Here is a 70,145-nt window from a genome sequence, read left to right on the forward strand (position 1 = left end):
TTTTGAGCAAGGTGAAGAACAAGAGGCACAGGGGGAGTTAGGTGACTACAGGAAAGCTAGAAATAATCCTATTCAAAACATACAAATAAAAGAGGGTAAAATGAAAAATGGGAGAACATGGCAGCAACTGCTGAGAAACAAAAGCAGTTAAGTAATAGCATTGGAAATCCTGTGTCTCCAGATTTATGAAAATGTCAGAGTCATTATGAAATCCCAGATAGCATCAGAAAATTTGTTACACCCAAATGTACAGGAAAGTGGTCAACGAATGAGAAGGTGCCCTGCATCAAAGGGTACACAAGGTTTCCATTTGTCTTTATTATGTACTAGAAGCAATTCCTTAATTTATCTGGTGGAAGAAATACTCCAAACCTAAACAGAGCCAATCTCTACTCTCTGTGTCTGACATCCCAAAAGTTTATTTCTATCCTATGCAGACAGTCAGAAATGTTGCAAGTGTCTTTGAGCTAGAACTTCAATACTGAACCCAGGGCTCTTCCAAGTTCCTCACTTTACGTCAGGATGGGATCTGTATCTGCAGCAGCTTCCTCCTCTGCTCCACTTTCCACAAAGGGAAAGCCTGGGAGAGTGGGCAAGGCAGGAGCTGCAGTGTACTCTTTTTTCTTTCTTTTTTTTTTCTTTTTATTTTTTTAAATTATTTTCCTAGCCAGGTGAGGCTGACACATCCTTATACCATCCCTTTGTCAAACACTAAATTATTTTGTCTTGGGATAACAAATCCATTCTACCTGCTCAAAACAGAAGGAGTTTATCCTAAAATTGTTTTGGGTAGCAAAGACCTGTCAAGGTCTCTAATGAAAAATTAATTGCTAAATATTAAGAGACGAGTCACCATATTGAGCGTGGTTCAATTCTAAATCCCTATCATAGGAGGGATCCAACAGGACCAGTATTTAAGCAGATGCCAAAACCACAACTGAAACTTGTGTTGCACTCCCTGGAAAACACAGCTGTGAGCAGGCACTCAGCTTTTTCACTTCCCTTTTTTCCTTGATGCCTCCTCTCCCCATCTCACCCCCAAACCATTCTCTTAATTTTAGAAGAGATAGGAAAAGTGAACATACATATTCTGTTAACAAGTGGAGATTGGTGTCAGGGATGAAATTGTGCAAGTGTCCAGGTTACTGCTAAAGAAAGGGACTTTCTAAAATATGTAGAAAATATCAGGTATAATTATCGATGCATATTTCAGGAAGTATATTTTGATAAAAAACTTTACTTCAATACAGTTGATACCAACACTATGAAAAAACCCAGTAACACTAGAAGGAAAAAAAACTAAACCAAACAGAAAAAAACCACAAAAACAAAAAAGGGAACAAAAAAACCCCACACAAAACCCCCCAACCCAAAACCAAAAAAACACAGAAAAGCCAACCAACAACAAAAGAACCCCCCCCCCAAAAAAAAACACCAAAAAAAACTACAGCACACAAACCACACAAACTCTTGAAATAAAGTTTTCTAAGCCATTTTCTCAACTTCATGAACAAAGGGAATGTACATCTCGTTTACATTATCAATCAAAATTAGGCAAAAAGCTTAAAAGAATTTTTAAAATATGAAAGATGCACAGATGATCACATCAAATAAAAATAGAAGTGAGCTTACCAAAAAATGCTTATACAGTGGCTTCCATGATTCTTAAAATATTTTTTCCTGTCTTTACACAAACAGAGTTTATAGCTGGTCTTTCACAAATTTGCAAGTGTTGGAAACTGAATGTTAAAGAGAGAAAAAGTTCACTTTAAGCGCACTGCTTGATGCTCAGGGGCCTTTTTTTGGTTTGCTCGGGGGAAGCCAGTGCTGTTAGAGACGACACGGACTACGCGGGGCAGGAGCAGGGCTTGGGGCAGGGGCTGGAGCCGGTCCAGCAGCAGTTCGGTTGCAGTTTGCAGACAGGCGCCAAAATTCAAACCACGCGCTGTTGTCTGCTGCAACTCCCGAGCGCGGCCGGAACAAAGCGCGGGAGGCGGATGGGGCCGGGGCCGGGGCCGACCTCCCTGCGAGCGGCGAGCACAGCACCCTGGGAGTTGTAGTCTCTGCTCGCTGCTTCCTTCCCCGATTCGGGCAGAAAACTGAATTTCACCTAGTCGCCCATCATATCATCAGATCTCACTGGCAGCGCCCTGCCGGCAGTGACCCTCATGTAGAGGGCTGTGCCTCTCAGAAAGTGCACGGGGAGTGTTCTTGGTTCCATTTCAGCTGTCACTCGTAAACACCCTCCGGGAAACCCACTGATACCCACAGCTCCACAGACTGCTGAGGAAATTCTCGGTAGGAGGCGGAGGTGAAGGGACACTCAGCACTGTCCCGGGAGAGGAGAAGCCCGAGCAGGTGGGACAGACACTCTGCTGTCTCACACAGCCAGGACAAGTAGTTTTGTACCAGGTGGACATTTTGAGGCAAGCACATTCATGTGAAAACCTGTGATTTATGTAGTGATTGCTAGAGAGCCTTACAGCTATTTGCCCACGTGGATATTAAGCATCCAGAATTCCTGGGTTTATTCCAAGGTTTTCCAGTTTGAGGTGTACTTGATACTAGGATTTCATATTAAGATCGTTTTAGTTCTATTTTGAGACCAAATAACTACTACCTACTTTCTCACACTGGGTCCGTAAGTTTTCACATTGTATGCTGTATTTTCTTGCTGTCTTTCCAGTTTCTCTATCCAGACCTATACTCCCACCTCTGCATAATGCTCCTGCTACTTTTTCTCTTGGCTCTTCATACAGATGACAGACTTTTCAGTCTGTTTTTTCAGCTTCTCCTTTTTCTCAGCCCTCCCTTCAGCTCCCTCAGCTGAAAGGCACAAGACCAGGAACAGCTTTTGGGAATGGTAGTCTAATTTATACTAGTTAATGTGCAAGAATTGACAGAATGTGAGGTTTTGGGGGAAAATACTGCTCCAAATATTCAGGAACAGAAAACTCAGTGAATTCTAGTTTGTACAAAGTTTGACTACGCAGCCAAAAAACATCTCTTTAGGCATTAGAAAAATATTAACCTTGTTTTCTCCATTTCAGCACAGAGCTGGACCCTGGCCTGTGCAGAGCCGACAGCAAACAAGGGCAACATCTCAGAGCGCACAGGCGGCTGTGGACGATATTTTAGGGAATTACAGTGAAAACACACAAACACGCCCTTTCACGGAACCCCTCAGCCCACAGGCCTGAGCCCCGCGCGGGATCGGGGCTGCTGCTCCGCCAGGAGCGGGTGAAGGTCAGTCCTGCTGTGGGTCCGGTCTCTTCCGCAGTTGCCACCAAAACCTCTTCGCTTCGGAACCAGCCCCAGCGCGGTTCTGTCCTTGACGCGCAGCCCGAGCGGCACCCGCGAGCCGCCATCGGGCGCAAAATGGCAGGCGCGGCAGCAGCCCGCGGCCATCTTGGCGCGGGGACTGCATGTCCCAGGCGGCGCCGCGGCGCAAGGGGCCGCCCGTCCGCCATCTTAGCGCTCCCTCCCCCGGTGCGGCGGGATTGAATGAGTCGCTGCCCGCCCGCCTGCCAGCCCAGCGCCATGTCAGGCACTCCGAGCCGCAGCACTCCCGGCGGGACCCCGTTGTCGCCGACCCGCATCTCCCGGCTGCAGGAGAAGGAGGAACTGCGGCAGCTCAATGACCGCCTGGCCGTTTACATTGACCGTGTGCGGGCACTGGAGCTGGAGAATGACCGTCTGCTGCTAAAGATATCGGAGAAGGAGGAGGTCACCACCCGAGAGGTACGGCCGAGTTGGGGGCGAGCAGCGACTGCTCCCGTGGCGCCCCACAGCTCCGTCCCGGGGCGGGTCCGCGGCCCGGCGCTCGCCCGGCCAGCTCCCGCCCGTTCCCTGCGCGGCGCGCGGCGCGCTGTGGCGGCTCCGTGTGGCGGCCGCGCCATGCCCCTCCGCCGCGCGGGGAGCGGGGGCCGGGAAGACCCAGCACCTACCCGCGCGACCCCTCGGGGCGGCCGGGGGCTCTCTGGCCGCGGTGTCGCGCTGAGGGGCTACTGGCGACACACTGAAGGCGTCTGAGGCCGGGATTCGGCACGGGGAGGAGCCCGTGCCGGTGGCGGGAGCGGAGCGGGGCGGACACGGCGCTGCAGGCGGGAGTGGCGGCTCCCGCGCCGGCCGGGCCCCAGCGCGAAGCCGCTGCGGGTCCCTTGGCCACGGGCGGGGCTCGGCTGGGGTCGCGGGCGGTTCGAGCCCTCCGTTTCCCGCGCCCACAGCACACGCGTGCTCTGGTACCGGCTCGTTGGGTGTCCCCTACGGCCTCTGTCTTGACGGCTGATGCAGTGGAGTGGGAGATTTGAAAGGGTTTGGGCTGGCTTTGCCTCTGACCGTAGGAAATCTTTTACAGACTCCGTAAATACTCGGAATCAAGTCCGTGTAAGCGACTCTGATTTGTTTCCTCGAATTTTGGAGGCAAAACTGCATGATTTCTTTTCCCCAAGTTTAGCTTTCCCCTATTCTGTGGCGGCTGCTTTCCGCGGTACTCTCCTCCTCCTGTGGCGGAAGGATGTAGTCGGTGACACTGGGGACAGTCCCGTCCTGGGCAAGCCCAGACCCCCTCAGCAAGGTGCGGTGTCCCACCGCTGAGATGATGTTAAGGTGCTGTGGAAGGTCTATCAATAAACTGCCTGGACTGTAACTTCTGGGATGTGATGGATCGCTGTGCCACTGTGTAGCTTTTAATTTTTTTTTGGTCTTTTTCCCCTTTTCACCCCTTGAGATGCTGATTTGATGATGCTCGGGGTGTTGGGAGAAGGATTTGATTTAATTTAGTTTAAGTAGAGCAGATGTTATAATGTCTTATTTGGGGATGCAATCAGTGCATGTATGCCCAAACCCGAAGTACCTTTAGAGTCCCTTTGTATCGCTTAATGATATATTGTAACTTCCATGCTTTCAAAATCGCTAGCTATTTCTAAGCATGAAGCATAACTTACCGTGTGAAATCGTACTATAAACAAAATAAACACATCTAATTTAGGAAGCTTCTAAGCTGTAGATCGCTGGAGGCTAGAAGGAGTATCCCTTTGAAATGCAAGAGTGAGAATGTAAATCTGTTGATGGTAGACATGTGCAAGAGTAAGAGGACAAGCAGACAACGTTGATATAATTTCATTAGACTTTTTAACATGAGTTTAAACCAGTTTGTAACAGCGTAGTGTTTGAGCAATTCTGAAAAGTATTCTGATGCAGTAATTAGAAAATAAACTTGAGAATAGGAACCTTGTGGTTACTTAGAGCTTTCTACCTCTGTGTTTTTCATCCAGACTTCAAAAAGGTCTTAATCCTCAGACATAACAAACTTCTTCAGGATTTATCAGGCTCTTCTTTGGCACTGATGCTTTGGCTTGTCTCTGGACCACCTTTGTTAAATACTTTCCTCATCCCTTTAGGAAGGTTTATTTATTCTTTACATATGTCCACAGAAGGAAACTTTGTAGTTTTATTGTTTTAGTGCTGGGCAGTGGACATTGGTTTAGGACTGTGGAAGCAGTAAGCCTTCACATAGTTGTCAGATTTCCTATTTACTGGAATGGGAGAATCCTGTCCTTTCACTTTTGGGACCAACCTAGTAAATTGGATTTTCTGCTGGCAATTCAGCAAATTCCAACAATTATTAACTGTTGGAATTTGCTTTCATAAAATGATAAGGCTTAGTGTGAAATAATATATTAATTAAAAATAAACCCTCCAAATCCCACAGCCTCCCCCCCAAACAAACCCCAAAGTAGCTCTAACTTCTGTGTAGAAGCACAGTTAAACCTAGTCCAGTGAAATTTGCATACTATTCTCTCTGCATTATTAAATCTTTATATATGTAAGCATCTAAGCTCTGCATGCTTATAGGAGACTATTTTCTTTTTCCACAGTGTTCAAAATGCACATTCCCATTTGTTGTCCTCAACTGTGTGTAAATTTAAGTCTGATCTTATTTACTGTTTATAAAAGCTAATTGAATATTCTGTTATTTTTGGCTTTTCTTTGGTTCTGGCAGAAGGTGTCGCCTGCCACTGTGGTAGGTGGCATCGTGCACATTGTGGGAAGTAGACAGAAGCACTGCTCAGCAATGGGCTGTTGGTTACTACCTGAGACTTTTGCCTAGAGAGCAGATGATGGAGTCCATGATCAAAGGTGGATTTCTCAAAGCTAAGGACAGCTATAGCAAGCAGTATATGGAACCATGGTTATCATGAGAGAGATGTTCTTTGCTTGTCACTCAAGTATCCCTCAGGGACCATACCTGAGCTGGCAGAGACTGTTAATTACTGACATGGCATGTCCTGAGTAATGGGTTCCTGGCACCCCCTGCCCCAACCCTGCATGTCTGGGAACAGTTTTGCTCTGTGCTCAAAGTTCTGGTTTAGGGTGGTGTCTTCTGGATGAGAGAAGTTCTACTGATGCTGATCAGGCAAGGAGTGTAGTTATTGTTCTGCCAGAGATTCTTTAATCATCAGCTGATCAGGATGTTCTTTTTCCTCGTTGTTTCAACTACCAATTTGAACAAGATTGCAGAAAGCAGCTGTTTGTGTGGCAGTCCTAACATGGTTTTAGAACAATATAATTCCCGTTCTTCTTGATGAACACAGGGCTGCCATCTCTTAACAGCAGAGAGAAGGAGCTTTGCAGTTGATTAATCTTTAGTTCTTTATTAATTATAGCCTTTTTCCTAACCCTGTCCAGTGCTGCTTTACTTGTATGCAGTAGGCACCTAGACAAATAAAAAGTGTATACTGTAAGCCCTCAGACAGATGCAAAAAAAAGTTTGCAGATGTGTCTGAGGGAACCTCTAACTGTCCTCATTCCTTCTCTGTTTGCTTTCCTCCATCACTGCCCTTGTGTAAGTTAGCCTGTGACAGAAGAGAAATGGAGCTCATCCCCTTGTTTTTCTACATCCTCAGTACATGACTGATGCTGTTCTCCCTGTGTTGGGGTCACTGTTGCAATAATCTGATTTGTGAGGCTGGGAGGGGACATAGTGGAAGAGCTGAGAGAACAGTCCTAGAGCACTCCTCAGTTCTGTTTTACTGACTCTCTGCCCTCTTCTGTAGTGCTTATGGTTGTAGCCTTCTGGAGCAGATGTTTTGATGGGGACAAAAGGGATTACTGCACTGTTCTGAGGACACCCCACTGTGCTCATCCCCTCAGAGGAGAATTAGAAAAATAAGGTCCTCGGGAGCCTCAACTACTGACAGCAATTGCCCTTGTAACAAAAAGAGGATGTGTGGGGTTCCCTTTTCACTCTGTCTTCCCATCTCTGTGGGTGTGAGTGCAGGTGGCTGCAATCTCACATGCTTTCCTCTTACCTGCCAGTGTTGGAGCTACCATGCCCTTTGTGTGCACCATGTGTGGTGGCCAGAGCTACTGTCCTGACCAGGATATGAAGGTCTGGTGTTGCCTAGTTGTCACCTGCAAAATACATGCTTAGATGCTGCTGTGGATGTTGGGTCACTCAAGTTGCATCCTCTAAAATATTGGGTTAAATGATTTTCTGGCACTGTAGGTGTCATCTGGGAGGTGTCATAACACACATCTTCATTGTTCTTGAGAACTTGACTGATATTTTTGGTGGGCCTGAACCAGAGCTGACTGGCAGTCCTTTGTCAGTCTATAACTGGCTAAATTAGAACGTGCTGAGCCACACTTGGTGGGAATACACTTGTGCTTTGCATGTTAATGTATTCTTATGAGATTAACGTTTCCTCAGCAGATTTGTCTGGAGTCACTTGTGGTTGGCTGGAACATGTTTCTTGCCTAGCATGTTGGTTCAGTGCCTTCTTGATGTGTTTCAAATCTTCACTGAGTGACACCTTGCAGCTTTTCTCAAGTGGGGTTGCTTTGGGAGGGTCTGTGTCAGTGTATCTGCCCTTGACCCACTGCCTAGTGAGCTTTGGATGTTCCCAGCGCAGGTAGGTGAGAGCATCCAGCAGCTGTGTCTTTCAGTCTGCTATGGAAACATCTCTGTTTTCTTTTTCTATTTCCTTGTTCCCTGTGTTGCCCAATTACAAACTCACAGGCTCTTTTGCCAGCAAAAGAGAAGGTAAAAAAGTGGAAGCACATTTGTAGCGCAATAAGGGTGTCTAGGTTGGCCTCTGTGCAGGAAGATTTATGCTTGGGCACATGGACATGAAGTGGATTGGGCTGCAGCATGTCTTTTTGTTTTGTGCTGAACATTTTAGGGTTTTTCTGTTGCTTTCAGATGGGGTTTCCATTTTCACAGTTGAGGGACCCATTTGCTGGCCTAACCTGTCATCTGGAAAGGTTTGTTGTTGCTTCCCAGGGCTTGTATTCTGGACATTGTAGAGAGACTGCTGAAGCTCACAGGGCCAAATGAGTTTCATCCCTTCTGCTCTTCAATAAAGGGACCAGTACTAGTGGCAAGAGGGACCTGAAAAGTATCAAACACAACGACATGGCTCTGGGTGATCGTTGGAGGTTAGGGATGGGTTTTGTTTGGGGTTATTTTTGGTTTGGCTTTTTTGGGGATTTTATTTTGTTTGTTCGTTTTGTTGTTTTCCCTTTTCTTTCTCTTACGGAATTTTTCTCCCATTTGTTGCCTAAGAGACTGGAACTATAGATACTCGAGAAAGGATGTGGGGAGGGGGTGCAGGTGGCTGCAGCCCCTGTGGTGGGGGGCTTTCTCTTGTGAAGTTCAGAGACACTGTGAGATTTTGGCTGGGGGCTCAGGGACTGGGCTCAGCTTCTCACTCACTCTCGGGGTTGGAAGGCAGACAGTTGGGCTGCTGCTACTGCAGGGAGAATTCGCTGCCACTGAGAAGTTCTGTCCTGCACAGCTTCTACTACCAAGGGTGAGCCTTTGCTTGTTAGAGTGGCCATTGAACACATTGAACCTTTTCAACACCCGACCTCACCGGGAAGGACCCTCGGGGTAAACCTGGAGCCCTGAGCCCCTCTGAGGGGGTGTCTCCGGGGTCTGCCTGACCCCTGCCTTCCCTGGCACAGCTCCTGAGTTTTTGCTACACTGTTTGCCCCTCTGGGTGTGCCTACTGCTGCTCTGAATTCCTGCTCCAGGCCATTCAGCTTCCCAAGTGGTGCTGAGACCGGCTGCCCACTGAGGGTTTGCAAAGAAATCCCCTTCTCTCTCAGCCGCCATTGCCGTGTGGGGCTGGGGCTGGGGCTGGGGCTGTGCTTGGGGCTGGGGCTGGGTCTGTGGTTCTGTTGGTTGTTGCTGCTGCTGTTGTTTGTTTGCCTTGTTATACATAAACATACTACTAAAGAACTTTACTCATTTTCTCATACCTTTGCCTGAAAGTCCCATAATTTCAAAGTTATGATAATGTGGGAAGAAGGGGTCACATTTTCCATTCCTAGGGAGGAATGGAAAGACATTGGCATCAGAGCACAGGTGGTGTGGGGAGAGTGAAGGGCTTGAGTATAGCCAAGCAGATCCTGCAGATCAACCCTGGATTACACAACTGCTGTTGGCAACAGGGTTTTGGATTCTACAATGAACCAACAAATCCCAGGTGCAAATTTAGGCTGGGTGAAGAATGATTTGAGAGTTCCTCTGGGAAAAAGGACTTGGGGGTGTTGGTGGGTGAGGGGCTGAACCTGCTCCAACCATTGGCACTCCCTGCCAGAAGCCACCTCTGTGATGGGCTAAGCCCCTGGTGTGGGCAGCAGGGGAGGGGGGATTCTGCACCTCTGCTCTGTTCAGAAAAGCTGTGGCTGCCCCATCCCTGGAAGTGTTCAGGCCAGACTGAGGCTTGGAACAACCAGGGATAGTGGAAGGTGACCCTGCACATTGCAGGGGGTGGAATGAGATGGGCTTTAAGGTCTTTTCCAACCCAACTCGTTCTTTGATTCTTTGACCATGGAACTGTCTTTCAGGATTCACAACTGCTTCAGAGGGACAGGCAGGCTTGTCTTTCAGGATCCACCTGACTAAATGTCCAGCATTAAGCTGGATAACCCTGTCACGCTCTGGGTGAGGAACTGGCTCACAAGCTGGGCACAATGGGTTATAGTGAGGGAGGGACATCAGGCTGACATTGGTCACAAGTGGAGTGCCATGGGTCTCCAACCTCAGCCCATCAACATCTTCATCAATGATCCTTGGATGCAGGACTCAGAGGGATTCTAAGAAAGTTTCCCAATGGCATTAAATTGGGAGGAGCTGTCAACACCTGCAAGGGCAGAGAGCCCCTCCAGAGAAATGCTGACCAACCAGAGAGATAGGAACTCACCTATGTGAAGCTTAACAAGTGCTAGATGCTGCCCCTAGGATGGGGCAGCCATGGCTGTGTGGATGGACTGGGGAATGAGAGGCTGGGGAGAGGCTACAGGAAGGGACCTGGGGGTTCTGGCTGATGGCAGGTTGGATCTGAGTCAGCAGTGCTCTGGAGCCAGGAGGGCCAACCGTGTCCTTAGGGGCATCAGGCCAGCTGAGTGAGGGAGGGGATTGTGTCTCTCTGCTCTGCGCTGGAGCAGCCTCACCTTGAGTTCTGGGGGCAGTTTTGGGCACCACAGTATAAAAAAGACATTGAGCTAGTAGAGGAGTGCCCAAAGAAGGGCCACAAGGATGGGGAAGGGTCTAGAGGGGAAGGTGTATGAGGAGCTGCTGAGGGCACTCTGTTTGTTCAACCTGGAGGAGACTGAGGGCAGACCTCAATGCAGTCTTCAGCCTCCTCATGAGAGGCAGGTACCAGTCTGTACACTCTCATGACCAACGAGAGAGCCTGAGGAAGCAGCATGGAGCTGAGTCAGGGGAGGGTTAGCTTGGATGTCAGAAGGTTTTTTCCCAGGAGGTGGTTGGGCACTGGACAGGCTCCCAGGGGAAGTGCTCGGAGCACCAAGCTTGCCAGAGCTCAGGGAGCATTTGGGTAACACTCTCAGGCACAGTGTAGGATTGTTGGGGTGCCCTGTGCAGGGCTGGGAGTTGGACTCTCAATGCTCTTGCAGGTATAACTCAGCATATTCTCTGATTCTGTGAAAGTTGTTCAGGCATCCTTTCACAGAAGCAAAAGTAGCAATCTTACATGGTCCGTACATTTTAGCTGTCTGATACAACTTTCAAATAATCTTGTGTTATAAAAAATATAAAGGCATAGCAGACTTCAAGGTGCCTCATGCAGTCTGTATTACTGATTATATGATAGGTTATTTTGGGACACGAAGCACTCTGTAGTTCTTTATCCTCTAAGATAGAGAACAAGAGTGGAAGCTCATTTCTGAACAGTTGACATTTCTGTAGTGCATGTGGTTTCAGACACTTTGTAGTGGAAGAACAGCAGAGTCAAAATGGGTCCTTGGGCTTGTATTCTACAAAATATCTTCAAGTGTTTAAAAAAAATCTCCCAAAGCAGCAGTATTGGGAATAAGGGCAAATAATTGAAGTTAAGACTCTAAGGTGCACTGATCTTGTTCAGTTTATCTCTTGGGAAGGTTTGGACATTTCAAACTTAGTTTTGTTGCATTGGTAATAAAAATGAAATCTTTGTGTTGCTTGTTAATTGAAAATATTCAGTATAGAATGTTCTTAAATGGCAGAAATCATATCATACACCCTTTTTCAAAGAAACTGGTGTGTAACCTGGTCCTATGTTTCAGTTCTTTGATAGTTGTTGTGATGTTACAACACACAAATACTTTACACACCCAAATACTTTTTTTTCCCCTTAGGTGAGTGGAATCAAGAGTCTCTATGAGTCTGAACTGGCTGATGCTCGAAGAGTTCTGGATGAAACTGCCAAGGAGAGGGCTAGATTACAAATTGAAATAGGAAAACTGAGAGCAGAACTCGAGGAGTTCAATAAAAGGTGAGGAGGGTATTACATTTCTTTTCTTGCAATTAGAACGGGCAATATTTGCTGTGGAAATGATACCAATGATGCTTCTTAAAACACCTCCTGGAAGCAGATCCATGAGAAGATACAGGTTTGTCAGAGAGAAAATCCTTCAGCTTGTTGGTATAGCTGGTCAGAGCACATAATTCCAGCAGTATATACACAAGTGTATTTGTAAATATTAGATGAATGTTATGTGATGTGAGACTCAAGCAAAAGGCTGTGCCTGCTTTGTCCTGTCCTGCCTCCCCTGACGTGAATGTGCATGTGTGCAGCTGCTGGGTAAACTGGATTGAGAAAGAGATCTAGATTAAAATTGATCCATTCAAGGAGGGTTCATTAATGATTTTTATTGTCTGGCTCACTGTATTAGTGATAGGAGAAATGGAAGAAAAGGGAAGGGGTTGGCCCTGAGCAGTTTGGGAATATGGAAGCAGTGTTGCCTTGAAAAGACATGAAGCTACAATGTAAATGTGCCAGGAGAAGACCTTGTACCCACGAAATAATTTTAAACTGCCATTCAGTTTGTATCACAGAGAATTGGCATAACAAACTAGTTCCTGAAACCATGTAGAATTTATTATTTCAATTCCCATGGGAATTATTTGTAATCAAATACTGTTTAGCAGTAGAAACTTCATTTAAAATTTAATATATGTAGTGGAAAATAAATTTTTGCTTCTAATTGAATTTTGCTACCTATTTTAATATATAAGATTTGGAAATGACAGATTTTTCCTGAGCAGGTCATTATGTACATCACCTGTTTATCAATGTTGTCAGCCATAAAATAGGTTTTCATGTGGCAGTGCCACTAAGGCCTACTGTAAGTCTCTCATCTCTTCATTTGCAACTAAGTAGTTATAAAAGGACTTAAATGTTTCCCTCCCCTGTCTTTTTTTTTTTTTCTGGCTATCTAGTTAATTTATGATAAAATATTTCACATTTTCTCTGTAAATTTTGCTATATCACTGGATACTCATTTTCTCTGCTGGGCCCTTTTTTAATATCAGCCATTGGAGATATTTTTGGAATTTGCCCTAAAACATCTGTCCAAACATGAAGTAGTGATAGTGTAAGCATCTGCATTTGAGTTGGTGTAAAGTCTGTTGAAGTACAGCCAATAGCATAGGCCTGTATGTGGTCAGGCAAGCTGTGTGCTGGTGTTTGTGGACTTGGTTAGCTCAGCTTTTGTTAACCATGAAAAACTCCTCTGGTAACTAGGTCAGCAGTAAAACCCCTAAAGTGCAGTGAGGTGAATCCCACCCAGCCCTACTGGGGTGTTGCTGTTGGAACTGTATATTTTCTTCAAAGCCTCAGGCCAGCAGTCTTGGCATTTATTTTGGATAGTGTATTTTGCATGGCAGTTGGCATGTGCATGGCACATGGACTTTAAGGTTGTCTCTCTCATCTTGTGATAGCAGGTACTCTTCTTGCTTGGCCTTTAAAGGAAACTCCATAAGAGAGCAACAGTAGTAACTGGGAATTTGGTTCACCTTTAATATTGCTCTGTTTTGATTAAGGTCTCCTTGTAAGAAGTATCTTCACTTGGCAGATAATGAGAATCCAGTTGATTCCTGTTCTTTAGACTTTTGATAGCCATAAGAGACTGTACAAAATACTTTGTGGTGGGAAATCGTGCATGTAAAGTGATGGAGATAGTGTTTTCCCTTGGATCACCCTCTCAACCATTGTCTGGACAACTGAGTTGCCCCTTACCAGTCACTTCAATGACCAAACTAACTTCAGCTTTTTGTTTGCTTGTCTTCTGCAATAGATGAGGAAAAAATACCTGGTTTTCTGGGTTTCTCTCTGTGTTTACAGTTCATAGCAGTAGAGTCCAATTCCTCAGCTTCAGAGTTTCTTCTACTTAATTCCTTCCAGTCCATTGAGATGCTTGTAATGTTCTTGGAGTGTTTGTGGGGTGTCTAGCTTGTGATGTGGCCAGATTTTAAATACGACTCTTGTAAGTGAAACTTTCAATTTCTTGTCTGATTTGCGGTGTTCAGTTGACATCTAGCTCAGTACTGAAGCTGACAGTCAGATGGTGTCTATGCTGACAGTCAGATGCTGCTTCTCTCAGTATTGTAGCAGCGGGCCCCTGCACGGGGAGTAATGAGCATTGACTCCATGATTGCAGAAGGCTGATCAAATGCTTTATTAAGCTGTTCTATACTACACTACAATGTATAAAAAACCCTTTGTCCATGCCAGACAGTCCAATACACATGTGGGTCCAATTGGTCAATGAATCAAAACACCATCACCAGAGTCCAGTTAGGAAACTACCTTTTGGTAAACAATCTCCATAACACATTCCACATGTGCACAACAACAGGTGCAGAGATTAAGATAAGAATTGTTTTCTCTGAGCTTTCTCATAGCTTCCCAGGAAAATCCTGGGAGAGAAGTAAGTCTCTTTCTGTTCAGAGAATATGTGATTACCACATCTCAGACCAAACTTGCTTTGAGAGCTGTGTAGTGGAGGAGTAGGTTATTGCGTAAGTTTATATTCACTATTATTGCCTCTCCCTCTCTTTCAAGCTCATAACAGAGAAGAAATTTAAGAATGCCAGCACAGTCTGGCCAGGAGCAATCCCAAACACTGCCATTCTTTTGTTTGCTTGGAATACATTGGGTTGCTGGGACAGGAGATAATAGACTTCCCTCGCAATATAGGATCACAGTCAACCTCCTGGTTTATTAGCAGATTCCCCATTTCTTTTTTCCTCCCAAAGACTGAGTTTGGGAGCATGGAAAGTCCTGAAGGCACTGAAGATACTCCAGGGAAGCCAAAGGGTATAACATCAGGCCTAGTGTGGTAACACCAGGCCTAGTTTGTGCCCAAAGGTGCCTGAGGCTTACCCTGTGTTTAGTTCCTTCCTGGAGCTGTTTACTTGCACAATTTCAACTTGTGAAGCAGCTGACCAACCTACATCAAGAGTCTTGGATAGGGCACAAGGATTTGGGACAGAGCCTGTGGTCTAGGAAAGAACAAGGTTTCTCTGTCAATGTAATGGACGTAAGAGGAAGTGCTTCTGCTTATGTCTTTCTGTATCTTGTTCAAATACTGACAGATAACACTATACCAGGGTTCCATATGAGTGCCAATTCAACTCCCAGGGTTTGGATTCTGGGGCACATATTTGTTTATTTTAGATTTTTTTTCTCTTACTGTGTTACCAGTGTTGTAATATTTTCTGGGGGATTTTTAGTGTTTGAGATAATTGGATATAATTTTCCCTACTAAGTCAACAAGAAGCATCCCAAGGCTTTTTCTAGAGTCGTTTGTTGTGGCAGGGTGGTGCTGAGGGTGCTGTGACCTCCCTGAAGAGCATCCTGAGGACGGCTCAGGGGCACAGGCACGTCCTTCTTCCAGTGATAATCAGCTCTGGCTTCTTCTCTCAGGTGATGTGGAGAAAGAGACTGGGGCTCTGTACGGAGTTCCCCAGAGCAGTGGCCTCTATGAAAGGCAGAGGCCTCTGCAAAGGGAAGCAGGAGCAGAAGCGCTCGGAACTGGGCAAAGCCAGGCATTGATGTAGGGAAGGCGAGGGGCGGGACAAAGCCAGTAACCAATGGGATGTGGGCTCAGGGGTGGAGCATGAGGGGAGGACCAATGAGCAGCGAGGGATTAGCATAGAGCTGCAGAGGCCTCTGAGGTGATTTACTCGCCCTAAGTCAGTGGCTGGGGGTTGGCCCTCCAGGGCAGCGCAGCCAGCCCCTCTTTGGCTGCCTCTTCAGCCCTCACAGTTTGTGATGGATTGGACCAAAGGTCTGCTTAGCCTGTTAATTGATCTCTGTTAAAAGCCATTTGTCTAGAGAAGAGAAGAATGTAACATGCATAGCAACAGCTCTCGGGAATACTCTTCCAGTCTTCAACAGTTCCCTTCAGCTGAGGGACTTTGTGATGTCCAGCTGTCCAGCTGGGTTCTGTGTAATAGCCATCATGGATTTGCATTTCATAGTGTGACCAGTATTCTGAGACCAGCTGTTTGTGGAGTTCTTAGACATAGCAAAGGGATTCTGAGTTTATCTATGTATTGTATAAACATGTTGTTCAATCTGCCTTTCATTTGTTCATTTATCCCTTTTTTTGGTATTCTTCTTCATATCTCCTAGGATTTTCTCTTTAATGATCTCTTTTTTTCAAGTGGAAACATCTTATTGCTTAATTGCTTCTCCTGAAGCTGCTTCGTGCTTTCAATCAATGTTTTATTATCTCTGTCATTTTTACTGTTTTAGTGTATCCTCTTGGGAAGGAAAGCTGCAGAATTGGATCTTCAGCTAGTATTCAAGATGTTATTGTACCATAACAGTGTTCTATGTCTTGTTCTGTATTTTATTTATTAATAATTTCTCAAACACATTTGCATTTTGAGTGCTTCTGAGCTGCTGATGTGTGAAGAAGGGTAAACTCCAGGTAGTATTTTACATCAGATGTCTCCCAAGACCCCAGTGAGTGGCAGGAGTGCTACAGAACTCAGAAGTGTTTTGTGGTAACTATATTTGCTGTGGCCTCTTTAGGCAGAGGTGAAATAAGACCCTCTCAGAGCCCTTCTGTGCAGGGTTTTTACCCCTGCTTATGCTCCTTGCCTTCCTTTAAAAAAGCCAAATTAGCTCTGAATTTTCAAATTCTTTATGTTTGTGCATATGCCCGCTACTCTTCTTCATTGATGCCTTTGTCTAATTTTACCTGTGCAATCAGAGAAGGATTTTGTGGGGGGACTTTATCAAAGGCCTTACAAAATATTGTCCAGACAGACAATATTCATAGCCCTTTCACAGTTAAGTGACTCCATCAGTGGGCAAGGGAAGGCCACTAGGTTGGTCAAGCAGAACTTGGAGAAGCTGTACTGGATGTCTTGAATCATTTCCCTGTGCTCTGTATGCCTTTGAAGAGCTTTTGGGAGGATCTGTTCCATGATGTTCTCAGGTACGGAGGTGTGGCTGGCAGGTCAGTAACTCCTGAAGTCCTCCTTCCCATCCTTTTGAAAAATGGGTGCAATGTTTCCCTTTTACCTGGGCCTTCATCTCACTGCCGTGAGTTTTCAAATGTCGTGGGGAGTGGCTTGGCAGCTACTTCAGCCAATTCCTCAGGACTCTGGGGTGCATCTTGTCAGGTCCCACGGACTCAGATTCCTCAGGTGGTCACAGACCTAACCTTTTCTTATAGTGTGAGCTATTTTGCCTTCCCAGTTCCTGTTTTGTGGTCCATCTACTGGAGAGGTTGCCATTGAAGGCTGAGGCAAAATAGTTGTTGAGTACATCAACCTTCTTCTCATCTGAACCACTTTGCCAGGCTTGTTCATTGAAGAAGAACACTTGCTTTGACCTTCCTTTTCTGACTAACATACCTGCAAAAGATCTCGTTATTCTTGGTGTCCCTTGCCAAGTTCAACTTCAGCTGCACCTTGGCCTTACTGACCCTATCCCTTCACAACCAGGCAATGTCTCCATACTCTTGCCAGGATACCAACCTGTACTAATATCACCTCTTCATTATCTTCTTGCCTTTTAGTTTCACCTGCTGGTCTCAACTCATTCTTGCTGGTCTCTTGCGTTCCAGTCCTGAGGATCAAGAGCTCTTGTGATGTAGAAAATTTCCTAAAAGTTCTTCTCCCTTGTCCCTGAGGGCAGTTTCCCGGCGGGTGCTATTGACCAACTCCTTGAACAGTAGGCAGTTTGTTTTCCTAAAACTCATTCTTCATTTCTCTTCACTTGACCCATGTCTCTCAGGACTGCAGACTCCTGGACTGCATGATCACTGCAACCCAGGCTGCCTCCTGTCTGACATCACTGGTTGGCTCATTTGTGTTGATGACCACCAGGTCCAGTATCTCATCTCATCTGGTAGAGCCATTTATTACCTGGCTTGACAGGATATCCTCAGTCCTCTCCAACAGCCTCCTCGATTGCCTACAGCTCACCCTGCTGCTTTTCCAGCAGATGCTGGGATGGTTGAGGTCTCACAGCAGGCTGAGTCTGAGTGCAATGCCTCCTGCAGCTGGAGCAAAAAGGCTCCAGTTGATCAGTCAGCTAGGAGTAGATGCCAACCACAAGGGTTCCCATTGTTCCCTTGGTCTCTGATTCTTTCCCATAGGCTTTCAAAATGCTTATGGCTGTTTTTTAGAGACAGCCCTTCACATTCAGTCCACTTCTTGGGGAGAGTAACCCCTCCACCTCTCCTTCCTCACATATCCATTCTTGACAGCTTGTAGCTGTTGATAGTTGAAGTCCAGTCATGAGATTCATTCCACCAAGTTTCACCACCAACTAGGTCGCAGCTTCCCTGCAGCACAGTGACTTCCAGCTCCTCTTATTAATTGCCCACCCTGCATGCATTGGTATAGAGAAACAGCTGGATTGTTGGCTGTATCATCTTCTTAGATGAATGCCCCTTAATTTCTTGGCTGTATTTCACTGTATTTCCCTTTTGGCTCCTATTATCTCAGGAGCCACCAGCTCATCATCTCTGGAAGTAAGACTTCCAGAGTACCCTGAAACTGAATGTGAAACTAGGGCATGAGGGGGGCATGGGGCAGGAAGCACTTCCTTCTAACAAGAAAGAGCAGCCAACCAAAACATGTGGTGCAGTTGATGCATTGAAGGGAAGGGATGCTGTCTAAAGAGATGAGGACATGCTGGAGAAGTAGGCCTGTGTGAACCTTATGAAGTTCATCGAGGCCAAGTGTAAGGTTCTACCTATGTGTTGAGTCGTTCCCCTCACAGACACAGGCTGGGTGGAGAATGGATCAAGAGCAGCCCTGAGGAGATACAAGTATCAATGGATGAAAACCTGAATTTGAACTAACAATGTGCACTTGCAGCCCTGAGAGCTGATCAAACCCTGAACTGCATCGAAAGAAGTGTGGCCAGCAGGTCAAGGGAGGTGATTTGCCCCCTCGAGCCCACCCAGAGTACTGCATTCTGTTCTGGGGACCCAACATCAGAATAATGTGAAGCTGCTGGAGTGAGTCCAGAGGAGGCCATATGTTCTGGTGTTTGGAGGGCTGAAGCTTCTCTGCACTGGAGCCAGTCTGGGAGAGTTGGGGGTGTTCACCTGGAGAAGAGAAGGCTCCAGGGAAGCCTCAGAGCCCTTCCCAATGCCTAAAGGGGCTCCAAAGAGAGGGAGAGGGACTGGGACAAGGCAATAGTGGTAGGACAAGGATCAATGGCTTCATACTGACATAGGGCAGCATTAGATGGGATATTGGAAAGAAATTCTTCCATATGAGGGTGGTGAGGCACTCAATCATAGAATCATGGAATATCCTGAGCTGGAATGGACCCCACAAAAACCATCAAATCAACTCCTGGCCATGCACAGACACCCCAAAATCCCACCCTGTGCCTGAGAGCCTTGTCCAAACTCTCACTGAGCTCCAGAAGCCTTGGGGCTGTGATCATTCCCTGGGGAGCCTGTTCAATGCCCCAGCACCCTCTGGGGGAAGAGCATAGTATCCAACCAGCTGTGGCTGCCCACAGCTGTGTGCAAGTGTTCAAGGCCAGCTGGATGGGGCTTGGAGCCAACCCGGTCTAATGGAAGGTGTCCCTGTCCATGGGAGGGATGAAACAAGATGAGATTTGTGATCCCTTCCATCCATTCTGTGATTCTGTGTATTTTACAACATCTGCCATACGTATATGTATCCACTATTTGTACTTGGATGCAACTCATGAATGTAAAATTTTTTCTTTTGAACCAAGTTCATAATTAGGTTCATAAAGCAGTTAGGTAATTTCATTTTATAAAAAGTTAAATATCTTTAGGATGTTCAAGCACCATTTATATGATGTAAGGAACAGCTTCATTTTTGTTTAAAGATGTTTGTATCAGGTGTAGGGACATATTTTTAAATCTAGAATTAAAATATTGTTGTAAAAATAGCCATTCTCATTCTGTAGCATGTATGGTTCTATCCTATATGCTGTGTAATGGCTTCCAGTGTTTGTGTTTTCATCTTCAGCTGTTTGACAAAACTTTTGACTACTGGAGGGAGGGGATAAGTGCAGGAGGTATGGATGGGAATAATTAATTCACTGGTGAGGTGCACAAAACTTCTGCTTGGGTAGAACACCACCCTCCCACGAGACTGTTGAACCAGACCTGGTGAAGTGAACAAGGTCCATTCATTGATAACAGAGGTCGCTCTGATGCCGTGGTGAAGGAAAGTCTCCCGTCCTGTTGTTCATGAAGTGTCAGTTCCTGTCTTTACCAGTGTCACTTTTCCCCAGATCAAGCAGGGTCTGAAGGTCAGTATCTGTCAGGTGCCATCATTTTGCTTGTTATAGCAGTGCTGCTGGAGCTCCTGGCTCTGAGAGGGGTGAATGTCATGCTGTGGCTTCCTCTGCCTGCTGCCTACCTATAAGTAGGGACAGAACAACAGGGCATGGCTTCAGACTGAGAGACAGTAGGTTTAGATTTGATATTAGGAACAAATTCTTCCCTGTGAGGGGGTGAAGGCCTGGAACAGGTTACCCAGAGCAATTGTGGCTGCCCCATCCTGGAAGTGTTCAAGGCCAAGTTGGACAGGGCTTGGAGCATGACAGGGTTGGAATGAGATGAGCTTTAAGGTCCCTTCCAACCCAAACAATGCTGTGATTCTGTGGTCAGTGAAGCATTTCCCTGAAACAAACTTGGCTCTCTCTGGGGAAAAAAGAGCTCTCAAAAGTTACCCTACTTGGAGAGTTACTTGGTGTTCCTTGAAGCATTGACACATCTTACCAGGTGGATTGACTGCTGGTGGGAACTTTTTAAAATCTCAGAGACCCCCAAAAGCAGTTGTACCTTTGTAAAACCTCTGTCACGTTTTTGCATGAAGGCAATCAACCAGGCTAAAATTATAAGTGAAAATAAAAATTAAAATGGCTTGCCATGTTGTCAGTGTCCTTGAGGGGGCCAAAGTTACCACTGTCAAGAATTCTCTATGGTTCAAGCTGTACATCAAACACTTTTATTCATTCCCATCCCTGGAAGCAGTCTCTTGCTGCCTGGCTTCTGCAGGTGGGTGTGTGCACATACTGCTGTTCATGATCAGAGTGAAGTAGCATTTGCCCTTTGAGTCCTGTACAGGCAGAAGGCTCCCAGGTCTGATTGGTTGTGACACAAGCAACAACACATGTGTTTTACAGCACATGTGTAACATAGGCTTGTGACCTTCTAACTGCTGCTAAATAACTGTCTTCTAAATACAAGCCATGTTTTGTCTGTGCCTCCAGCAAGCTGCTGAGTGTGAAGACACTGCACATATGTTGCAGAACAGAATTCAGAGTGACAGATTGGACTGATGATAAGAAAAACTGGTTACAGTTAAATGAAAACAAATTCTAAGATCCACACCATGAAATGCCGAGAGAAAACACAAGCTGAATGCATCACAGAATTAAGATTTCAGCTTAGAAAAAGAAGCACATCATGCTGAACCATGTAAACCATTGGTAAAGCATTGTACAAGCCAAAGGCAAACCACTGTGTGTAGGACACACCAATACCCGATAATGGAGGATTTTCATTAAGTAATTCTGGCCAATTCAGGCAAATCAGAAATTCAAGAAGACAGTACAAGTGATAAGGATTTTGGGAGCCAAGCTTCCGGATCCGGGCTGGGCAGCAAGGTTTGTATTAATCTAGAACACTGGTTTTCAGCTTTTTTTTTCTCTTTGCAAACAATAGTTTTTTTCCACGTTTGGAGTTGCAGATTGAATACAGAGCTTTTAAAAGCCTATCTGTAGTAGGAATTCTCTTCAAACTTATTTCTGTGGGCCATTAAAGCAGCTTATGGACCATAGGTCCAAACTACATAACTATAGATTAGAAGTGTGAAGAAAGGAAAGGAGAAAAATTGTCTGCGGTTACTTAAGAGAAAAAAAATAATAAAACTGTTCCTTCGTCCCATGTAGTGTGAGACTAGAACAGCAAGCTTAAGCAGCAACAAGGAAGGATTATAGCACATAGCAGATCAGTTTTTTATTAACATAATGATACATGCTGAGAAAAGCTGCAGAAAGTCACTATTTTAGATGAAAAGACTGATAAAATTACTTAGTGAGCAGAAGGAAGATTATCTTGATCATATCTACAAGTTGGATATAACAGCTCAATTAATGATATTTAAAGCACTCGGACATGCTTTGCCCATAATGAATACTGCTGAAGAAATACTGGTTTATTCCTGCAAGGTGAATCCACATTTTCATAGTGGATTATTTTATTTTACTGCTTTTTGTGGGACTACATCATAAGGAATATGCTTCACCACATCAGATATAAAACCTTGGGGATGTTCAGGCCTCTTTGGTGCTTGCATGTACTTTGCTTTGTGGGCTGTACTCTAAAGTAAAAGATATCAGCTGCGTAGCTGCCAGATGAAGAAGTATTGTTTACACCTTGTGTGTATTACCATCTCTTAGCTGCCAGATTTGCCTTCTTGTTTTTCCCTTTTCTGTCCATGACATTTTTGTTACTGGGCCATGCATTTACAGAACATGGTACCAGCTGCACATTTTGGGGGTGTTCCAGGTCAATGATCAGCAGCATTTGTAGGGTACTGCAAGAGCCATATAGTGGTGAGCTGGTCTTGATAAAAGGTGTCTGGTAACAAAATACCTGTGGCTGTAACCGGGACGTGCTCAGGATGTGTGTGCACCCATGTATAAGTATAATGTACTTTTGTTTTTCCAGCTACAAGAAGAAAGATGCAGATTTGTCTGTGGCTCAGGGTCGTATCAAGGATCTGGAAGTTCTCTTCCATAGAAGTGAGGCAGAACTCAACACTGTCCTGAATGAGAAGCGCAGTCTGGAAGCAGAGGTGGCTGATCTGCGTGCCCAGCTTGCTAAGGTATGGTAGGGAATGCTCTCTTGCTTCAGCACAGCTGTGTAGCATAAATTCCCTTTTTTCTTTGCAGTTAGTTTATATTCTGAACATCAATGATGCACCTTGTTTACTGCTGAATCTTTGGCTACCCCTCTTGGATACAAAACTAAATTGTAAGAAATCTACGTAAAACAACCAAAGCAACACAATGTTTAGATATTTTGGTTGGCGGAAGCTTTTGTTTTAAAATTTCTGATGTTTCTATATCTTGAGTCATTAAATGTCCTTTGTAAGGTCCTGTATAATTTTACACTTGTGCTGGAGTATCCAGTGTGACCATGCTAGCAAGAAAAAGAAAGTGCAACATATTGTGCTTGAGGAATTAATAATCCTCGGCTCCTTTATCAGAAGGTATTGAACTAATCCTGCATTTTAAATAGCTGGTATGCAAACATATAAGCTTGATTTAAATGTCAATTAATACACTCACACACACACTGGTTTTTGTTTGGTTTTTTTCTGGGGTTTTTATTTATTGTGTTTCTTTCTGGTGGTGGTGTGGATTGGTTTTCTTTATTCAGTGGCTTGACATTAGTTTTGTTATTATGAGTAACTGCTCCAAAGACATCAGATGAAGACTGTAAAAGGTTTATGGATGGAAGATAGGAATCCAGACAAAATTATCTTTAAAATTCTCTACTAGGCTGAAGATGGTCATGCTGTGGCAAAGAAGCAGTTGGAGAAGGAGACACTCATGCGTGTGGACCTGGAAAATCGGTGCCAGAGTTTGCAAGAGGATCTGGACTTCAGGAAGAATGTATTTGAGGAGGTATTATCAATCTAGTAATCTTGCCACTGTCCAAAGTTAATGTAGCTTTTAATCAAATTGACTATGAGCAACTACTAACTAGTCCAGGTAAAGAAAATCAGTATTATCCTTCCTATAAATGGGTTGAATAATAAAATAGGTGAAGATTTTTTTTACCTTTTTACATGGTAAATCAGTGGTGGAGTCAGTATGAGAGCCAGGTGATAAGAGTACTGTTCCATGGGCAGGTGAACTGGAGCCAGCTGACTGCTGTGGGAAAGGGAAAATCCTTTTCCCTCTCTCTGGATCTGGTAGCATGGCCCTGCTCTTTACTTACATCAGCTTTGGTTGCTGGACCTGATTATAACCTGTTCTTATTGACTAGAATAGTATGCAGCTGCCTTGCTTATTGCAGAGGTAATTTTTCTGCCTGTTAAGTGAATAGTACTAGTGAAGACCAAAATTTTTGTAATATTGGGACTTGGGAGAGGAAAGCATGACTTTCTCTCTCTACCCAATGCAAAGTGTTATGTCTGTTTATTCCATCTCTGGCGGTTCTGCAAGCTCATTCAGTGAGTGGCTGCTGAGCAGTCACCACATGCTTCTGCTGTTCTTCTCCCCTACTCCAGGTGTGATGCTTGGCTCACTGTTCACCCAACCATTTCAGCCAGATTAACTAGAAACATACTAAAGTTTTCTTGGTTGAGTTTAATTTTTGGTGGCTTAGTGGCTGAGTTGATTTACCACAGAATCCAAATGAGTGCTCAGACTGGTTTAAGGGATGGGACAGGGCTGTGTGGCTAAGGACAGGGGACAGGGGCTGGAGCAGGGCAAAGAAACCAACCTGGGAGATCAGCCTGAGATGTACTGACCATTGTCTCACTTCCATGCTCTGGAGTGCTTGGATTGGTACACTGACTGCAGTGACAGATCCTTGTTTGGTTGTAGGATCTTAAAATAACTTTTCTTCTTGGGAAGAACGTGTTGCTATTGACCGAAGGTGAAACTAAATGAGACAGCAGAAGCTAATCCTAAAGCTTGCTGTGCTCAAGGGTGTGTTCTTTAGCCATCCCTGAAGCTTTTTGATTCTTGGATGTACCAGTTCCACACATGAAGCAATAAATTGCTTTACGTTACAATAAATTGATTTCCTTTACATTAGTGAATTTATTTGGTTTACTGAAGGGTCCAAATCTCCATTAGAATTGAGTCATTCTGATTGGGAGTGTGACAAGTGAGGCCTGCTTATTCTAGTGGTGTTGAACTGCTGGATCAGCTCAGCCCTTCCCCTGATCCTTTGTAGTCCCCCAGGAAATTCCTTTGGCTTCTGAGCTGTCATTGCCTGCAGTTACTGAGAGACTGCTGCTTGCTAGTTTTCTTGGTGTAAAAATTAACCAAAGAAAGAAAAGCTTATTCCATATCACTTCAGAGCACATTGCTGCTAGTAGAAGGACATGTTTCTGGGGATCTATTTTAGATGCAGAGCATTTCTGCAAAACAACTAGTAAAGTTGCTTTGAGTATGTGTTAGCCTTATATGACTCCAGTCTAGCAAAGCTGAGCCTTGCTTCACTTGCTGTTGTTCCTCATGGCCCTGTTGTAACTTCAGGCCTCCTCCCAGTACTCAGAACCACTCCTTGGTTGTTTGTCCTGCCCTGAAGGAAGAAATTGTTTTTCTCATACCACACATTCAGACCTGGCCAGATCTCTGCATGAATAAGTGCATGAGTAAGCCTTACCTTACTAGTTTGTAACCAGTGTTCTTAAGCACAGAAAACTCACACATTTCTAAAAATGCAAGTTTCTTAGTGCAAACTCTAATCATAAAAAAATATGTCTTCAGGATTGCTTGGATTGCTGCTTTATTAATGCTGTAATCAAAATCTAATAAGAAAGGCTCATCAAGTATATAGAATGTAGATGGGACCCACATGTGCTTAAGAGTGAAATTTGAAGATGCAATTTTTCTGTAGAATTTTTTAAAATATGTAAGTGGTGTTCATTTTAATCCGATTCCTTGTAGACTGCTATTGTAATGTCAGGATGTATATTGAGAAGGACAGGGTTTGTAGCAAAGCAGTGAAACAGCCCCTTACTTAGTATATGGCTATTTTTGAAGCTGGTGTTAAGTTGAATCACTTTTAAATATTACATCCTGACAAATGAGAACAGTAACTTGAATCTGTTACTGCATGCAGCAATTCCCAGGCTTAAATGCCTGTAGTACTGTAGCTCCATTATGCTAAATAGTTAGTACTGCAGTAGTTAATTGATGTCTGAATGTAATTGCTTGTACTGTTTACCTTAGTGTGGGAATTTGTCCCTCTTCTTTTGTGTGTATGTAGGAAATAAGGGAAACAAGAAAACGACATGAACATCGGTTGATTGAGGTGGACACAAGCCGCCAACAGGAGTATGAATCCAAAATGACTCAGGCTCTGGAGGATCTGCGAAATCAGCATGATGAACAAGTCAAACTGTATAAGATGGAGCTGGAGCAGACATATCAGGCTAAGGTAACAACTGCTGTCCACAACACTGTCAGACTGGAAGCCCAGTTTGTGAGATAAAAGCCACTTCTGCTCTACTGGTCTTAAGGAGATGAGTATCTATAATTTGAGGAAATTTTGTCCAAAGCTTTCCCTGGGACTCGTGTGCAGGTGCATTTCCAGGGGGGTTATAGCCAGAGGTAATAGTAAGCAATAGCTTTAGCCAAGAGAGGTCAGTTAGTGAGAAAACATGTGGGGCTGTTGTCTCTGCAGAAAACACAGTGGGAATAGTGGATGTCTAGGTTAGACATCCACTATTCTGATCAGACAATGTCTTTTGCTCTAAGGGTGCTTTTTTTACATCAGCAGATCCAGTTTTTCTTCACAAATGGAGGGGGTTGGGAAAACTTGCAATATGTGCAATCATTGTGCATAAGAAGCTGGAGGGGGGATTGGAGAGCTTGGAAGTGAGTGTGTCTCAGTATGGGCTTTTGCTTGGATACAGTGAGCTTGCAAACTAATACAGACACACTGGAAGGGGCTTCTTATCTAAGGGTGCATTGTCACTTTGCTCTTACTGTGGCCATTGCAGTGTTCTTAATCACACCAATACACTTTTAAATATGTCTAAGCCTTGCAACATTTCAATGATCTAAGGTAGTTCTGGACTGGAAAATTACTAGATGCAGCTGTGAAATCTATGGTGGCAGGGAAACCTCAAGGCAAGATACCAGACCTTTCTTGACCAGCTTTGGTGATGAAAATCATGGTATGTAATTTGGAAATCATAGAATCATAGAGTGGTTTGGGCTAGAAGGGATCTTTAAAAGCCATCTAGTCCAGCCCCCTGCCTTGAACAGGAACGTCTTTAAACTAGACCAGGTTGCTCAGAGCCCATCCTGGCAATTCTGGCTGTTGAAAGTATTTGTCAATAGTTGCAGCCACTTCTTGTTCTCTTGAGCTGGAAGAATGATGGTACTGCTGACATTGTTCTCTCCCACCCTTCACTGAGACTCCCTTTGACTTCTTTGAGTTGATGATTTGGTTTAAAGAAATACTGATCTACAAATATTTAACTATTACTTATGGCAGCAACCATATAGATAATAGATACTAAAACCTCAAAATTAAAATTAAAACCCCCAACACAGGTGGCAGGGTTGAAATTATTCAGAGAACTCTGGAACATTTAAGGAGCTATTTGGATTGACTTGCCACAGTCTGAAGGAGATCCAGGATAGAAGATGTTTAGTAGGAAAAAAAAAATAAAAAGGATGCAATATACAGACTTAGAGAAGGAAAAAGTGACAAGCTTTGAACAGGGGAATGAACAAATTAAGCTGCTTTTTCCCTGCATGAAGGTGGTTGTTATGGATGAAGTTGGAATATGGAGTGAAAGGGGTTTAGCTGTGAACTTAATTTTGTGATTTCTGAACAAGGACGTGTCCCTGTTAGAGAGCCAAAGATGGGGAGGAATATGATGTCAAAGCAAATCACTAGGTTTAGCTACTGAGCAGCTCCAGGATGAGATGGTCTTGGGTAAAAGCACACATCTTGCACAGGGCAGATGTGGAGTGGCTGGAGAAAGTCCAAAGGAGGCCACAAAAATGATCCTGAGGACTGGAGCACCTCTTATGGAGAGAGCTGGGGTGTTCAGCTTGGACAAGAGAACTCTCCAGGGACATCTTATTTGAATGTGACTTTTGAATACTTAAAAAGGGCTTCTAAGAAAGATCATCATGATCTGTGATAACAAGCAATAGAAATCCTAAATATGAGTACTTGGCACTATGCCAGCATGACTGTAAGGTAGTGAATGGTTGTCAGACTTCAATTATTTTTTAATTTTAAAGTTTACAAGAAGTAATGGAGTGTGTAGTTGAAGTTGCTTCAAAATCTGTAGCCTAAAGAAGGCTCTGTGTGTGCTGCTCAGAACTAGCGAACAGCAGAGCTAGTGAAGATTGATTTTATAAACCTTTGTGCTGTGTGGCTAAAGAACATCTGCCTGTAACTGTTCTTAGAATTAGATTGGTTTAGTTTTTGAGTGGATTCCATGGTGTGGCAAAATTGTCGAAGTCCAGCTCTGAAGCATGCAAAGGATGGTTTTTCTTGCTCTCTGCTTTCATGAAATTTACCATGTAAGAGTTCTGGTTTTGCCCTCTCTGTTTTGGTTAAAATTAACCACTAGAAATTAAGCTTGTTCACTAGGTGAATTTAACAAAAAATTAAAACCAAATCATATATTGGCAACTATTACAGAAAGAGAATAAAACCAAACCCATTGTTTTGCCTCTGGGACAGGATGTCGTCTGGAGTGCTGGGAGTAGTTTTATTGCTTCTTGCAAATGTACTACAGAGTTGACAGAAACTATTTAGAGTGGGAAACAAGTCATGCATGAGAAAATTTTAAATAAAACTTCACCTGGAAAAGAGATACGTTGAGAGAAGTGAAAGATACAGTGGATGTCTGTAAAGGGATAAATAGCATGGGGGGAGGTAAATGAGGAGTGATTGGTTTTTTTTTCAGTAGGAGCAGGGATGGTGAATGTCCAGTGAGAATGTCCAGATAGAGAAGAAACAGAAAGTATTGTTCTTTAATGTAGAGCTAAACTCGTTGCCCCAAAAATTCAAAAAACAGAGACAAATTCCTGCCTGAGAAATCCACTGAGAGATAGTAAGCAGTAAAATACTGTCCCTGACTGAGGAAGTCCCTGAGTTGCCTATGGCCAGCAGAAGCATAATACCCGTGAAATATTTCATTGAGTTACTCTCTGGGCATCCAGCAACTGTTGGACCAGGACAGGAATTAGGTAGGCAGTCTTTGCTGTCACCCAGTGTGATTTGCCTTAGGACAAACAAGCAGAGCACATGGTCAGTTTTTTAGAAACTAAGGTTGCTTTTATAATGGAAGGGCTAATAGAGTATTTTTTTAACAGCATAAGCAAATCCTGAAATACATTTTCCTTCGTTCCTTTGGGCATTCCTAAATGTTACACAGTTCCTATCCTAAACTTACCAGACCATTTAAAATTTTCTGAATTTAAATAATTGCTACTTTTTTACCAAAAGGATATTTCGGGATTTCTAACTCAGCACAAGTGAGCTGTATAAAACTTTTTTTCCAGCTGGAGAATGCCAAATTGTCCTCTGACCAAAATGACAAAGCTGCTGGTGCAGCTCGAGAGGAGCTGAAGGAGGCTCGCATGAGGATAGAAGCTCTCAGCTACCAGCTTTCTGGTCTTCAGAAACAGGTAAAGGGACTACATTGGCTTTTATCTCAAATACACAGCTGTTTTGTGTGAATATATTAGCATTTCTGACCCTTCATATTTTCTCAATTTTGCACAGAGAAATCTTTGTTATGTTCAAAGATTTGAACATAACAAGGGAGGGTGAAGGGTTTTAACTTTTTGAGTGGACCTGCATGGATGCCAGGTGGGCTTTTTCTTGTTCTGTGTGCCTAGGCCAGTGCAGCAGAAGATCGCATTCGGGAGCTGGAGGAAATGATGGCTGGTGAGCGGGAGAAGTTTAGGAACATGCTGGATGCAAAGGAGAGGGAAATGACAGACATGAGGGACCAGATGCAGCTTCAGCTTACGGAGTACCAAGAACTGCTTGATGTTAAATTAGCTCTGGACATGGAGATCAGTGCTTACCGAAAACTTCTGGAAGGAGAAGAGGAAAGGTGTGTAAAGATTCCACTTTCTTTTCTAAGGACTCTCAAGTGTTATTTTCATTTCTTGCCCTTATTTTTTTACCACTTGAACAGGAATGCCCAGATTACCTTTAACTGAAATTATATTGGCTCCACACCACAATGTTGTTGCATGGAACACTTGTTCTCAATTGAACACTGTCCTTATTTTGGGTTTTTGTAACGGTCTTGGAGTACAGTGAAATATATCATTCTGTGCTTGGTCTTCATATCATCTTTTTACTTAAATGCTTGTACTTGTGTGGTTTGAAATCATGGGGCCCAAGAATAGTGTGTTCAGTAGTAGCTGTACTGGAGGGAGGGATTAAGGAATCACTGTTGCTGTCAGTAGCACTGCTTTCCATGTCACCTGGTCATACTGCCAGAACATTCCTCAGGGATGGGTAGCCCCCTCTTCCTCATGTGTGCAGTCCTCTTGACATACAGAGTGAGGATACTGTCAGCCTTGGAACATATTACGGTCTGGTTACTTGAGGATATTGTAGCTTTGTATTTCTCTGGGTGAGTTAATTAAGATGCTTTCTTGGTTGTGTTAAGGTTGAAGCTCTCTCCAAGTCCCTCCTCCCGTGTCACAGTCTCTCGGGCTACCTCCAGCAGCAGCAGCAGCAGCACTTCACTTGTTCGCTCTTCCCGAGGCAAGAGAAAACGTATTGAATCAGAGGAGCTCTCTGGCAGTGGAACTAGTGGGATCGGCACTGGAAGCATCAGTGGCAGCAGCACCAGCAGTAGCTTTCAGATGTCCCAGCAAGCTTCAGCTACAGGAAGTATCAGCATAGAAGAGATAGACCTGGAGGGCAAGTATGTTCAGCTTAAGAACAACTCAGAGAAGGTGAGCATCAGCAGAACTCAGAGAAAACAAGCAGGAGCTGAATTAGGCTGCACAGCCCTTTGCAGCATGAGTGGGGGCAGCCGTGTGGAGAGCGGGAGCAGCATCTCAGGGTGCAGCGTCCTGCAGGAATTAATGGGGGCTTTGAAAAGTTGAACATAATGGTGGGCTAACATGCTGCAGGAAGAGAATACAATCTGTGTCCCAGATGTGTGCTGGGACATTGCTCACAGAAACAGCCTGCTGTCTAGCAGAACTTTGTTGTGTGAAGTGGTTATCTTTTAATATTTTACTGAATGACCTTATGGGGTTTACACTTTAGACTCTGACTGGATGTAGGCAAATACTTTCAAGGTAGAATGCAAATGCCTAACAACCATATAAATAAATTTATATTCCCAGTATTTTAATTACAAAGACCTAGATTCTGATGCCTTTTTGTTCTGTTTTGTTCACTCTGAATAACTTTCTGACTCTCTCCATTAGGATCAGTCTTTGGGGAACTGGAGACTGAAAAGACAAATTGGAGATGGAGATGAAATTGCTTACAAATTTACTCCTAAGTATGTCCTCAGAGCTGGGCAGACTGTTACAGTAAGTTGTATTTACAGTATGTCAACAACATATTCTTCTGTTCATGCTGTGGCAATTGGAAATCTTGAAGTCTGGTACAGCCTGAATTGGTTTCATGGGTCTCACTCTAGAGGAGCAGTATTTCAGTTATAAAAATGCAAAACATAAAATTTATTTCTATATTAGTACTTCAGTATTTATGACCATTTCTTTGGGCACATAGAAAGTTGAAGAAAAAGGTACTTTGGGAGATTAGTCAAGTGCTGTTTGTTTCCAAACACCTTTGCCCAGGTTCAGAGCCCTAATCCTGCTCAACCTCTTAAAGAATTGGGAACAGTTCAGAGCATTCATCCAGACTGTAGTTAAGACTGGAGATTGTCAGCATTAACTGTAGTTAATGCTGTAGAACAGCTGCTTTTCAATAATTTTGCATTTTATTTTCAGTCTGCAACAGATGTTCTTTTAGGAAGAAGCAAATGTATCTTTTAATCACTTGCAGCTATTTCTACTTAAGTATCAATTGTTTAGATATGTATAAAAGATTTAAGTTGATGCACTACATGCTGCTTTTTGCCTTGGCTCCATACAGTATGGTTATTGAGACAGTGGTAGGAGAAATTTGTTCAGAAAAGAATTAATGACTGCAATATTAGATTTTTTTAATACCTTACTACAAGTAATAGTGTAGTTAAAAGTAGGGTAAAACTGCCATTGGAATTCAGAAAAGAAGCCTAGTATGTAGAGAGAAGTAGGAGAATTAGGGGGATATGTATATTTAAAAGAAAAAAATTGGATAAACAGCTAATGACAGATTGTTGTTCTCTCTAGATCTGGGGTGCAGATGCAGGTGTATCTCATAGCCCCCCTTCTGTTCTCGTGTGGAAGAATCAAGGCAGCTGGGGCACTGGTGGAAATATCCGCACTTACCTCGTCAACGCTGAAGGAGAGGTAGGCTGTGTCCACGGGTTGGGTTATCTCCCAAACTCTTAATTTCAGAGTGGGGTGACATGACACAATGACAAAATCCTGATTGTAAGATCTCCGCTGTTGTCTTCTAATATGACAGTTTATAACACTGACATAATTACATATTATTTATGTACATATCTGACATTTTGGGGATATTTTTGAAAACTGTGACCATCATGGTTATGCCCATAGACACTTTTTTCCTATTTTAGAAGAATACTCTGCTAGTAATTTGTTTGGAATTTGAGTATGTACTTTCAGAAGAGACAAAGAAAAGAAGCATTTCTGCCAATTCACAGTTCCATTATATCGTCCCTATGACGTTTTGAGGTGCAATATAAATATGAATGTAGGAAGATAACTGTCCTTTCCATGTTAGAAGCATATCATAAGTTGTCATTTGTCAGAGGTTCCTTAGCATTCTGCATTGTCAGTTAATTTTTTTTAAATCATCTCTGCAGATGACTTTTGCAAGGGAGAATTGTGCCTTGGCTGTTACTCATAACCATTATCCCAGCAATCTGATAGCATTAGGAAAAGGAAACAGACCACAGTCGTATCAGTTTTTGTGTTGCCTTTCTTACTGGCAGTTTTCTGGAAGAATTTGGTGGGCAGGATGAGGTAGGAGTGGGGTAATTTGTACAAATAGAAAGCTAATGCTCTCCGTATTCAATCTGTGTGGTCAAACTAGTATCTGAAAATATTTCAAATCCATGTCTCTTTTCACCATGGTTACCTTTAGTATCCCTGCTTAGGAGTGTATGTTAAGGGCAACTTTTTCTACAATTACAGATTTTCATCTGTGATTTCCATGGTGCAAGTAGGCAGAAGAATTTCTTACTATTTATAAGTGTTAAAAATAATTTAGTAATAAAGGAAGCTTTCTGGGATTTTAGAATTTTCTTTAGTGCCTGGCTTGTAAAACTATGCTGAAAACCAACATATGCAATTAACATTGAATATTTATTAGAAACTGGGAATATTCTTTACGTTGTGTAATCATACTGAGAAAGTTTGGTTTCTCACATTACACTGTATCTCAGACAGCTCCTACCTGTTTCTGCTGTGACCTTGTGTAAAGGTGACTACAATCGCCTGCAACATGTCTACTTCCTCTTAAATCCCAGGGTAATGAAAAAAAAATCAAGTGGCTGAATTACATTACCATGCCTTTTAATGCACAGAAATAGGAATGCAGGATATTGCTGGTATTTGCTTGCATAGCTAGTGGCTAAGTCTAGGCCAAATTGCTTTAAACTATCCAAAATTTAATAAGGATATTATATTGATGATATGGCAAAAACGTAACAGATAGATAAAGACTCCTGGCCATCTCCTTATCTGTCATTTTGCGTAGGAAGTTGCAGTGAGAAGCGTTACTAAGTCAGTAGTTGTGCGAGAGAATGAAGAGGAAGAAGACGAAGCAGAATATGGAGAGGAAGACCTTTTCAACCAACAGGTAATCAGATGCAGACCAGATGTTTAACTTGTGCCTCATTAGTTGGATCAATCCAGCATAAAATTTAGTGGGGGGATTCCCCTTCAACTTTTGCCAACTCTGAGCTTCCCGGTCCTCTCTTCCTTTCTTCCGGTGGTTGCTTGCAGCATTGCAGTGCCCCAGGAGAGGACAAAGTGAGCAGTGCTGGCAGGAGTTACTGCTGGGATCCATCCTCACACAGCTCAGGCAGTGGCTGATGCCACCTTAGGGTATCTGTGCTTCACAGTTTGAGCAGTAGCAGGCAGTGTTCCTCCCAGTATCTGCTGCTCTGTGCAACAGAGCTGGGGCATTCTTGCTGGAAGCAGGATATTACCAGATAATCACTGAAAGCCAGGAATGGGGATGCTTCTCTTGCTGCAAGCTGCAGCTTATTGGTTTATTTTCTGACACTATATAGCTTCTGCACCTGAAAAAACTTGGTTTTTCTTAATAAAAAACCACCTGTATGTTTTGATAACCTTCAGCTTAATAATGTGAAATAAGTGACCAGGAGTTGACAGAACAAAAAAAGGAGAAGGATATATAGGTGATACCAGAAAATATTTTAAATTTGAAACCTAAGGGATTTGTTCTTCTGATCAATGGGCATCAGTAGGTCTTTTCACAAATAACCCATTCTGTGCAGGTTTGCAGGTGAGTTCTCAAAGCTTTGTTGGTCCCAAAGATTAAGCAGTGTATTTGTAGTATAAAACAACTGATTTTTCTTACCCAAAAAAGCAGCTGTATAGCAGAGATTGCTCTCAAACCAAATCAGCATTTGAAATACAGGAACTTGCTGATCTTGAGCTAATGACATCCCATCTTTCATTTGTCATCTGTACCACTGTTGGAAATATGTCAACCCATTGCAGGAGACCACAACCAGGGGAGCAGGGTGTCAGTCCTGGCAGCAGACCAGGGCATGTACTTTACTTCCTCTTATGTAGTGATGTTCCCTTAATGTAACTAAACTACTAAAAATTGCTTTTGGCAACTGAGATGATAACCAGAGTCTAGGCTTACAGTCTGCATAGCTGGTAAGAACTGAATTCAACTCTGTCTATCTTTTTTTAGGGTGATCCCAGAACAACCTCTAGAGGATGCTCAGTGATGTGAAGCAAGAAGAAAGAAACTATTATTTACGCTTTTCCCTCTTCATTTATTTCCTTTTATTTTTGCTATTTTTTCCTTCCAAAGCCACTGAAAACTATTTTTATATGCATCACCTGATTTCTTTGACGTTTACTCCTTGGTACATTTTTATAAAAAAATTTCAAAAAAACTTTACTGAACAAAATTGCCAGGATTTTTAATAGATTTCTTTATTTTTCCCTCTTTGTTGAAACACTGTATTGGAATACAATATTTTTCCCCATACAGAATTTAAAGTCTTACATAAAAACCTAAAGCAGAAAAGAGATTTTAGCCAAAATGAGATGAGACTCCTTGAGTGTAAGGTAAATCTATAATTAATATATAATCAGTATAATACCCCCAGAAAAAAAAGTTTAATAAAGTGTATTCATTTACAGGGCCCTGGGAGAGATTCACAGAGTGTTTCCTCAACAGCTGTAGAAAAGCTAGTATTTTGCCTGGTATCCTCAGCAATTCCCAGCTTAGGAAAATTAGACCATAGATTCATTCAAAGTGCTGCTCCACAATTGCAGTGACGGGGGAAACTTCATTTTAGGCATTTTTGACTCAGGACCTTGCCATTGTGTCTTTCTCCAAGGTTTGACAGCCTAATGGTAAAACATCTGGGTCTGTCACACCTGAGCTCCATGTCATCATTTCAGAAGTTGAATGGTGGGTTCTGCTTCCTGAATACACACACCATCCTAAGTTGGAAGTGTCAAGCCCAGAGGTCGAACTGTTTGATTTTTAGGGGATTTTGCCATTGTCACAAGTTAAATCATTTACAAATTGTGATATTCAGTATTTATAATTTAATCCTTTTGACACATTCAGCTTTAAAAATATTTGATTAAGATTTTGGAAGTAAAACATATCTATACTTTTGGCAGTGATAAATATTGGGGATTTTAAAGGTTATCCAATGTAAATGTTGACCTTTTTAATCAGAGCTTGATATAGCTTGTTCATACTTCTGTAAGGTTCAAAGGGGCATTGTCAGGTATCCCAAGGAGCAATATTTGCAAAATAGAGCAGAAATAGTTGAATGACTTTTAAACAGTTCAAAGGAACTGCCTCTGTTAAGGATGTAAGCAACGCAGCATTCAAGTGCTCAAGGCAAAGTCTAACAAGGAGTGAAGGGAGAATAATGTTTTTTATAAAAAATGCGTTGTATGGGTAGCAGGTGATTTCTGTTTTAAGAGGATGAATTTTTTACCAGATAGTGTCCATTTAGGTCCATTTCTGCTGCTGCATTTCTCTGGAGATAACTCTGAGTCCCATAATCTTTAAGCACGAGGAAAAATACTTGACTGCTCCAAAGAATGCAAATGTTATTTCAACTACTAGTTGAAAAACAAACTTAGTAGTTTGGATAAAAAATTTGGACACCATTTGATTTCAGCATAAAATCCTGTTGTTACCTGCACTCTTGAACTCTGATCTTGTCATTCAAAATGTTAAAACTCATCAGACAAGTGACAAGGTTTGGATGTTTTCGGTGGCTTTTGGACATTATGTTCTCTGAACAGTATCGTGACTGATAGATATAACCTAGAAAGTCAGTTTAGTGGCTCGGATTGATGGCTTTGTTATGCAAGCAGGGTGGGAACAAAAGGGGCTTTAAGCTTCAGGATTTATTTTGTCATTTAAAAATAAAGATGCTACTTTTCTTTCCTTGAGTGGGATAACTGAGTTGCTGAAGTTAAGCTAATAGACATTTAGAATTATGTTTTAATCCATTATCAGAAGACCCATTACAAAAAACCAGGATAAAGATTCGGCTGTTTGGGCTGATGGGATAACTGAGTTGATGTGCTTGGCCATCTTTCTGATGTAATTTTCCCACTCTGCTTGTGTAGAAGGTTAAATATGTAGTAAATCATGTCTCTCTCTCTCTCTCTCTGTAAGATATATCTAGTGAAATTATGTTTCTCAGACATACTGTTACAATTACCATTTCTAAATTCATTGTTATGCAAATGAATGCAATCAATGTAGAGTTATTTTTGCAACACACCTTCCAACCACTGGACACCATTTCCCTTTTCTGACCCACAGCTTCTATAAGATACTGACATAGCGTTTGAGGGCTTTTTTGCTTTTTCCCTAAAGATCTGTATTTATTTTTTTTTACATGGGCCAGTTTTCAGACTGCTTATTCCTTTAAGATTGTCCTGTAAATTTAACATTATTTTGTGATCTTAAATACTAAAGTAATGAATGTGTAGTTAATTTACATTTTTTTCTGTGGTTTTGGGTTTGTTTGTTTCCTGTAAAGAATGGCCTCAGAAAGGCAGCTCAAATGAAGAAAAACCTCTTGCTACCTGAGCCATGGTTTTCCTAGCAGCTACTGTATGAGGAATATGTTTTCTTGTAGCCTTAAGAACTGGTGCTTGCAGATTTCTTGTAATGAGCACTGTGCCCTAGAGTAACAGTCTGCAGAATATGTCCTTAGAATTGGAACTGTATCCTTTAACTGTGGAAACAGTTTATTTGATTCTTTGGGAGCATGCTTAGGCATATACAGGTCACATAAACCTGTGATAGACACTGTGGGAAAAGCCAAGTCTGAATGTGGATAATTCTGTTACTATAGTGCTTTTTAATAGGCTACTGCAAATATGATAAATAACTCCTGGCTGTAAATTACAAGCCACAGAAGAACTACTGTATTCCATGTACTCTGTTTTTTTGTGTTGCCTTCTCCAGACACCATCCCAGCCTCTTGCTTTTGATGCTGAGCTTAAGTCTTAACAGCGCTGTTCCAGTCAGACTGGGAGGCAGTTTTGTGGCTTTACCAACCCAAAAAGCATTGTTTCTTTTTTTTTTTTTCTGTCTTTCCAAGATTTCTTTCCATTTTCAGGATATTTAAAGTTTTTTATTCATACAAAATCCAGTGTCTCCTTGCCCCCTTTTTCTCTTTGAATCCTGTATATGAACCAGTCTTGACGAAATTAGAAGGGTGGGCAACAGTTCTACTTCAGTGCTGGTACCTGGCATAAAGCTTGAAGGAGAAATAGATTTGACTTGTCTGGAGAAAAATTATTTTAAGGTGTCTCTGATGAGGGAAATGAAGCTTTTATCAGAGTAGTTACTTAAGCGTAACTATCAACATGGATGTTCTTAATCCAGAAATATAATCTTACTCTGAATGAGATAGTAAGTAGTTTTTCCTATGTGTAGCTCATAACAGAATATCATATAAAATACAATAAGCACATCCTGCCTCCTCCTAAGCTCATGCCACATGAAAATGCTTGTCTCAGAACAAGTCCCTCTATTTGCAGACCTGTCAGGGAATGTGGTACCTTCTGGAGTGAATTGTGGCCTCAGAGTCCCTGGCATTTCATGCCATTTTTTTCTCCCTTGCTTCTGCAATTGTTCCTTTAACTGTTGCATTGCAGTGACATACTCCAAGGAGTGGAGTGGCTGGGATTCCCTTCTTCTTGCACATCCATATTTCCTGTGATTCCTTTGCTGCCACACAGGTGTATTCCTGTTCCCTTTGTTGCTTCACAGCTCTGTTTCTCAGCAGGTCTCTCTATGCCTACATGGGGCTCCAGCTTGGCTCTGACAGAACCCATCATTTGCACTGAGATGTTGCTCACTTACCTTCAGCTCTGTGTTACCATTAGATGGGCACTTGGCTGCATAGTCTGTGTTTGCAGCAGGAAACAAAAGTCTCAGGAAGAATATAAATATCTGCTTCCTGTGATGTAAAAGCCAGCTGAGTGTGCAAGCCAGCAGCAGTGTGGGAATTGTACTGCAATGTGAAAGGAGATCATGCTGTGGTGTCTGTCCTCAAGCAATGGGACACTTCATCTTCAGTTCAGGGATCTTACTGGGTTTTATACACCCTTTTTCTTTTTTATGCTCATACTGTATAAAGGCCCTTTAACTGCAACCTTAACAGAGATTGCAGGTTAGAAGAGACCTGTAAAAATCCTCTCTACACCCCAGACCTTGTAGAATCTGTTACTTTATGTGCATCAGAAAGGTTTTGATGCTGCAGGCAAACATGCATGCTGTATGTTCTAGATCTCTTGTAGCCACTTCTCTCATGTCTTCACTGTTAAACCATTCTATCTCTTCTTTCTGGATTTTCTTTTGAAAGTCTTATCTCTAAACAAAGGCATATCCATATATGATCCTGCATTTTACTGACACTGTTGGGTCCAAACTCTGTGTGAGCAAAGCCTTGTGAACCAGTGAGCGGAAGGTGAGGTAGTGATTGCATTTTTCAAAGCACTGTTTTAGCTGAATGTCAGGACAAATTATATTGGAGAGATTGTTTTCTCATTATATTGGCCTGGGAAACAGAATTTTTATTTGCCCTTCAATATGCTTAGCTTTAAACCAGTTAAAAATTCTTCAGAGGTGTTTGTTGGTTTGTTGTTTTTTTATACAAGATTATATTTACATGCAATTATTATTTGTAAACGTAATTCTTTTCTTGAAATGCTAAGGTCTAGAGTGAAAAAGATGCAAAAGCCTCCATTCAGAATAGCACAAGTAGTGAATTGACTTGGAGTTCCAGAAAAGATACTGTTTACTGAACTTCCAGATTTATTGTCAGCTATTACTGAAGTGACAAGTCCATCTTGGTAAGGCAGATGTTACTATATATTCAGATATCCAGATCATTACACTAAAATTACAAGCAGTAATCTATTTTGAGCAAGTTTAAGCCAAAATGCTTTCCATTTGGGCACAAAATACAGTTGATCTCTTATTTTCATAGCAGTGATGCCTGGTGACTTGAATTGTGATTTTTATTTTTAAAATTTTTAAACAAAATTTTGATTTAGACAGGTCTGGCTTGAGGGTACTGCAGTAACCACCTCCAGTCAGCTGCTGTGGATGAGTTTTTGGAAGGTTCAAGTTTTTTAAGTAGGGAATTATGAAAAAGGCTGTTAACAGAAACACAAAGACAAAACAATGAAAGTGTTCACTTGAAACTTAGAAAAACTACATCATGACCTAGACTTTATCATTTCAAAGTGGTTTTTGTTTTTCTTTTTAGAATATGCATGCCAAATGTCTTGTCTTTTTCAATGATTTGTAATATACATTTTATGACTGGAAACTTTTTGTACAACACACTCAAATAAATGTTTTGCATTTTATTGGTTTCCTTCTGTCTATTACCCAACACACAGGTAATGGGGGCTATTTGAGATGATTCATCCAAGGAGGCCTTTAAGTGTGGAGAGAGGACACAAAGAGCTGCTGACTGCACTCCTAACAGTGATCAGCTGAATTGTGTTTCTGCAGGGATCGTGGGCTGTGTCAACAAACCGCTTTCCTTAAACGTGACGGAATGCTGGTGGAACCTGCTGTCCTCTCTGATCACTACCAACAAAAGCAGGGGCAAGAATAGCTGGAGCTGGAGCAGATAAACCATCCCTTGCTTTCTCATCATCACGGCACTGAAGGGATTTTTTGATTTAACCTACTTGATGCTAAGTAAGAATGAGAGCAAAAACCGATCCCTGGCAGGGATGGATTCTTAGGGATAGACAGAAGCATTGCCACGAGGTGATGCATTTGCCAGCCTGGCTCAGCTCCCAGCCCACTTTCAAGTCCATACTCGAAAGTGGGCTGGGAGCTCAGCCAGGCTGGCAAATGCATTTAAAAATTGCTTTTTAAATTAATTTTAAACTTGTACCTTAAACTCATTTCATTTTAAACTTGTACCTTAGGTGGCTGCCCCATCGTTAGCACTAGCTATGCTTCTTGCAGGGTGGTAGGAACGCCTTCTGTTTGAAGTGGGCAGATCCAAAGACAGGATGATGTGGTTTGCAATACTCTGATTGTGGGCTCAGGCTAGTGAAGATGAGCACAGTTTTGGCTTCACCTCTGCTGTGGTACTCAGTGCCCTCCTCGCATGCCATCTCCTACCTGCACATCACATCTCTCCCATGAAAAAGAGCTCCGTAGCGTGGTCTTCTCCTATTCGCTTCTACTTCGTCCCACAGCATTCTTACTTAATGGAGGGAAGTGTAGTGAAGCTGACTTTAAGGGCATGGACCTCTCACCCGAGTCACGTAAGGTAGAGGAAAGCCTCGAATAACAGAAGGATGAATTCCAGAGAGAACCCAAAGCGGGGTTTCTCTCTGGGGGGATCTCAGCAGAGCCGGTGTTTCACCGCGGGGCGCAGCTGGGCAGCGTTTGTGTCTCTGGTGATGCCGCTTTAAAGCCCCTTCCCGTTGCCCTCGTTCGTGGGGCTGCGCTGAACCCCGGTACTCGAACCCCGGTGTCTGAGCCGGCCCCGGGGAGTCCCCTGGGAGCTCGCTCGATGCCGCCTCCCCCGCGGCCGGCGGTGACAGCAGCGCTCGGGGCCACGGGCCGCGAGTGGCGGCGGGACGGGCGGCCCCGGGCTGGGCCCGGCGCGGAGCGGCTCCGCTGGGGCGGGCGGAGCGCGCGGTCCCGCCCGGCGCGGAGGCGGAGGAGGCGCGGGGCCCGCCGGGAACCGCAGTCCGGGCGCCGCCATTTCTCCCTCCAGCAGCGCAAGGGCCTCGGCCGCGGTGACTCTGGCAATGGAGAGCGGCTTCGGCTCCGATTTCGGCTCCGGAGGAGGCGGCGGGGGGAAGCTGGACCCGGGGCTCATCATGGAGCAGGTGAAGGTGCAGATCGCCGTGGCCAACGCACAGGAGCTCTTGCAGGTCAGGAGGGGCGGCGGGGCCGGGCGGGGCTGGCTCGGTCCCGGTGCGGGTCGCGGGGAACGGCCAGGCCGGCCCGCTCCCCTCGCAGCAGGCCGGAGCCCCCGGACCGCGCTGCCACTCTCGGGCTCTCTCCGCAGCGGATGACGGACAAGTGCTTTCGGAAGTGCATCGGGAAGCCCGGCGGCGCCCTGGACAACTCCGAGCAGGTGAGGACGGGCGGGAGAACTGGGCACCCGCGGCCCCTTAGCTCGGGGCCGCCGCTCAGGCTCTGTGTCCCGCAGAAGTGCATCGCCATGTGCATGGACCGGTACATGGACTCCTGGAACACAGTTTCGCGAGCCTACAATTCTCGGCTGCAGCGAGAGAGAGCCAACATGTGACGCCTGCCGGCCTCCGGGCCGAGAAGGGACCATGTGGGGAAGGGACAGCGGCCAGTCCAGGTGGTTAGGGGTGAATCCTGCTGCCTTCCCAGCCCCTGCCATGGCAGAGCAATAAAACCTCGCTGAACCTTTTGCATCCATTGGCTTTTATTAGCACCAGCTCCAGGAGAGAGTGATTTTTTTTTTCCATGAGCTGTTGTCCTTCCCAAGTGTCCATATTGGCCCAAGGTATTATATCAATTGATAAATCCCTGCTGAAAGGGCTGGGACAGGCAAGGAGCCTTCTGTGGAAAACGGGAGCCAAGCCAAGCCAGCAACACAGTACCTTTGCTTGGGATTCCAGCATGGACCCATCCATAAGGTCACTACTCAGTCCCTTTTCATTAGTGGAAAAACTGCCAGAAGATTGTCCACATGCCACCTTGCCTCTTTCATCTCCTATATCTGTATAGCGCTTTGTGGGGTTATTTTGGGCTTGTAGGCTTTGACTCAGCTCAAGCACAGTGCTGGAGAGCAGGACAGCCTTGCAAACAGTTGTATGAGCACAGCTAGGCATGTAGGGTTGGGAAGTACTTAGGTTCTTTTCTTTGTAGAATAAAGTGTGTTGTGTGGCTCTAATACTCTGTAGTTTCTGGTTTAGCTCTGACACAGATGTTCCACCTTGGATCCTATATCCTAAGCATAATTTTTTTGAGGGAGGAGCGTGTCTGCAACAGGGAATGTTGGTCTGCTTTGGGGCACAACTCTATTTTTGTGCTTCTACACTGCTCCTGAAAAGGTGGGTTCATGCTGCGTGGTTAGCAGTGGATACAACAGCTGGAAGAAGAGAGTGTTAGAGATCAACAGTGCCCATGTTTGTTTTCTTTTTAAATCCTTTCTTTTGAAGCTCTTCTGTATTTTAGAAAAGATTTCGTGGTTTGCTGGACACAGAGACAGACTGGCAGAATGGCATCTCCGTACCTCCTAGGGCATTCACTGGAATGTGGTAGAACCTAAAGTGTTCTCACACCAGGTAAACTATGAGGAGATATTTGGGTATTTGGACTTACAGAAACTGGAGTTTCCTTTCTAGACTGTAAGAATGACTACTTGAAAATAAAGTGCTTTCAGACATGTTTACTTAGGGGGCTTTTTACTTTATGGCTGTATGAATTCTGTGATACTGACTGTGCAGCAGTCCCATTTCATTCATAGGAGCATCCCACAGGTGTTGCAGCCTGTGCATCCAAACCCGTCTGGAGCTGAGCCATGCCTGGAAGCCAGGTCTCCCACCTAGCTGGTGCTCTGTCTCAGAAAGTTGTAGATCTTGCTCCCAGCTGGGTTGGGATGGAGGAGACCTCTTGTTATGCCCAGATGCAGAACTTCAAGCACCAAAAGTGAGGAAGGGGTTTGAGGTACAAGAAGCTGTTCAGTTTTGGTAGCTGAATCAGTGGGGACATGTCTAAGTCTGCTCTGCCCAAGACTCAGCACATGAGCTCTGCTGCAGTTCTTTGCTTGTGAACAAAGTTGTCTCTGTGTCTTATCCTGGCTGGTAGGACCTGACAAGTGTACTTGCACCACTATCTCAGCACTTTAAATTTTTCCCACCTAGCTTAGGCAGACAGTGGCCTGTGTGGCCATGCCTTAATCTTTGCCAGTTTAATCACCTGTTACCTAAGGCTGAACGAGGTGCGTGGGGGTGTGTGAAAAGCTCCTCATACTCTAGTACAGGTCAGGGCCTGTGCAGTCTGAACTCCCAAATGTTGTAGTCCTGCATTCTCTTAGGATCAAATGGTGAGCTGGAGGTCATCACTGAGCTCTCTAGTCCCACACACTAACTGGAAACAGCATCATACCCTTCCCAAAAGCCACTGCACAGCACAACAGCTCCATCGAGTCAGTGGGGTCTGAAGCTTCTGCAAGTGCATAACTTTGGGCTGGGGCGAAGGTCCCGAGTCTGCTGGCTTGGCCATGGGATGACAGCTCATAGGCAGGGGTCAGCCAAACTCCATGAATTTTTGGCAGGTATTTCTGGCACCCATCCAACTAGGAAGCTCATGTTTTAATGCACAGTATATTTGGCCAGGTCTTAAGATGGGACAGGCTTCGTTTATTTATAGAAAAAGTTTAGAATGTGTACCTTTCTATGCAAAGCAGTTATCAAATGCTTTGATAACAACCAGCAGGTCACACAACACCTGCAAGGCTGTCTTCACCCCTTTGCAGCATCAGAAAAATGTACAGTAGCTGAGGGGTTAGTGCATCCTCTGGCAGTTACTCCTCTCATTCACTGCCTTCCCTGAGTGGTGAAATGCAGTTTCAGAGCTTGAGGTTCTGCACAATCCAGCCTTGGACAGCTGTCACTTTGGTGTAGACACCAGGGAAGAATGGCCTGGCACAGCCATAGCCCCAGCTTGTGATTCCTGCTAGAAACCACTTCCCTGAAGGTTCTTTACATGCCAGGGGCCCACCTGCATCACCCTGCAGAGAGAGGAAAAGGATCCAGTATCAAGCCACAAGCAGTGCAGCTCCCCCAGCCATTAAATGTTCTTTCTTTCTGGGGCAGGGGCATTTGCTGTCCTGTTCCCCACTTCCCCAGGAGCTGCATTCCAGGCTGGAGAACTGCTCAGTGATGTACCTGCATGAACAATCTGAAGCTGGGATTCTGGAACATAGAAGAGTGTGTTTAGAGATACTGTAGGGTCATGGAACAGGCCCCACGTGGTCTCCTAGCATTATCTCTCTGTGTATTTCCCTGACCTGTCACAGGTTGGTGGGGCAAGCAGCAGGAGGTGTATGGAGGATGGGCATGCATAAAAGCAGCAGCCAGTTGATGGACAGACAGACATCTGAGCTAGGGGAGGCAGGGCAGGGCCCTCCTGAGACAATATAGTCTAGGGACTTGGCACGAGTTTGCTGTGTCCCAGCCACAGCATTTGTTGCTGTTGCACTCACTGAGCAGCTGTCGACGGTGCCCTGTGGGAAACCAGCACACAGCATCCTGCTGCTGATCTGGACAGGGTAGAACTTTTTGCAGGCCTGGTCTCCGATCACGTTCACTGCTGCTTTTTGCAGATGCTTTGACATGAGACCTGAGGAGACAAGTATTGCTGTTAGCTGGGTGAAAAGCACATGGGAAATAGCAGCGTGTGAAGTGGGGTCTCTTACTTGTTTGCCAGAGGGAGAGACCTGCTCTGGGAAAGTGAGTCACCTGGTTCAGCAGAGCAAACTCCGGAAGGTCCCTTGGGTGTGTCATTTGTCAGGCAGCTTGGCTGACCAGACACAAATTGGAGTGGTCCAATTTGGTATTGGGGTGGTCCTTGTACTGCAGAAGCACAGCTGGAGCAGCTGCTGTGGGGGTGGAGAGCACAGTGGCTGGCATGCAGAAAGCTTGGGAAAGCTTCAAGAGGAAAGAGGTGTGATAAAATGGAGGAGTAGTGTGCACGGTAGCTGGGGAGGAGATGATGGTGACACCAGGCCTTGCCCAGCTTGGTATCCTCTGCAGCATATGGCCTAGGATGGGAGTGCTTGGGGCAGTGGTGTGGGAACTTTGATGTTTGGGCTTGAAGTGTTGCAGTGTAGGTGGCCAAGCACTGAGCTTGGCCATCATGGTTGTGGGAGGGCCCTCTTTATCCAGTACCTCCTTCCTTTGTGGAGCCCCAGCCTGTGATGAAGCATCTGGCCCCTTCATGGAAGATGTGAGAATTGTCTGGGAGACATATAGGTCTGATGGTGCTGCTGAACGTGACAGGTGTGCTCAGCTCCAGTAGTGCCACATCATAGTCTAGGCTGTAGACGTTGTAAAAAGGGTGTTTGTAGATACGAAATATTTTCTCCATTTTGCCATCGATGCCACTCAGGAAGGGTGTTCCTAGATAGGCCACCCACATTTTGGGGTCACTGTAACTGCAGAAAGACAGCAAACCTGGCTGTTAGGAGCATAGCCTCACAAGGAGGGCCATCCCTCCACTTGTGGGGCTGGCCACACCTTAGGAGATCAGGACCCCTGTCTCCAGAACCAGTGAGTGTACTCAGGCTTCGTTCCATCCATTCCTTTTCACACTTACCTCTAGGGGCATTTCTCTGATAGGGGGTGTGTGCTTTCTGTGGGGCACAGCATGCCAGCCAGGTGCTGGACCACGAGGGAGGGCAAGGGCAGGTTGACTGATGGCACTGAGGCAAGAGCCAGCTGACTTAACTAGCTTATCTCAGACTTACATGTCAAAGCAGTGAGCTGCAGAGAGCAGCCACCGGTCAGCAATAAGGACAGCCCCACACTTGTGCTCCTTCCGCCGGAGCCAGAGACTGACTTGCCAGGGCCATTCTCCTCGAGCCGCGCTGCTGCCGCCCACGATCTTGCTAAAGGCCAGAGCTGTTGTTGAGCCACAGTCTGGAACACAGGAAGAAGCACCATGGTTTTAAAAAACCATAAATGGAAGGAATTACTTCCTGCCTTCCATAACCTGTGCTGTGGGACAGCCTTCTGGGGGAGCATGTACAGGACAGTAGGATGTGATGAATTCAGTTCACCCAGCTGAGGCAAGTCTTGATGGACAGGGTGTATTTTGCAGACTTGTTATCACAGATCACACCTTCCAGGGATGTGGTATGTGAGGAGCAGGTATTTGGATGGCCTGGCTCAGCTATCAAACAGCAAGGAATGTGCAGCCCAAAGTGCAGTCCCAGGGATGCCAAGACACTTTCTGGGCTGCCATGTTGTGCAGACCTGTCTTGCCACCTTGTGCTACCAGACTGACTGGCCAAAAGGCCTGTGTGCTGGGAAATGGGTTCAATTGTCTGCAGCAGAGTAGAAGAGGCTGCACTTTCTGGCAGTAAATTTGGATCCAGCTCATCCAGCTGTATCTTGTTTTAGGGTCTGGCAGAGCAAGTATGATCTGGACCATAGTGGGCTAGCCTAGGACCCCAGTGTCTGGGCCCAAGACAGCCAGTGTTAATATGGTGGGTACCACTGTGGAGTCCAGGTCATGTAGAGCTGGCAGCAGCCACGGGCTACAGAGGAGAACTCACCACAGTTGTGCTCATCGAAGCCATTGCTGCAGTCCACAACACCATCACATTCAGGATTTTCTTTTCCAATACACACCTTGCTGGAACACTTGAAAGTGAGGCTGGTACAAGGCACCACTAGAAGGCAATAACCCATGACCTGCTCAGTACCCTCTATGCTGGAGGCCTCCTGCCCACATGTCAGTGCATCAGCTCTCAGTTTTACCTGGGGTTTGGGTAGGCTTGGCAGTCTCGGTCGTTGTCAGAGCTGTAGAAGTTTTGCTCATGGTTGTATTCATCTTTGTCCGCAGGGTGGTTCTGCTGGCTGGACCTGCAGCCATTGTGCTGGGCTGGATAAAAATGGCTGTGGTAGAAGTTCTAGGGATGGCTGAGCTGGAGGGGATGCTTGTGCCACCACTGGGCAGCTGGGAGATGGTGTCCAGGATCCAGTCTGTGAGTTTGGTAATTCTGGAGTACACACCAGGTCTCATAGCCTGGGCACAACCAAATCCCCAGCTCACGATGCCAGCAAGGTAAAACACTCCTGGAGTCACCTCACAGGCCAAGGGCCCACCTGAATCTCCCTGCAGAAGAAGCAAGGCAATGGCTGCTCAGTCCAATCAGGTCTGCCCTAGGATACACCAGAAGCACTTAACTGCCCCCAACTCCTTCCTCCAGCCTTGTGGGCCTGTCTGCTGTCATGCAATGTGTATGCAGGGCATGAGCGTGGAGAAATTGAAGTTGGGGTCAGTGACTCAACCTGGCTCCTGTCAGCACCTTTCCACAGCTGCCACCAACTGCCACTGACTCACTGCCACAGGAGGAGACCTGCTTCATCCAGGATTTGTCTGGCCAGACAGAGTGGTGGGATGTTGGTTTAAGTAATTCTCAACTTGGTGGAGCTTTATTTGCTTTCCTAAATCCCCAAAGAAGTGGGCTGGGGTTTGTTTTGTGCTCAAGTACATGTGAATTACACAGCTGGATTACAGCAGCTCAGTAAATATTTCACAAGGATCTGCTGAAAGCAGAGTTAGCCCAGCTTTCTACAACAATCTACAGCGTAGAGAAATCCCACACTTTTACCTGGCATGAGTCTACCATCCCCTCCATGAAGCCAGCACAGATCATTCGGTCAGTGAGGGAGAAGTTGTAGAGGAAGTTGCAAGTGTTCTGTTCTATGATGCCCACAGATGCTTTCTGCAGGATCTCGGGCTTGGTGTCTGCATGAAAATCACAGAATTAGTGAGTGCAGCAGAGGGAAGGAGCTAGCTAATGGCTTTTAGACTGACTCAACACATATTTTGGGAAAACAGGCTCTAATCCCACATGGGAATTGACTCCTATAAAACCTGTTTTCTCTGCAGCCCTGAAGCTTGGTGCTCACCCCAGGGTGCAGTTTGTGTCTGTGCTAAGGCTTCTGCACAGTTTGTGTCCCATGCTCCTGAGAGTCTGTGGGCTTCTTGTCAGCTGGACTTGTTTGGTAGCACATGTGCCACTCTCAGGCTTTCTCCTTATAGTGGGATCTTTGCTTATGCTCAGTGCTTGAACACCTCTGTGACTGAATGGCTGACACGCCATCCTGCCAGAGCTGCAGCAGGCTCTGAGGCAAGGCCTGACACTTGTTTAGCACAGCAGAGCTACTGAGGGCGGTCCGGCAGGTTTTTCCTGGCTCCCACCAAGCTGCCTCTCCTTAAGGTAGTGCTCTGTGTGCCTTTATTCTTGCTTATTCTTGTGTTTCTGTCAGTTCCTGACTGTCCCTGTTACTGATCCCTGTCCTATACATTCCCAGGAATGTGGATTGAGCACGGGCTTTGCTGCTCAGGGTATCACTGCTCCAAGGCAAACCAGCAGGTAATGCATTACTGCTTACCATTCCCTTCCTGGAGGTCACCCCATCCAGAAATGAGGCATTTCTTGCCAACAGGAAACTTCTGCATGGCAAGTGGGAGGCACACAGGCTGTATGTATTTGTTGAAGGCAAGAGGTCTTGCCAGTTCAAGTACAGCTACATCAAAGTCCAGAATCATGGGGTTGAAGAGGGGATGTGGGATCACTCTTGTTACATTGACTTTCACTGCATTCTCGTCTGTTCCGTTTATTGACGTTGTTCCCACATAGGCTTCAATCTCTTCTGGCATTGTCCTGCAAATACATAAACCTAAATGTGCATACTCACACACTTACCCCTGGCATGAATTCTGACATTGAAATTAGAGACAGCTTTACATGATCAGCATGCAGCAGAGCAGCCCTACTAAGTCAGGCCCAAAGAACTGTTTCTAGCAGTGGCACCTGTTGGATATTACCTGAAGAGCAAATAAACATACAATAATAATCCTCTCTTCACCTTCAGGAATTTATGATTTCAGGAGTATTCTGGCACACAGGTGGTGTCTCTCTATTCAGTAGATCTTGCTGGATTTTTTGGTTTTATTTGGATTTTTCTAATGCTGTGTTTTGTTTTTTTAACCCTAGGTGAATTTTAAATATTTAGCTTAATTACATTTATTAGAAAAACTGCTTCCTTTTGATTGTTTTCCACCTGCTCTTGGTGATTATTTGGTATCTTAAAAAGACAGTCAAAAGGCATTCCCTAAACACTTTGTACCCTTCATTATTGTACAGTCCCATCAAACACTGCCTTCCCATTAGTTATTTTTATTCCCAGGTCTAGTCTGATCTATTTTGTTGTGCTTGTTATGATGCTGCTACACACCCTGCTCATCCCTGAGCCTTGTGAACACAAGCACACGGTGTTACTCTTGCCCTCCCTGTGATGTTGGAGCAGTCGGTGTGCTGTGCATTACCAGCAACATCCCACTCATCTCCCATGTTTTTTATTGCATCCCTGTGCTCATTAACTGCCTCTGCCACAGGACTGCTGCTGTCAGGGCAATATCCACATGTTTCTGACCTCTTGTTTTGCAATAGCTGATGGAGGCTCATCTTCATTCAGCACTATTGGTTTTGCTGTGTACCTCATTTCACACTTTCCTACCTTGCATTTCACTTGCTCCTTTATTGCCCAGCTGTTTAATGCATGAGGTTGTCTTAAAATCCTTCAGAATTAATAACCCACCTTTTCTGCTTTCAGGAATTTATTCTTGACAAGCATTATCTTCTTGCTACTCACTTCTTCAGGCTACATATAAACCTAGGCTTGGGTTCTTGCAGTTTAACAGAACTATGCAGGATTGAACTGACCATTTTGCCTTTACCAACTGACCATGTGTCTCTATTTCACATAATACAGACAATTTTTAAAGGTTGAGTTTATTAAAGAAACTCTCTTGTGGCACTTTCTTCCACCTCTCTTAGATATGTTGTCCTTTCTCCCTGATCAGGCTGCTTTAACCTTTCTCTGCCTCATTCCAACCTCCCCACAAACTCCTTTTTGCTATGAATGTCAAGCTATAGCAAAAATTAATGTCCAACATGTGTTCTCGATTTCCATTTCTTGGCCCCAGTGCCACACTGTGGATTTGGCTGTGCAGCTCTGTGCCGGTGGGCAGGTGAGCTGGAGCAGGGACAGGGATGGGCTCTTACTCATTGAAGCAGTGAGCTGCTGACAGCAGCCAGCGGTCCCCAATGATGGTGGCTCCACAGAAATGTCTGGAGTCTTCTTTCAGGCTGACTTGCCAAGGGATCTCTCCTCTGGAAGCATCTGTTCCTCCCACAATCTTGCTGGGTTTAGAGAACCCGGGTCGTCCTCCACACTCTGAACAAAAGTCAAAGCATGACTTGTGAGTATTGCTAGCAGAAGATAAGCAAGAAAAGACTTCACTCTCTAACCAGTAGGGCTTAGCAGGGAAAGGTAAGGCCTGAGGTGAGAGATATCTACCCAAGCCCTGCTGGCTGATAGTGGCAGTGCCTGATGGTGGCCAAGTACAGCTGGACTTTCACACAAAATGCTGTTCTGCATCTTGCTCTCAGCAAGTTGTGAATCCCGGGCCTTTCTTGAAGGCAGAGTAATCAGTAGCTCCATGCCTTTTAGCCTTGCCATTACAGATAAAATATTATTCTAGATTTAGAAAAACACCCTTCATTTGCATTTCCTTGCAAAGCTGCTGGGAGCATTCCTTGGAGTGAACAGGTCATCCTACAGACACTTGCCCTCCTTCCCTTCAGGGAGCATGGCTGCTGTGAAGGGACAGCTATCAGTTATGAACTGCTGGGAGCTCCTTAGGTGGCAAGCAAAAGTAAGTGATCAACAGATTAAATACTGTCAGATGCTGCTGTGCCTTAGTGACCTGTTCTGGGCCTGCCAGAGCAGACCAGTTACACAGCAAGATTACACAGTCACAAAAGCAAAGGAGCACATGGAACTGCAGAAGTACTGAGTGGCTTTGTCAGGTTGCTCTGGACTCAGCTAGGGCAGCCATATAGTGGCTTTGTACCTTAGCACTTTGGCAAAGTTGTGTGGCTCACCCTACAAAAGGTCAGCTTAGGTTACTGGAGGAATGAACCTGATGTTTGGATCTACACCAGCCACTCTGCCTGCCAGGATGCACCCGCTGCGGGTGCTCGTACCTTGTGGTCCTGCTGCAGCCCCTGGCCTGCTGGCAGCTGGGGCTGGTAAGGTGGTCGGGGTTGCTCCAGTGGTGGTGTTGACCTCTTCAGCACTGACCATGTTACTGTTAGTCCTCAAGTGCACTGGAGGAACAGTACGGGCTATGGAGGTAGGGAAGGCAGAAATAGCATCCAAGATCCAGTCTCTGAGTTTGGTAACACGTGTGTAAACCCCAGGCCGCCTGGCTTCAGCACATCCAATACCCCAACTCACAATTCCCGCCAGAAAAAACCTGCCAGACGGTTCTTGGCAAACCAGAGGCCCACCAGAGTCACCCTGCAAGAGAAAGCAAATGGTGAGCTCTCCCTGGGGAAGCACTGAGCTTGCCCTGGCCACCCTCAGCATCCCTCTACCAGCGGGAGTCTCTCTGTCCCTTTACATTTGCTCCAGCCCAGTGATGAGTGGAGCATCTGGGTGCTGGCCTTTGGGTGTTCCTCCATGTGGGCACGCTGTCCTGCTATTACACAGAAGCCTCGTGCCCTTTATATGCCAGAAGAACAAAGGACACAATCTGTAAAATCTAGGATTAAGCATTTCTACTGCTTTAGTAATTTGTTAAACCTCATAAAGGTTAATCCTAGCAGCCCATACACAACCAGATGATGGGTGTTCATTGCCTGATACACAACCCAGGGAGACAACATTAATGTTTGCATCAGGTTTTCTTCATGTCAGAAGTGGTTCAGTTCTTGGTTCTTGTGGGGCCCTGTGACCATCACTGATGGACATGTGGTGTCTGTGAAGCTGGTAATGCCTTCTGGGGATGAGATTGCTCTCGATCAGTAATTAATAACCAGATGGATCATGTTCATCACCCAACTTTGAATCTTCAATTCTTGGCCCCTTCTCTGGTGTTTGTGCTGTATTTGGTGCAGAAATACAAAGCACTACCACCAGAAAAGTGCAGATTTGTTTAGCTGGTTTCTGTTGGTTTGAACGTTCCTGCCAAGCTACAGAGACAGACCTGGAAATCACAGTCCTCCTCTGGCATCACAGTTCTCCTCTCTCCATACTATCAAAGGCAGGCTTGTCTCCAGCTCACCACTTGCAGGATGGAAAAAACTAAAAAACCACTCTGTTGTTCACCAAAAACTGTTGTGTATGTTTTAGTTTCCACTGCTGCCCTTTGCCCATCTGGATTTTTATCTGAAGACCTGTGTGGAATATTGGTAGGGCCAGCCCTGATGACAGTTCAGGAAGACAAGAAAAGTAATTAATTAACTGAAAGAGCCCCTTAAATAACAGCACCCTGCTCTAAGCAGTAAAGAACATATCCTCATTTGTGTCTTCTGCAGTCACTGATCTGTGCTTGGGTCCAAGGCAGGGCCTCAAACCTCAGTGGGAAACAGTGACCATAGTGTCAGTTCTGCTTATTGAAGTGTCACTTGATGCATACTGGGAGGAAGAAGCTTTATGTGGGCAGGTGTGCCATCTTCTCTGGGCAAAGCTTACCTGACAGGAGTCAACCTTCCCCTCCAGGTAGCCAGCACACATCATCCTGTCTGTGAGGACATGGCTGTAGAGACTGGAACATAGGTTCTGGTCTAGAAGCTCCACTGTTGCTTTCTGCAGGAACTCCGGTTTCACCACTGAATGAGAAAGACACAGCTGTGAGCTCAGTGCAGGAAGCCCTGCACAGGATCAGCAGCTCAGGGTACAGCCCACCTCAGCTGGCCAGAGCAAGGTCTGAGCTCCCTTCCCCTGATGCCTTCTGCCCCACTCACACCCCACCACGTCTGCTCTGCTGCCTGCCATGCTTTGCTTACAGAAATCCTCCTTGAGGTAGCCCCAGCCAGAGATAAGGCACTTCTTGCTGGTGGGGAAGTGATGGCCAGCATCTGGCAGGCACACGGGCTGGATGTACTTAGTGAAGGTCACAGGTTTCTTCAGCTCCAGCACGGCCACATCATAGTCAGCTGTGTCAGCATTGTAAGAGGGGTGTGGGATGATCTGTGCAATGTCCATTTTCACTGCACTGCCATCTGAGCCTCTGAGGGAGGTGGTCCCTGTGTAAGCTGCCCACATGGCTGGGTCCTGAAACCTAGAGGAGAGATAGTGGGAGCCCTGTGAACCTGCAGCCACAACATTGTCCTGCAAACCCAAGCTGCCTACTGCCCATCCTGCCATCCACTCCAGGAGTGATGGAAACTCCTCATTCTCCCCGTGGTGGAGCAGAGAGGTGCAGTGGGAGCTTGGGCAGATATGGCAGCTTTTGGAACAGGGCTGGAGGGTGCAAAGTGGTGTGACTGAAACTTACTCAGTAAAGCAGTGAGCAGCAGACACCAGCCACTTCTCTGTAAGGATTGCAGCGCCACAGAAGTGCTCATTGTTCTCTCGAAGGCTGACTTGCCATGGGAACTCCCCTCTGGATGCCTCTGAGCCTCCAACTATCCTGCTGGCAGTCTGCATGGCAGGACGACTCCCACAGTCTGAAAGGGAGGAGAAACTCAGTGCCCCAGGATCCTGCTACTGCACCCCAGCAACACACTCCTGGGGCAAGTGGGAAAAGCTGCTTCAGCTTTGTGTGTGCTGCTGGCATATGCTCAAGCAGCAGGGTGGTACTTGGGATGTCACAAAGCAGCCTTTACCCTGCAGGCTTGGGAAGAGCACTGCAAAGCACTGGGCCATCACAGCATCCTCCCTGAAACTCTTCTAGAACAGCATCCTGACTAGTTTGATGAGCTTAGCTACTGCCTTGTGATAAGCTTCCAGCAGCTCATGGGCATGTGTTCTTGTCCATTGTGCCAGACCACCAGTAAGGTGGACCTTGTCACCACAACCCATCACAGCTGATGGGACTAAGGTGTTTCCAGGGCACAGTGTCCCTCATCCCAATGCAGTCATTTACTATTGCCTTGAAAAGTCATGGCATGTCCTTGGCTGTTTCCAGTGCCTGACAGCCACTGATGTCCCCCCTGTCAAAGTCTGCCAACAGTGGGCTGTGGCTGGGTTCTATGTCCAGGACACCTGCTGTGGGAGATTCAGCACAGCCCCTTCCATCAGAGGCATCAGCACAGCCTGTCTGGCTGTCACATTCAGGGCTTTCTTTTCACATACTGGATGCTGGAGCAAGCCTGTGTCCCAAGAGCAGCTCCCTGGGGACAGCAAGGCTTGAGTCACTCATGTCTTCTGCAGTCCACACAGCAACTATCCCCTGCCTTCCCCAGGGGCAACCACCCCTGTATCCTTGTCCTTCTGCTCCCTGGCTGCCCCAGAGTCCCTGCAGGATGGTGCTGGGTGCAGAGCTGCAGCTTGTTTTGAGCTTGCAGGCCCCTGGACCACCAGGCTATGAACAAGATGGGGCCCAAGCCTGTATCTGTATCCAGGCTGCTGGTGAGGAAGAGGAGGAGGAGGCTGCAGAGTGCAGGTGATTCTTCCTGCTGCCTGGCTCTTACCTGATTTCAGTCCAGGTCTGTGGGAAGAAACCTTGTTGGGACCTGGGAAAAGAGGAAGGAATCAGGATCAGCAAGGGCAGGGCAGCCCAGCCTCAGGTCCTGGAGCTGTGTTCCTGGGCTGGGGCTGCCACGGCCTTTGCTGCATCTTCCTTTCCTGCCTGGTGATCTCTGTGCCCACCTGTGGCCAGTGTGAGGCAGGGCCCAGGTCCACAGAGCAGGGGAGGCACAGCTCCCTGGTGCCCTGCAGGCTTTGGGCTGACTCCACGTGGAGAGAGAAATTCCTAAAAGCTGTGGAAGTGAGCTGCCTCTCAGGAGCAGACTGGGGCTGAGGCTATGCAAAGCTGTTTGCCTAAAGCCAAGGGGACTCCAGCACCTTCCATTTGGGCAGCACAAGGCTCCCAGAGATCCAGGGATCCTGCCCTGGATTCTGGCAGAGGGTGCAGAGGGAGCTACAGAGGAGCCCACGCCTTCTTGCTTCCCAGGCTCATGGGTTTTTTTTTAATTGGCTGGACCTGGAGTCCTACAGTCACATGCAACTCCACAGTCACAGAAGGAAAGGAGAATTTCTTGTCAGGTGGTTTCAGAGAGTAATTCAACTACGAGAAACAGCAACCTGAGCTGTAGTTATTGCTACAACTCTGAGGTCTGCCTAAGGGCTGCTGTGCACAGGTAGGTACAGAAAATCCAGCCATTAACTTCCTGGAGCTTCATTCCCTATCCCTCAGACGGATTTCAGGTGCTGCAAGAAAAGCCAAAATAGTTGCAATTCATGCTTTAGGTTCTGTCCTCGTTGAGGATCCCTCAACCTGCTCTGGCACTGCAGAGCAGCTGGACAGCATTAGTGTTGGAGAGGTATCTGGGGACTCCACAAATGTCTCTTAAGCTGGCAAGATCTAGGCTGGATTCTGCTGCTGTCTGGTGAAGCTGGAGCAGCTGGGAGCCAGGCAGATCATGTTATCAGTTTGCTGGGCGCCTGCCAGCACCCCAATTTCTAACACTGACCGGGCATTCAGAGCTAAAACCCTGCAGCAGTTGGGGTGGCTCATGGTGGCTTAGCTGTGTGCCCCTGGGTGCCGGCAGCCCCAGCACAGGGCAGCAGGGCCACACCTGTGAGAGAGGCTGAGGAGATGGTCCCGTAGGCAGCCAGGGAGAAACCCTGCTTGTGCAGGGCAGCTGCCAGCCCGTGCCTGAAAGCTTCCTCCTCCAAGGTAGAGCTCAGGGGCTGGGAGTCCTGGGGGGTGAAGAGGAGGCGGAAATGGACGATCACACTGGAGTTTCCATTCCTGTTGGGAGACAGAGAATTAAGGGCAACCTTGGCTTCATGGTCAGTACAAGGGTCAGGTTCCTGTGCTAGCTCTCTACAGGGAACCCAAAGGAAACAAATCTTATTCTTAATATTTTAATTCTTAATAATTTAGGTTTCTCTGGAGATGTGCTCTGGGTTGACATGATCATTTGAATTATTTTTTTTCCTTTGGCCCAAAGCTGTGGTTGAACAAAATTCTTTTCCTCTGCCTTTCTGACTGCATTTTGAAATTTAAAAATCCAGAACATTGCTGCAATCCAGATGAAAGTCCAGCCTTGACCAGTTTCTCTTTGTACTAGCTTTGAACAAGAGCACAGGTATGAGTTCACCTTCTTGGTGAGGCTTGTCAGAATTCTCTGAAACATGATCTGTAGGGTCTGCAGAGATAGCTGCCTACACTCACCTGTAGCCCAGGATGGTGCAACCAGTGCAACTCCAGTTCAGCCGGGAGTCCTGGAGACTGGACAGAAACTGCAAAGCAAAGAGTGATGGTCACACATTTACTGGACCCCAAGGAGATGGGAATAGATGATGCCTGGGATTTTGCTGGAATGTGGAACTGTTGGTGCCTGGTTTCTTGCTCTGTAAGCAGAAGCACCCATGTCCAGCTCATATGTAAACTTTTTCCCACCCTAGCTTTTAGGGCATGAGGCAGTACATCTTTTTTCTATGTAAGGAATAGGCCTGAACACACGTTTCCCACTCCATGAATGTCTCTCAGGGCCTTGACAGGGCCTCTCAAAGTGTAGTTCAGCCCCACAGTGTACCCTGCTGATGTTTAAGAAGTCCTAGTTTTCCTCCTGCCCTTGGCTTAGAGATTCTGCTGGTGCTACCACCACAGTATTTCACAAGTGTTTTCCCAAGGCCCAGATAACTCACCAGCCTCTCAAGAGCAGGTGTCAGCACCCTGTAGTAGTCTGAGTTCTCTGTCTGTAAGCTGCTATTGAATGGGATTCCTTGCAGCTCCACTGTGTGCTCAAAGCTGGCCTCTCCTGTGGAATGGCAGGCTGCCAGAAAGGGAAGGTGTCTGTCAGAGGCAGCTTTCCTCACAGCTTTGCAACATGAATATCATCCTGTCCTTCAAACCCCCTGTTTTTAGCAGCTTGACTATCCCTGAGCATCCCAGCTGCCTCGGGGGTGCCCCATAACTGCACTGGGGTACCCTGTGCATGTGCAGGAATAGCATTTTGTACTGAACTTGTTTGAACTTGAAAACAGTGGGTTTTTGTCAAGCCTGAGACAGAAATTCATGAACAGATGGGTACAGCCTGGCAACCTGAGATTGGCCCTGTCCTTGCAGGAACAGCCTCGGAAAGGTTCTGCTGGGTACTGAAGCCACCTCAGAAACTGTGACTGTACAGGTGGCACGTGTCAGTCATGTCATGCTGGAGTCTCACTGGCATGCTGGCCTGAGGTGGCCATGGGGCAGCAGAAGCAGCAGGAGAGAGGTGGAAGAGGGAGGGAGATGGTGGCCATGCTCTGGAGTGGGACAGTAAAACAGGCAGTGCTCAGTGGCTGCAAGGGTCATGGTGGGAAATGGCAGAGGCAGCAAGGTACAGTGACAAGAAATTTCAAAGTCACAGAGACAGACTACAGGACAGAATCACAGAATCATGGAATTGTTTAGGTTAGAAAAACCTCTGAGATCATTGAGTCCAATCATTTCACCAGCACTGCCAAGGCCACCATGTCCCCTAATGCCACATCTACATGTTTCTTAAATCGCTTAAATTGCAGGGATGGGAATTCCACCACTGCTCTGGGCAACCTGTGCCAGGTCTGGACAGCCCATTCAGTGAACAAATTTTCCCTATGTCCAATCTTAAAACTCCCCTGGGCCACCTTGAGGCCTTTTCCCATTTTCTGTCCTTGTTCCCTGGGAGCAGAGCCCAAACCCCACCAGGCTGCACCCTCCTTCCAGGAGTTGTGCAGAGCCAAAAGGTTCCTCCTGAGCCTCCTTTTCTCCAGACTGAGCCCCTCAAGCTCCTTCAGTTGCTTCTGGTGCTCCAGCCCCTTCCCCAGCTCTGTTCCCTTCTCTGATCACGCTCCAGCCCCTCAATGTCTTTCTTGTCATGAGATGTTTTAAAACTGAACCCTGGATTTGAGGTGGGGCCTCACCAGTGCCCAGCACAAAGGGACAGTCACTGCCCTGATCCTGATGGCCACACTATTGCTTCAGCAGATCAACATCCCACCCAGCTTGGGTCATCTGTGAACTGACTGAGGATGCCCTCCATCCCCACTGATGAAGATAATTAACAGGGCTGGCTTCAAAGTGGCCCTGAGGATCACCACTGGTCACCAGTCTCCAGCTGGATGTGACTCCATTCACTCCCACCCTCTGGGCCTGGGCATCCTGCTAGTTTTTACCCATTAAAGAGCACACCCATCCAAGCCATAAGCAGCCAGCTTCTCCAAGAAAATGTTTATGGGAAATGGTGTCAAAGGCTTTACTGAAGTTGAGATAGACCAGATTCAGATGCTTTCCCTCATCCACTAGGTAGGTCATCTTGTCATAGAAGGACATCAGATTGGTCAAGCAGGAAAGGAATAGAGCATATGTATCATGAGACACTGAAAATAAAGTGCTTCAAACTCACATAGTGAGAACATGAGCTGACTACAGCCCTTGTAGTTTTTGTGCATTGTGCAGAAAGGTGTCTGCATTTTGATCTCAGTAGGAGGATTTTGAGATTTTTGCTATACGCAGTGCAGACCACTTCTCTTTTGGAGTGCTAAACTGAAAGAATGTAGCTGGCAGCACACTCACCCAGCAGGATGCCCAGGCAGAGGGCTGCTGCAGTGCCTGCCACGGCAGCAGCAGCAGTTACCTTCCAGCAGCAGGCCCCCCATCTCCTCCTCCGGGTGCCTTGCCCTGGCTTTATCTGCTCCATGCTTTCTGAGCAGCTCTACAGATGGGCTCTGTGATTAAAAAGAAGAGGAGGAAAATTACAAGACTGGGATGAAATCTGTCATGCCAGCTAAGGTTACCACAGGAGCATCACTGTCTGCTCCTGCTGGACCATTCCGACCTGGCAATGGCATTAGGCTACGTGTATCCCCAAGGTGCATGTTATATGGATTAAAGCTCTCTAAGTAATATACCTCACCCTGTAGTTGTTCATGAGGCAGATTCCAGGGTGTTTCATATAGCCCAATGCTATTCCACATTTTTTGCAGGAATTCTGGAAGAATTATAAAATCACAGTGGGTGATTCCCCCCCCCCCCTCACTTTACAGCATTTAGCTGAGAGCTCCCAATGCCTACTAATGTAGAGCAATTAATATGTCCTTTGCTTACAGCTTTGCTGCTATCCTGATAGTGCTGGCCAGTGCTAATGCTGGCCACCCACAGGAGCAGATTCTCCTTCCCTGTGGCCAGCATTAGCACTGGTGCTTCCAGTATTTTGCCCCGAGTGGTCCTGCACCCAAAGCAAAGCCCCTTCATGTCACCTTTTCTGCCTCCAAGCTTTCCTTTGCTTGACTGGTTTCAGTATGTCAATGTTTTTCATGCACTGAAGATGCTCAGATGGGATATGTTGCTCCAAGTGTGAATTCAAAAATGCCAAAAATAGAAGGAGTATCTTTCCTGTTTTTTGGTTTTTTTCCTCTGCAGTTTTTCCAGTACAAGCCAGACTATATTTGGCCTTCATTTGCACATCATCAACAACTAGGTATTACTAGGAATGAAACCAGCCTGTAATATACATAGTTATTACATCATTCAGACAGGTTAGTATCTGCAACAAGCCCAATGAGACAAGGAGGGACACTGATTTCCTGTGGTCCTAAAATGTATTAAATTACTGTATTAATATTTCTCCCTCACAGGCATGAAGAAGATGCACAATGCTGCTGTTCAAACTGGCAAGTTGAAGTTGTCTCAGACAATTTGTGAGATCAGAGTGGAAATCCACAGAAGTCCACTCCTTTTGGCCAAGGGTCCAGAGTGATTTTTTTTTTTGAGGACTCAACCTCTAACTGTTGGGGAACTCAGATTTACAGAAGACACCAGAAAAGCCTTGGCAAGGCACAATCACCTCTCAAACTTACTCTGTCTTGATATCGACAGCGTCAAGGGTACAAAACCCACCCAGCTCTTCCCTCCTCAGTTCCTGAGTCTGCCCTGCTGAGGGACATCTCCCATGTCACATTCCTATCCTCTCTGTGCTGGGAGAGGTTGGGCTGCCACAGCAGCGATTCCCTGCCGCTGTAAATCAGACTGGGACTTCAGAGAAGCTGCAGAGGAACAGCCTTTTCTAATGTAAATGCATCCAGCAATGAAAGGAAGAGGGGAGGAAAGGGACACAGGGAGAAGCAGCTCTCTGTTTCAGAAGAGCTTTTCAGTGTTTTCCAAAAGGCGTCAGCAGCTCTTTAAACAGAAGCTTCTAGATAAGAGATTTCAGAAGGTCACTTCTTTGTGAGGCAGCAGACAGAGAAAGGGGAGAGGGAGGGAGAGTCTGTCCAAGATGCCTCTGTTTTTCTAGCAGACACCCAAATATTCTTTTTCAGCTGTAACTGAGCCTGGCACAGATTGGCACTGTGGCCCCCGGGTTCTGCTAACAATATCTCTGTTTGACAATTCAGCTCTGGCTAAGGGGAGACAAGTAGGGAACCTTTTCTCCAGTGGTCCTTGTGGCCTGAATACATACAGATGAGGAATCTCTCCTTCCCTCTTTCGGTAGGTTTTGGAGTCACTGTCCCTCTTGCAGTGTGCTGAATGTGGGCACCAGAAATCCAGTTCAGGTGTGCTGCAACAGTGAACTTCAATGGACCTCAAAGGTAGAACAGGTGCATCTGAGGAAAAAAATAAAAATTGCAGACAAAACTGGCTCTGGCTTTTTTTTTTTTTTTTTTTTTTTTTTGACAATACAATCTTAGTTGCATGTAAAAGTCATGCTACAAAAAAAGGTACTTGGAAACCTAGAAAAAAGTTTGCATTAGTGATTGCAGAAGCGTTTTAACTGGAAAATAGACTATTTAGAGAAACTTTCTACTTCTCAAAACAATCAAAACTTGTCTTTGTTCTCCCTTTTAGAATATTTTCTTTTGCTGTCAGTGGTGTGAGTTAAAAAGAATTAAAAGGACATGTAAATGGAAAGCCATTTTGCAGCAAACAAACAAAACAAACAAACAAACAAAAACAAACAGCAAAATAGAGGTTGCGATTTTTTTTTTTTCTGAAAGATAATAAGGATCATCTATAAATACATAGTGGAGATCTGTGGCAAGAAACTATACACAGTGAAAAATATTGTGACATAAAATCAGAGGAGAGAAAAGTAGATTTTCTTAGTGGGAAGAAACTTGGGAGAGTATTAACAGTCATGAGTTTCCAATAGGAATACTGAGAAATAAAAGCACATTTATGTTTTTTTTGTCAGCTTATACATTGTAAGTGGTTATAAAATATGCCCTTGTAAGCAGGGTGTGGGGAACTCTGACCTAAGAGAGTCCCTGCACCAGTGGGGTGTCTTTTCACTGTCACATTTTAGCAGAGAAGGCATGTCTGATGTGCAGCACAGAGTCAGAAAGAGCGGTCCTGCAGACTGTCACCATCTCTGGCTGTCCCTGAGGATCTGCCACAGTGCTGGGAGTTGGCCACCACCCCTGCTCTGCTGCTGCTTGGCAGCATAGGGTTTGTTTTCTCCACAGAAGTCTGAATTTTTCTCTAGGGCAGCCTTGAGCCACTCCATAGGATTTCCTTGGAAGATGTCTTTTATTTCTCAGCTGATTCAAGTAGGGAAATTGTAAAATATAAAGCGTTATGGTAAATACATTCCTTTACCCAATTAGCTAAACAGTCACTAACACCCACTCTTCTTGTCAAAGAGGAAAAGTAGCACGTGTGTGTGTGTGTGTGTGTGTGACTGTGAGAGTGTGTGAGTGTGTGTGTGTGTGTGAGTGTATGTGAAAGCGTGTGTGTGTGTGTAACACTGTGTGACTGTGACTGTGTGTGACTGTGACTGTGTGTGTGTGAGTGTATGTAAAAGCGTGTGTGTGTAACACTGTGTGAGAGTGTGACCTCACGTGTATGTGTGCGTGATCGTGTGTGTGACTCTGTGTGTGTGTGTGTGTGTGTGCATGCACACGTGTGTGTGTGTGTGTGTGTGTGTGTGTGTGTGTATGTGTGTGTGTGTGTGCATGCACACGTGTGTTGGGGGCAGATCCCCTGCAGGAGCAGCAGAGGGACAAGGCAGGCCCCAAGAGAGGCCCCTGGTTGTTGGCCCGTGCCTGGGACAGCCCCAGCATGGCTGTGGCAGGCGCCTCTCCAGCTCAGGTGATTCCACACACACCTGCAGGGCTGGCCCAGTCTCCAGCACAAATTATGCAGGTTCCTGTTTCCAGGTAGAAACTGTCTTCTTGCAAAATGCCACAGCTCCTGACTCTAAAGCACAGTGGTGACCTCCCAGTGCTGCCCAGCAAAAGAGCTGGTTTTCTTCATTCACCTCCACAAACCCTGGCCTTCTTTCTTCCACTGCTTGGTACTTCTCTTCCTTCACCTCACCGTGTCTTCACCTTCATGTTTTCACCTCCTGAGACCTTTTCTTCCGCCTTCTTAGCCTTCTGCAGTCTCTCTCCCATCAGAACGGGAGTGTTTACACTCCTGTCTTGCTCTGCACTGCCCCAGGCTTCCTCCTGCTGCTCTCCAGCTTCTCCCATTCCCAGTCTGCCAGCCCCTACCAGCAGCCCTCAACCACAGGGATGCAAGCTGAGGTGCCCTGCTCTGAGCTGTTGGCCAGAGGAAAGAAAGACAGAAAAGAAATAGTGGTACCCGTGTTTTCAAAAGTCAACTTCATTTACAGGTAACTGATGCAAGGAAACCCTGATGTCCCCCAAGGGACAATGTAAGAAAACCACTGCCCCATCCCCACACACCCCCCCAATGGTGAGTCTGGGCTGCTCTGGGGTCTTTGTGCTGCATTTCTGTATTCCAGCATGCTTGGTTTCTCCCACACTGTGATGATAAAGGGCAGCCAATATGCTGCAACCATTTGAATAACCAAGGGTTAATGGAATATTTGCTTCATCCCATAATGGGGTAGTGTGGCTCTTAGCACAGCGATACAGTGTCTGCTGAGCCTTCAGACACAGGGGCTGTAAAACTGTCTCACTATGACCTGTAAATCCTGTAAACCCAGACAGAGCCTTTGCAAAATGATGGCACAAGTATGAAAAACATGGCACTTGCTCAAGGCAGACCACAAGCTCAGCAGCAGATCTGCCTGCAGCCTCAGCAAGTAATGAGTCTGTGGCCAAAGACAAATAAAGGACTATTGATTTTATCACCGAGATAAGACTTGTGGCACTTCAGAGGGGGAATACAGCAGAAGCAGGATAGTTCTCCAGAAGGAGGTACCCCAAAATCAGAAAGCAGACTCCAATATGCTATCACTTGGTAGGTTCACCATCCAAAATCACAGCTGCCAAAACAATAAACCTTTGTTGACATATATATGACACCAAACCTGAGCCTGAGCAGGAGAGAAGACACCCATTTGCTGTGAGATGAGAAGCACGACCACAGGAGATAACAGATGTGGCTGTGCAAACAGATCTGCTGGCAGAGCAGGGTGGTGGGAGCAGCCAACCTGAAATATCTCTTTTAAAACGGGGTCAAGCCTAGTGATTTTATCCTTAGAGCTGAGAATTTAGTTGCATTGAAACGAAGCTCAGAACTTGTGCCAGCAGGTACTGAGAATGGTAGAATACTTTTGTAGGGGAGTGGATTTCTAACCAGTGGTATCTATTGGGTGGTGGTGCAGTGTGAGGTCATGTCAACCTGGAGATGGCAAGAACTGTGTGCCAGTTCATCCTTATGGCTCACTCTCTCTCTGAGTGGGGCTCCAGAGAAGGGAGTGCAGGAATTTATCCCAACATTGTTGCTTCCTGGTGAGCCCATATATTTCCCCTTAAACCTTCTGATGAGATGATCTTATGTCATGAAAAAAAAGCCTATGCAGAGACAGCAGCAGCTGGTCAAACAGACAAGAGATGGGTTATGATGAACAGGGCTCTCAGCACCAAAGGCAAACCTTCCCAAGACCAGCAGACACAGGCTTGGCTACACGGCCTTTTGTTTTGTGTGACATGAGCTTCACCTACCACAACACTGGTTCCCTGGACCAGCCAATACAGCATTTCTCTAATCCTTTCTCTTTAACCCATCTCCAGTTTCTGTTATGGATGTATAGAGCATATCCATATCCCCACCTCTCTGCAGGTTAACATTTAGAAGTGGTTGTGCTGCATTTAAAAGGCTAAACCCTACTTTCAAGCAGAAAGAAGCTCATGTCACTTAAGAGAATGCAGATTGAGCTGAGGACACCTCATATTATTAAGGTGAGTGAAAAGCCCTGACACTGCAAGCTCCCAGATCATGAAAGTGAGCAAATCTAAAAGCCCCTGCCACTCAGAGTACTGAGGATCCTGAGCCCCTGTTCACTTGCAGCACTCATGGAGATGCACCTGGTTCAGCTGTAGTCCTGCTCCCAGCAAGCCAAATGACACTGTGCTGGCCTTGTTTATTGTCCCTCTTCATCTACAAACGTCTCTCAATTTACAAGTAAGAAGATCCTCTCCCTGCCTGCCAGCTCAGCAGTCTCAGCTGGGGCATGACAGACAAGCTGAGCTCCCCAGTGCTCGCATTGTCACAGGTAACAAAGGCTCTAACATCACTTCCACCTTGGAGACACTCAACCCTGAGCTCTCTCTCTCTGGTAACAAAGTACTGGGCAGATTTGTACCTGCAATTACTTCTTAAACTTGTAGCCGTGGATTACACAATAAAATAAAGGCAGCCTTGCCCCCCTTACCCCCCCAACTCTGCTGGCTTGAAAACTCAGTACAGATAGTAAAAACTGAATACACATAGGGAGTATCCAGTAAGCCAGGAAGTCCATGTTTGTCTGTTACTTTCCACAATAGGAGCACTATATAATTTGATACTTTTCAGCTCATGAATGGCCAAGAGAAACTCACATGCTTAACTCATGGCATTTCCACCACTGACATTCAGTCACCTCCCCTGAACACTGCCCGGCCCAATGCAGAGGGTGTGGGAGAAATCTTGGTCCCAGTGAAGCTGATGGACACACTGGGACCAGAGGCTCTTGGAGAAACAGGGGCTAAAGTAGAGGTCTTCAGTTTGCAAATAATCACATTTTATTCTTTCTTACCAGCTTACATACATTAGAAGCAACGTGTAAATTACATTTTTACCTAGCTTCAGCTGTTATTACGGATTGTCAGGTAGGCATTAGTGTTCATAGATATGAAATCCCCAAGCTACCCTGAAATCAGTTACCTGCAATGCATGCTCCCTCAAAGGAAGAACTGACACAGAGAAATCAGCAAGTGATGAATGGTATCAGTCAAGCAGTGCACTCTCAGCACTTGAGTCAATGAGAGTGAAACTCTCCGTGTATCAATATGGGACAGTGCCACATGCTGACCTCCAGCGCCGAAGCTGTGTGACCGTGCCCAGCTTTGGGCAGCTGTGTGACCGTGCCCAGCTTTGGGCAGCTGTGTGACAGTGCCCAGCTTTGGGCAGCTGTGTGACAGTGCCCAGCTTTGGGCAGCTGTGTGACCGTGCCCAGCTTTGGGCAGCGCTCCGGCCTGGGGAGGCCACACCGAGCAGAGGCCGCAAGACGCGGGCACACAGCGGCTGCTCCAGTCCTGGACCTGCTCTGGGCAGTGCTGCCCGGCTGGACCTCGCTCACAGGGGCCTCCATTAGCACACCTCGCTCCCTCAGCACACCTCACTCACAGGGGCCTCCATTAGCACACCTTGCTCCCTCAGCACACCTCGCTCCCTCAGCACACCTCGCTCCCTGAGCACACCTCGCTCACAGAGGCCTCCATTAGCGCACCTCGCTCCCTCAGCACACCTCGCTCACAGAGGCCTCCATTAGCGCACCTCGCTCCCTCAGCACACCTCGCTCACAGAGGCCTCCATTAGCACACCTCGCTCCCTCAGCACACCTCGCTCACAGAGGCCTCCCTCAGCACACTTCGCTCACAGAGGCCTCCATTAGCACACCTCGCTCCCTCAGCACACCTCGCTCACAGGGGCCTCCATTAGCACACCTCGCTCCCTCAGCACACCTTGCTCACAGGGGCCTCCATTAGCACACCTCGCTCCCTCAGCACACCTCACTCACAGGGGCCTCCATTAGCGCACCTCGCTCCCTCAGCACACCTCGCTCCCTCAGCACACCTCGCTCACAGAGGCCTCCCTCAGCACACCTCACTCCCTCAGCACACCTTGCTCACAGGGGCCTCCATTAGCACACCTCGCTCCCTCAGCACACCTCGCTCACAGAGGGCTCCCTTAAGCCAGATCAGGGGCCGTGCCTGAGCTCTTTGCAGGGCAGCCTCAGGGCTGGAAGACAAGTGGATGTGAAGCAGAATGACTCTCAAGCCCTTCCCTTCAACCATGGGAACAAAGAACCATCCAGCTACAGAAACATTTCTTTAAGCTCAAATAATGGTGCTATTATAGGTCCATAGAGGTTGTTGATAAGAGTTTGTCCCATGCCTAGGTCGAAGCTGCTCGCTGCCATGGCTGTTTCACTCTTGTATTTCCTACATTGATAATATTGATTTTTTCAGCTTTTAAGTCTGCATTACTGTCAAAGTTGCACTTTTTGTTTTTTGTGAAGTACTTTGAGTTTTCTTTCTAGAATATTTCCTAATTTGTTATAGCTTTCAAATAATATAAACCATTCTCTGCATTTGGTTTCCAAAGTGTTTAAGTAACTAAGATATTTCTCTTAACCAGTACTTTAAGAGAAGGGGGTCCAGAAATCACTGAATCGTGTTAGAGTTACATAGAATCGAAAAGCACTAAAAAGCAATCCAGCACTACATAAGGAAAACTACTTAGCCATAAGTGACTAAAAGGACGCACAGAAGTTTTTTCCATCTTTCAATCTTTTTTTTCCACTTTCAATAAAAGGTGAGTTGAGCTGTTTTCCCCACAGGCATTAAATTCAGAAACAGGCTGTTTGCTCAGAGCCAGCTAAGCACGAGGGATTTCCCCAAGCATGGGGGAAGATCCAGCGTGGAGAAGCAGTTTCAAACTCCAGCTCGGCTGAAAATCTGCGGGTGCAGGCAGCAAACCTGTCTGACCCTGATGGAGAAGCAATGAGGAAGAACAGAAGGAGGTGGCGAAGAAGGAGGAGGAGGTGAAAAAAAGAGCAGCAGCAGCAGCAGGAGGAGGAGGAGGAGGAGGAGGAGGGCTGCCAGGCAGGAGGGATCGCGGTGGGAGCACCCAGGGCTGGGTGGGTGCAGCCGCCGGGAAAGGTGCGGGTTTTTCCTCTTCCCTTCCGAGCCAAGAAAGCCCGGCACCTTGAAGGAAGTAAAAAGGGCTCCTAAGAAGGAGCAGGGACTCACCTGCTTTGCTTTTCCCGTTGCCGCCCGCTGCCTTCCCCGGCCGCTGACCCGCCCGGGCCTGCGGGGCGCCGGCGGCGGCGGTGGGAGGCACTGGGGGAGTTCGCGGCGGAGCTTAAAGGCGCAGGCTGAGCGACGGGAACGGCTCAGCCTGAAGAGCTGGTTTGTTGCTTTCGCTGAACTTTGGAATTAAGTAATTTCCACCCCCAGCCCCCTCCTCCCCCCGCTTGCTCCCCAGCTGCCTGCGTTGGAAGCTGGACCAGTGATGCCCCAGCTCCTGCATCTCCCCAGTCACCAGACGTTCCTGCAGTTCGCTGTACGACTCCCATCCTCTCCAGCAGCAGCACCTAAAGGAAAAGAGCTGCCTGAAGTGGGGTGGTTCGTACCTGCAGCACTGCACCACTGAATTTCCTCCCATCGGCAGTTCCCACACTGGGGATGATCTCTTAACCATGCAAGGAGAAACCATAAAGGGAGTGATATTCCCAAAAAAACCCTACTAATTTCCTCAGTCAGACATCCATAGCCCTTGCAGTTCATACTGTATTTACCATCCTTATAATCCTATTTGTCATCATTTATGTGTTAGAACAGCCTAACTGCTGCACAGGAACAGGCAGGGGTTATCCAGCATCACACACACGCACAGCAGAGGCCAAAACTGGGCAGAGTTCCACAGGTGACCCTTCTGCCATCTTGAAAAGGCAAAAAGTAGATGAAAAGCTGAGAACTTGTTTTGCTTTAGTCTGAGTATTGGCCTGCACAAGTCATCTCTCATCCAATAGCCACTTCTGTCCCTAAGTATCTTCAACATTAACAGCAAACATGAGCAGCTCGTGTGTTTGGTAGCAAAGCAAGGAAAGAACATAGGATCCTAAAACGATAAAATTATCATAGAGATTTCTCTGAAGTTGATTTTGGTTAGAGTATATCCATTCATTCCTAACATCTGCTGTCCCATGGATCTCTCCAGACTGAGCAACAACCACCGAAATCTGTTTTAGGTTTCCTGCTGAGCATCAATAATGAAGATTTGGCTGGTTACAGAATTACAGACTGTCTGTGCTGAAAGGGACCCAGAAGGATCCAGCCCAGCTCTTAAGTGAATGGCCCATATGAGGATCAAGCCCAGAACCTTGGTCTTATTAGCACCAAGCCAATAACCAGAAAAATGCTGCAATCTCTGAATCTGAACATGTTTGGCTATGAGCCCGTGAACGCCACAAGCAGTTCTTGTCCTTTCAGACAGACTGCACATCCCTGTGAAAGAGCTGAGTGAGGGAGTGACATCCTTCTAATGTTCATCAGATAAAGAGGATCTGCACGTATCTTTGTGTGAATGGAGATGAAAAACTGCACAATCAAAGCCCAAAAGTAACAAGGGGAGGAGGACTGCAATAAGACTGCAATAAAAGAAGAAACCAACAAAATCTATCAGTGGTTAAATAAGTAAGAAATTAGGAGCAGCAGTTTCTGCACTCCTGCTGAAGGAGCTGGGAGCAAACACATCAAAGTTAAGTGAGAAGACAAGTCACTGTGGATGTCATCTATGGCAACCAAACTCAACAGGGGCAGCTGGGACTATTCTTGTGTCTTATGTTTGTTGCACACACAGTCACAGTGTGCAGATAAAATGATTACTGCACTAAAGCAATATAATACTCGAAATTTAATAGAACAATCAGGAAAACATTGTGGTGCACTAGAAGGATTTAAATATCTTTAACAGTATTTAGCTGGTTTGCTACATTTCATATTGGAATGCTGGAAAATGCTGTGCATGGAATATGGAATTATTTCTATGGTCAAGAAAATTTCTAGATGCAAAAAAGATGGTAAGGAGAAATTTACATGAAAGGATTTCAAAGACCATTCACTTAATTCTGCTTCCCGGGAATATCCTTTTACTGGGGGCATGGAAAAAATGAACGTGAGGTTAAATGGTTGTGTTCTTTCCCTGTAGTACAACAACTAAGAAATAGAATGGGGAAAGAAACAGTTTAGAAATGAAGAGCTTTTTATCATGAGAACCTCATCCTGACACATCAAGACATATGTCACACAGCTCCACCCCCAAAAGACATTTTAAGTGCAGATTTCCTTGTTTCATTTTCTTTTTCTGCATGGGTAGAGACATTTCTCATTCTTGAAGGGGAAATAAGTATTGGTTGATTTGATTCAATTTAAAATCTTGATTTCAGAGTGATAAACCAATCAAAATACAAGAGAACATAGGAAATTTTAAAATTGATACTCATACATAACTTTATGAGAGACATTTGAGAAATTTTTTTTTTTTTCATAAAATTAAATTCTGCAGTTTTCATTTTAATAAATAGACAAAACTGATGATTATGTGGCTTTCTTCTGCTAGAGTTTCCCTCTCTCTTTTTTTCCCCTATGGAAATATCACAGAAATATTGAGTGACTCACTAACTTATTAATGAAAGTTGTTTGAATTTTTATGGAATTTTTTTGAGACCATTGAGGGATTCTGTAATTGCCACAGAATTATCCCTTTCTCTATCTCCATCCAGGGGGTACAAAGACACAGAATAAATATACTTTTCATTTGGCCTACTGAAAGTCATTTGGAATTAATTTTTCACTTGAAATACCTCACCTGGAGCACTACACCTACCTGCAGGGTCCTCAGCATCAGGAAGGACACAGATCTGTTGGAGCAAATGCAGAGGAGATGCTGCCAAGGCTGGAGCCAGGCTGGCACAGCTGGGCCTGCTCACCTGGACAGGAGAAGGCTCCAGGGACACCTCAGAGCCCCTTTTGGGGCCTGAAGGGGCTCCAGGAGAGCTGCAGAGGGACTGGGGACAA

The 70,145-nt window shown here is 45.7% G+C and overlaps 3 protein-coding genes across 3 annotated transcripts; 2 read left to right on the plus strand and 1 right to left on the minus strand.

The window, feature by feature from the left end:
* Window positions 1–3,500: 3,500 nt before the first annotated feature.
* LMNB2 (lamin B2) lies at window positions 3,501–39,743 on the plus strand. The gene is made up of 12 exons (XM_058040827.1): window positions 3,501–3,741; window positions 11,650–11,786; window positions 22,495–22,651; window positions 23,331–23,456; window positions 25,780–25,950; window positions 29,049–29,174; window positions 29,388–29,608; window positions 30,176–30,467; window positions 30,951–31,058; window positions 31,866–31,985; window positions 33,364–33,465; window positions 34,558–39,743. Exons 1-12 carry the CDS (start codon window positions 3,505–3,507, stop codon window positions 34,597–34,599), a joined length of 1,839 nt encoding a protein of 612 aa, XP_057896810.1. The 5' UTR covers window positions 3,501–3,504; the 3' UTR covers window positions 34,600–39,743.
* A 1,346-nt stretch (window positions 39,744–41,089) lies between these two features.
* TIMM13 (translocase of inner mitochondrial membrane 13) lies at window positions 41,090–42,775 on the plus strand. The gene is made up of 3 exons (XM_058040851.1): window positions 41,090–41,282; window positions 41,420–41,488; window positions 41,564–42,775. The coding sequence occupies exons 1-3, from the start codon at window positions 41,157–41,159 to the stop codon at window positions 41,660–41,662; spliced, it is 294 nt and encodes a 97-aa protein (XP_057896834.1). The 5' UTR covers window positions 41,090–41,156; the 3' UTR covers window positions 41,663–42,775.
* Window positions 42,776–43,814: 1,039 nt separating this feature from the next.
* On the minus strand, window positions 43,815–60,699 carry TMPRSS9 (transmembrane serine protease 9). Its single transcript, XM_058041020.1, has 19 exons — window positions 60,572–60,699; window positions 58,690–58,841; window positions 56,799–56,926; window positions 56,323–56,390; window positions 55,721–55,896; window positions 54,614–54,655; window positions 53,476–53,647; window positions 52,985–53,259; window positions 52,671–52,807; window positions 51,179–51,494; window positions 50,195–50,366; window positions 48,519–48,790; window positions 47,732–47,868; window positions 46,875–47,232; window positions 46,670–46,786; window positions 45,860–46,031; window positions 45,282–45,547; window positions 44,597–44,733; window positions 43,815–44,122 (listed from the first exon to the last, which is right to left on the minus strand). The coding sequence occupies exons 2-19, from the start codon at window positions 58,811–58,813 to the stop codon at window positions 43,961–43,963; spliced, it is 3,231 nt and encodes a 1,076-aa protein (XP_057897003.1). The 5' UTR covers window positions 58,814–58,841; window positions 60,572–60,699; the 3' UTR covers window positions 43,815–43,960.
* Window positions 60,700–70,145: the final 9,446 nt, after the last annotated feature.

The sequence above is a fragment of the Melospiza georgiana genome, chromosome 26, assembly GCF_028018845.1.
Source record: "Melospiza georgiana isolate bMelGeo1 chromosome 26, bMelGeo1.pri, whole genome shotgun sequence".
NCBI lineage: Eukaryota > Metazoa > Chordata > Aves > Passeriformes > Passerellidae > Melospiza > Melospiza georgiana.

Coding starts and splice junctions, on each gene's coding strand:
- LMNB2 (XM_058040827.1), top strand. CDS start 3,505: ATGAGTCGCTGCCCGCCCGCCTGCCAGCCCAGCGCCATGTCAGGCACT. Junction 11,787..22,494: donor CTCGAGGAGTTCAATAAAAG/GTGAGGAGGGTA, acceptor TTGTTTTTCCAG/CTACAAGAAGAAAGATGCAG. Junction 22,652..23,330: donor TGCGTGCCCAGCTTGCTAAG/GTATGGTAGGGA, acceptor ATTCTCTACTAG/GCTGAAGATGGTCATGCTGT.
- TMPRSS9 (XM_058041020.1), bottom strand. CDS start 58,813: ATGGAGCAGATAAAGCCAGGGCAAGGCACCCGGAGGAGGAGATGGGGG. Junction 54,656..55,720: donor CTCCTCAGCCTCTCTCACAG/GTGTGGCCCTGC, acceptor CTCTTTTCCCAG/GTCCCAACAAGGTTTCTTCC. Junction 47,233..47,731: donor GGATGGTAGACTCATGCCAG/GTAAAAGTGTGG, acceptor CTTCTTCTGCAG/GGAGATTCAGGTGGGCCCTT.
- TIMM13 (XM_058040851.1), top strand. CDS start 41,157: ATGGAGAGCGGCTTCGGCTCCGATTTCGGCTCCGGAGGAGGCGGCGGG. Junction 41,283..41,419: donor ACGCACAGGAGCTCTTGCAG/GTCAGGAGGGGC, acceptor CTCTCTCCGCAG/CGGATGACGGACAAGTGCTT. Junction 41,489..41,563: donor CCCTGGACAACTCCGAGCAG/GTGAGGACGGGC, acceptor TGTGTCCCGCAG/AAGTGCATCGCCATGTGCAT.